The sequence below is a fragment of the Neopelma chrysocephalum genome, unplaced genomic scaffold, assembly GCF_003984885.1.
Source record: "Neopelma chrysocephalum unplaced genomic scaffold, ASM398488v2 Primary Assembly neopelma1_70, whole genome shotgun sequence".
In the NCBI taxonomy this organism is placed as follows: domain Eukaryota; kingdom Metazoa; phylum Chordata; class Aves; order Passeriformes; family Pipridae; genus Neopelma; species Neopelma chrysocephalum.
The window spans coordinates 7,046,144-7,107,091 of NW_020897730.1; the positions used below are offsets into that span (position 1 = coordinate 7,046,144).

Consider the following 60,948-nt stretch of genomic DNA (forward strand, 5'->3'; position numbering starts at 1 on the left):
TATTTGGGCACATTTTGAAGGGGCTGTGCTGGCACCATCTTGCTTATTCTGTGGTGCAGTCTTTTCCACATAGGGGTGACCCACCAGCTACTTGCAGTGAGATACAGGTGCCATAAGCATCACCAGTCTCAGGTCTTCCCCATTTTCCAGTGGATTGCCATTTTAAACTGCAGTTAAAGCACAGCTTGTCCTGCAGATCCCACAGGAAAGGCAAGCAGGAGAACTCTGTCACAAATAGGTTTAAAGCACCCTCAGGCACAAAGTGCATCACAGAGCCAAGGGCACACTTAGCACTGGGGGGTGAATTCTGGGATGGTCATGTCTTCATCTTGCATTAATGATCCTTCCCAGATTGCATTATTTAAGGACTATTATCTCACTTACAGAGAGCTAATTCAATATTAATTCTCAGAATTGATTATACATTGCAGTTCCTGGGCAAAATTTATCTCTGCTTCCTTAACATTCTAGATAAATACTAGATAGCACTCAAAATTGCTGCAAGAACTTTTAAAAGCCAAATAAACATTAGATTGGACAGTAATATCCTTACTGAGCAGCTCTCCTACAATTTAATAGGACATGAATGAAACATGACATTTTTACACTACATCACTTTCATCACTGACTAGTTTTGAGTTTGGTTTAGATTAAAAAGCAAACATAAAATGACAATATTTCTCTTTCTAGGACTTTATAATCATTTCCTAGAAGTGACTGACACAGAATGACCAAGCTTAAACATCACAGAACCTGAGAGCTGCAGTGGAACAGGGAGATATAAGACACTGAACAATGCTGATGAATCAACTCTCTAGGCAGAGTAAGAGTCTGTTTTACCTAAAAGCAGAGCAACAAGTTCCTACCATTTGTTTACATTTTTCTCCTAAATTTTCATGTGTCAACTTGAACTCTGAAGCAGAAAATGTGAGTGAAGATTGAGAAGTGAAGTGTAAGGATCTAAGGGTATATTTTCAAATAACACAATTCAAAATAAATGAGAAAAACTGGAAGTGCCACCCCCAAACTGTTCATAATCTCAGTCTATCTAGTAACCATGTAAGACCAAGAGACTCTTTCAGTGTTTTTGTAAGTGCTTAAGAATCCAGTAAAGACATTAAAATATCTGTATATGTTCCTTATCCCATTTATGTAGTTAGGAAAAAAATAAAACAAATTAGAGTTTGCATATAGGACCAGCTATAGCATTAATATACATGGTGCAACTGGGAGCAGACACTGACTTAGAGGACCGTGAAAGACATAAACAGAAACAAGGAGTGGAAAGAATGTTCTTTCCTGCCTTGTCTTTCAGTGACCCATGACAGCATTTTGTTGAAACCAACAATGGGGCTGAGAACTTGCCAGAGCAGTCTGAAGGTAAGTGATAACCAGCCCAGGAACAAGGTCTGCAGCCAAAACACTTGTCAGCTTGGTTATCTCTCTTTCCCATCAAGGTGATAAAAGCTTTCATGATTTCTAAATCATTCACAAGCCATCCAAGATTCCAAGCACTTTTAACAGAAGTACCTACCATGTTGTAGAGTAAGAAAGATCATTTTATATGTTTGGTAATAACTCCTGAAGGCAAAAGATGAAATTCTTGCAAAATTTTATCTAATTTTTAAACAGGTTGGCTTTTTGAATTCAGGTAAGAGAAGCTTTAAATACACAGTCATATTTATAGATACAGGTATAGCAAAATCCTGTAAACCTCTTATACCTAAAACATCCGGCTATTCTAATTAAAATAAATTGATAGAGTAAAGGAGCTAAACAATTAGATGTTGAGATTCCACATGGAACTGGGAACAGAGTAGTGATTTAAAGTGTTTCCTCTACAAAATAAAATTGCCCTTTTTTATAGCTCTCTGCTTCCCATGCACACACAACTGGCAATGAGGAAACATACCTTTTCGGTGAAAGTTTAGTACCTACAACAAGAGGAAGGAAATACGTGACATCTGTATCCACCCACCAGCTGTGCACATATAAGATATATTGCATAGTTCACAAGAGATAGATGCAAATATCAGCCTACCTAAAAGTAAGATTTAAATAAAAGGTTTAATAAAGATTTAATAAAAGCACATGCAGTAAATAACATTCAGACAAGATCTCATGCTGAAGGCCAGGATGTTCTCAATCCTTTTACAAGTAGTTCAAAAGAGAAAGGGAATAGCAGGAGCTCATCTCACATAATCTCCCAAAGGCCACAGACCTTCTAGGCCAGTCCCAGGTTTTCTAAAGGCACACAAGTGTGTGAGAAGTGGGCTGAAGTCACCCAGCTCACCATGACACACTGAACCTCTGAGGATCTCACTTCTTGCCTTTAATTCTGCTGGTCCAAAGTGAATTCACACCACTCCAAACTATTGCTACAAATATTGTCATTGAAGGAGCCTAATGGAGTAAGAGCAAGTATGTTAGAGAAATAAGCAGCCAGGCAGACTGGGAATCCAGATTTCTAGAATTTGTTTATGCAATCTAAACATAACTTTCTTTCCAGACTCAGTTTATTTCTGGCTGTGGTTTATTTTGGCCTTGGTTTAATTTGTCATGCTTCAGTTCACCAGGCTGTAAAGCAGGTTTTTAAATTGCATCACAGGAAAACTCTGTCAGGGTTTGGTAAGCAGCTGGCTACTTCAAGAAAATTTGCTGTGTTAATTAAAAGTAGTGATCTTATGCACATCTTACTTGGGATATTTAAATGATCCATTCTTTTAGGAGTTTCTAGTGCTGTTAAATGAAGGAGGGAACTGAAAACACTAAAATAACAGTTTCAAGTATTGAAAATCAGAGTTGCAAAATTTGGTGCTGATGTTGAGATCTGGATAAACTCATTCATGTTCCAAATCCAATTTTCAGGAGACAAATTGCATCCACTGCAATTAACATTAATGTGTGGCATTTTGGCACTATCAAAAAGTAAAATGTAAATTCACCTATATTTTCACCTCAAAGAGTTCTCCCCAGATGCAGATAGGCCAATAAATACTTATGGATAGAAGTGAAATAGTGAGAAATCATTGGCAATTAGTAACTCAATACTTATCACCTATGCTGGAAATTTTTCCTCCAGCGTTACCTAAAATATTTATCATGATCTTAAGGCTTGAGTCCTCACTGAATTGTTTCTTCATTCATTTTCTGTAATCAATGTGATAACAGTACAGGGATTTTAGTCATTAGTTTGAATTTCCTTTTTTATACTTTTAGTTTCTCTGTGTCCACACATGAAATTCTACAGAGACTTTGAACATGTTAAAAGTAAATCCAGAGCTGCAGATCAAGTGCAGTTTTTCTCCTTTCTCCATCCTAAACACTGGGGGAAAAAAAAGACAGAAGGAAGAATTCTAACATAAATAAACATTTAGCTTCTGAAAAATTAATAGAATTGTAAATACATAAGAGTAAAAAACGTGTGTACAGTAGTCAAGGAAGGACTATCTTAGGGTCAAAGATAAGGAAACATTTACCAGTTTTTACTCTGTCAAACTGTACCATGAGTTTTTCAAGTAAAATTTCCGATGTCTTTTCAGAGGAAATGTTGCTGCTGAAAACTCTCAGTAAATCACTGGTATGTAATTGTGGGATCCTAACTGGAATCTGTGTAGGCAGAGAGGAGATGTACCTGAAATCCTGAAAGACTGTTAGCCACAATTAATGTAATCATATGGAAACAGTATCTTTGGAAAGTATGAAGGGAAGCAATGATTGATCTTCCAGATTTGTATGAAGAATTAGGATGTGAAGCAAGACTTCATTTAACAGAGATATGCACTGACATCTTCTCAATGGAAAGTGGCCTGGAACTGCTACAGATGCCCCTTCATACCTTCACTGGGCAGTCAATCTGTGTAAAAGTGTGTTAGAATCATCAGTTACAATGAAGTTGTAGGTGTGGGCAGTGTAGGGAAGAGGACTAGATTGAGATAAATCCTGTTTAGTCCAACTTAGTAAAGTTTTCCATTTAAAATTTTTCTTGTAGTAGTGGTAAAGGAAAACACATCTGGGATAATAAGATGTATGTTACTCCCATGAAAGGGTTGAAGAATCTTCAGAATTTGCTAAATAACGGGCCCTGCATTGATAAGAACAAATGGGATTTATTTCTCTTTACAAAGCAGTGTTGTTAGGATAATTCCCCTACCAGTGCTTTTGTGAGTGGTGTTCTGAACAAGCTGGTCTTAATGAGGTCTTGCTTGTTCAGGTGTCCTACTTTGAGCTTCTCTGGCCATAAGACTGAGTGAATCTTTTAATTAAACACTTGTTTTTATAATTCTCTGACAGATTTCTTAGGGACTGCTGGTACTAAGCTCCTTTCTAGTGTATTACTCATACCTAGATCAGAGAGATAATTGATGCACAGCTCCATTGAGACAGACTGTGCAAGCAGAGATGACTTGCAGTTTCAGTGGTGCAGGGTCCTGTCCTTTACACAGAGTGCTGGGTGCTGCTTCAATACCACAAAACAGCCACAAAGCTAGATGTCCTGTTTATGTAGGATACTTTCACCAAACAACATCTATTATCTTCCAGATACCTCATCAGGTGGACTGTCCTGCTGGGAAATTGTGAGGTAGAGGATGTATCTCACCACTGGCACTCAGAAGGAACCAGTCACTTCAAGTACAGCAACAATACAGCTGCTATTGCCAAGTACTGATGTGAGGCCCTACAATACATGAGGCATAACTGCTGCCTAATTCAATCTGAGTAAGTCTTTAGATGCTTTTTTGCTTCCTATATCTGAATCAGAGGAAATAAAGCTGTGTGAACATCTGTTTTTCTAGGATTCTGATATCTGAGTGAATACAAAGAGAAATAACATTTTGAAAAGTATCATTTTGCTGCCATATAAATCCTTGCTTTGCCAGCATCTTAAGTACAGCATGCAGTTATGGTCTCTGCATCCCAAAGACACAAACGCATTAAGAAAAAGTAAACAAAAGTAAAACTAAACAGATCAGAAGGATACGTGGTACTGTTTCCTAGATGTGCATAATTTCCTAGAGCTATATTGTTCATGTACAATTTTTGCACCCAGTGCTGTTGTCTTCTGTTCTGTATCAAAGCAGGGGGGATTGTTTACTACTTTACTTGATAAAAAGAAAGTATTCCCAAAAGCATAACATTGACTTTAACTTGCTAAATTCCTTCCCTTTCTCTGTCCTGTTTGTTTTATGTGTTTTTCCTAATGTAGTTTATCTTCAGTGGTACCTGACAACAGTCTGCCTGTGATTGATTCAAACTAGTGTGGTTGCTTCACGAAAATTACATCTTATTAGCTTAAATCAATTAAAAAGATCAGGGAGTTCTAAAACTCTTCCATTTCCCTGAAAATGTTTTCTCTTCTGGAAGTACATGCCTCAAATGTAGCTTCCTCCATGTTTCTTTGTGGAGAAATCCAAGCAAAATGAATGGAAGTTGTCTACACACAATGCTTCCAAACATTCAAAATGAACAGAAATCTTAGACTGTTTGTTCTAATGCAGATAAGCAACTCTACCTTTATAAGAAGGTAATGAAAACGTTGGAGTAAAGTGATTTATTTCCCCTGAACCACGAGTGTCCCTTTCATTTGTTTTCAAGTAAGTTACAGTATTTAATATTAATTATTCAGGTGAAAAAAAAGCAGAAGAATAGAACTGATTGAGCTGAAAACCACTCCCATAGAAGCGATACTAAGTGTCACTGATTTGATTTTGAGTAGACTTTCTCTTGCTTTCTCTAGAATATGCATTATAAATAAGTCTGCAAATTTGAGGAAATCTGACTCTGCTTTCAAGAAGCTGGATATAAGAAAGGAAGGATTCACCTGCACAGAAGTGGATACTGTATAGGCAAGTGAGACTCAGGTCCAAGACTTTCTCAATGCCTTGTGCTTGCAGCACTACCAGCTTCTCTTTGTGTTCTTCCACACTGCACCCGAGTGAATGGTTTTCCTCAGAGCCATCATGAACCACTCACTGATGAATGTTCTTCATAGAAAGGAATTGTTCTGCTAAATTTATGACCTTTCTTAAAGACTCATCTGTTTTACTTTTGGAAAAAAAATTACAGAAAAGTTTGAGATCTAAGATAGGCCTCATTACTTCTGAAGGTCACATAACTGATTTTCTTGATTTAAAATTGGTGGCTGCAGTAAATTTAAATATCTGTAAGGTTTCAGGATTTGTATCAATGAAGCAAGAAAACAAAATACAGGGTAGTTGTCAAGTGAATTGTCCAGAGATTCTCCAGCCAGGACCAGATTTATGAATACTAGAGGAGATTCTGCTCTCCCTTAGGCAACAGCTCAGGTGCAAGAAGTGAAGTATGAAATCCAATTACCCTCAGCTTACAGGTCTCATAGGATCAGTCATAAAATTATACTGCCTTTTTGACTGTTCATCCTCCTAACAGGATTAATTTTAGTGGCTCAATTTTTAACCCCCCCCCAAGAGTACCCACATTAAAATGCACAACTATGAATTATATGAGTAGGCCAAATTCACCCCTGTGAACTGGGGTTTGCTTCCACAGTCACTAGAAGTCTGCAACAGCTGAGAATGTGGGTCACTAACTATCCTCCATGATTTTAAAGTAATGTTATAAAACAGATAAGACAATATTGAAAAAGTAACAATTTGGGGGGTTGTTTCATTTGTGGGGTTTTTTTTCCTAATGTGTTAGCTTTCTCTACCACTGCTGGTCCTACTCTGGAATGAAAGTGTTTCACAGAACAGGGCATCACACTTGAATTAGGTAAGTCATTTAAATGAGTATCACTGCACTGGGTGCTAAGTGCACACTGGCTGCTCTGGTGTGGCATTGTAACTGTGAGGCCAACTTCAGTATGGGGCAGCTGAACATCACACACTCACCATCTGGGAACACTGGAAATTTGTGAAAGAAGTTGAAAGGATCAGGTTTGCACACACTGTTTGTTTCAAAGTCCAGATCCTGGTAGTTGTTTTTATTAGCCCCATTTATGCCACTGTATTTATTCTGGAAGGAGACTTGCTGATCAGAGCAAGTGAAAAGAGAACTTGTCCCAAAATTAAACATATTTTCTTCTCTGAGAAAGCAGAATCCCTTCCTGCCCAAAGAGTTATCCTACAGACTTTCCAAGTGGAATGATGTGATAAAGGAAGAGATCAGAATAGCCACTGAAGTTACACCAGGCCTAACTGACCAACTGCTGGCTGCATCATGCACCATCATCCCGCATCACGAGGGGATATTTGCAACCACATGTCACCTATGGAGGCAAAAGGAGCAGAGAAAGAGACAGTGTTGTACACATCTAGCCTAAAATGTGTGTTTGTCTGAAGTATTCCTAGCTTATGAACTGCCTTTTGGTTTTCCTTCCTAATGTCTCAAATAATCCTAATTGGTAAAGTGGTCCTTTTCCATGGTCCTTATTTCCTGCCTTGCCATGCACATTTTAACTCTTCCAGTTGAGAAGCACTTGAGAAACTGAGCTCTGATTTAGTTAAACAGGTGAATGACTACATCTGCTTGGATGTGTGTGGCTTAGGCAGCCTGGCAGACAGTATTTCAGCTACCTCAGACTCTGTGCCAGTACACCTCATCCTTAGGATACAGTAATCCTGCTGCTGTCATCCTGCTCACTGCTGTGCTGGGGCAAAGACAAGCCAAACAGTGGGATCATTGGTTGGGACTAGAGTAGGGGAAGCACTTCAACCCCTGGGAATACCAACCAGCCCTAGGCTTCAGAAAAGCATCCCTGCACGCCATTGCTTTGTCATTCTTTCTTTTTCTTGCTATACATTTCATCTCATCCCAGCCACTACTAAATCTTTTTGATATTTGAACCTCTATGTGACATCTGATTATTCTGATATTAGGCTTACATTTTTTGAGCCAAAATCTCCAGAAAAACGTGGATAGCACAGGAATGGAAGCTTTCCAAGCAGCCATCATTTGGAAAAGGACATCTCTGATCCAGATTTCTTTATGACTCACACAACAGGGCTTATATAATTTGTTACTAATATTAGAAATGAACTGTGGGGTTATTTTAAAAAAGTGCTTGTTTCCATCTTTATGTAAAAACTACTCTGTTAGACTAACAGAGGGTGTGTATTTTTTCCAATTTCTTATAGAGATAATTCTGCTTATGAAATACACAAATTCCTTTTCATATATACTCTTACATCAAAGCCCCAAGAAGTCAGCAGAAACAAGCCTATTAACTACATGGGCTACAGGTGGACTTCAGAGAACACAGTTTTCAAGCCCTATGAAAGGGATTTTTTCTGGAGCAAAGATAACAAATAGATGAAATTACTGTTTTTACAGAATATAATGTGCATAATGTCTCAGATCTCAAAATATGCTGTCAAATAACTTGTGACTATCCACATATTTAGCCATCAGCAGAAAAAAGGTAGCAACTTTCCAAAAGCCACACTTGCTAGACCCTCCAGATAAGATCTGCTTAGTGGTGGTAGCAGTAGCAATACTGTAGTAGTAGTAAATGTTTACTCACCCAGTCCATATTTAGCAGCTAGAGAGTACTGCTAGAATGCTTTGGTAGCTGTCTGCTCAATATGTGCCTTACACACCAATCTCAGGTGTTGCAGTGCTTCTGATTGTTTTACCCTAGTGCTGAGGAGCCTTGAAATATATCACCTTGTGGTTCTACATTTCCTTCCCCAGCACTGCTGATAACAACACAATTGGCTGGTTTTCATTAAATGATTTTTAAAGAATTTACACAACACATAATTGCATTACCGCTTCTAAGAGGGCTACAGTTTTCAGCTCTGCCCCGCTGGAAGGCAGCTTGAGACACTCAATAAAGCACATCCCTGTCTGCTTCTAGTCAGATACATCTCTGCTACAACAAAGTAGTTTTAGGCCCTTTTTACCACACGTTAGGCCTGCTTCCAGCTGAAACTGGGTTCAAAGGGAGTTGGGAAGCACAGTTCAAAGCTTGGCAAAGAGTAACTCAAAAGCAAGATGGAAGACAAGTCGGGTGAAGGATGGGAAAAGTACATTAGTATTTAATAACATCTAGAACCAGACAAAGCAATAGTCAGTGTCTCTATGCTGATTGGTATTTAAGCACTCAGGATCAACAACTGCATTCAATTTGTGTTGTTGTGGATTCATTTGCCTTGATGGGAAGCTGCAAGGACTTTGATAACTGCCTGAAGAAGAATGTTTCCAGTACAAGTTCTGCTTTGCCTTATCAGGAGTTGTCAACACAGCAATTTTCTTCAGAGCTGTTGCAGTTCAGACAGGGGCAGAACTTAAAAGGAGAGGAAGACTACAATATGACTTCAAAATTACCTTTGGCCTAAACTAGGACTTCTGAATTCCCATGTTGCAGTTTTTTGAAAAACTGATTTTTTTCCCATAACCTCTATGTGCTTTTCCTAGATAAGCATGCCATCTAGGTTGAGAAGCATGCCATCTAACTTCAGAGTGAAATACAAGCTTTACACAAACATGCAGTCCAACTCTTACAGGAACTCACACAACCACAGGGCAATCAAATCCAAGTGCTCAATCTTAATCTTAACTTTATACTTATCAGACTGAGAACACTTCTTTCTTCACCTCTGTGATTTTTCTAGGCAGATCCTACAACTCTTTCTCTCTCCTCTTCTATTCCCAGCAGTGATATTTTCAGCAAAGCTTTTCCCAATGCAGATGAAAGCAGTGGGCTTGTTTAGCACTGCTACCAAGGATTTTCCTCTCAAGGATATCAGCAGCTCTTAGGGTTAGCAATTCCAAAGTTCAAACAACTGCCTCCATAGCATGATAGTTCTCCATAAATTTCTTTTTGATCTTGAAATCAAACAAGCTAAGCAAAACAAGGCCTGTACCCACTCCTTGCATTGAGGAGCTCTCCGTTTTCTCTGAGTTCTACTTGTTCTCAGTATTTTCAGCTAAAGAAAACACTTTTATATATAATCTCTCATATTGGCGATGGCCACAGCTCCATAATACAAGTTCTCTCTGTCTTAAAATTTGTAAGTTCTCTCACTGCTTTCCATTAAAAAAAAAATTTCTCTCTTAAAAAGCAAACAATGCAAGGATCATTTACCAACAAGAAAATAAGCCACTGAAAAAAAACATGAGAGCAACAACACAACATCTTGGGCTTCAAACTGTCTGACTTTCTGTCCATTCACTATTTGACATTTTCTCTCTGTGTTACAGAGGTAATAACCAGAGCTCACCCAATTTTAGCCAAGCTGCCTCTTCATCATTGCATGTTCTGGCAATTCTGTCACTCAGAAATTATTACAGTCTATAAAGGTTGTGGGTTCTCAGCAAAAGTAGAACCAGCAGAGGAAAACTGCCTTTTAGAAAAGTGATGCAGCACAGACAGTCATAAAAAACGCACTGTGCCATCATGGCAGCAACTGTGTGCAGATAGGACAGGGGAAAGCAGCAAGGGTGGGGGAAAAATCTGGAACAAATCAATGTTTTATCTATGTCCTGCTGAAGAACCTACTAGGTTTGGACCTTCTTTCTCTGAATACAGGATTGAACTGTAAGTCCAGCAGAACAGTGGCTGTTCTCATGTTGCTGTGCACTCTGCCACCAGCTCAAGGAAGGAACAGACTAATGAGTGTGGGGACAGAGGCTCCAACCACTCACCTGTCCCACACTCACTTCCAGCCCAAATGCTCCTCGTGCAGAACAGCTGGTGAGTCACAGCACAGCCACAGTCAGCAGCACAGGAGGAGAACAGGCAAATAGGGAGGGGAAAAGTCTTAGCTCATCCGTCTCATCTATTTGGAAATGTAAGCTGATTCCCTCTGCTCAATAGAGTTTTAAATTTCTTAGGAAAGCAGAACCTTTTAACTGAAACTAAGCCTTATGGATTTTGCTGATAGCAAAAATAGTTTTTCACATTCTTCAAGGTACATTTCATCATAACTAATGGTACAGCACTAATCCTCCTCTCCCTTCGCATTCAAACCCACCAGAGATCTATTGACAGTGTATTTACACTCAGTACTGCACTACAACTTGGGCAATCTCAAACAGCTTTTTATCATTCCTTACTATTTTGTGAGAATTATAGTAAGAATATCTGCCTTTAGACTTAAATTTCCAGATATCAGACCGGCAGTTTTAATAGCACAATTACAGACTACTAAGACTTTGTTCTGCTAGGTTCAGGCATACTGGATGCAAATGCATGTCTGCAAAAAAGTTTATCACAACTCAGCTGAAAAGCTAGTCTTGGACATTTTGATGAAAATTTGGAGACATGCCTTTAATGCTGATCATTAATCAATGTGCAGGTCTGACTGTGCAAATGCCCATAATATGACTCACTAAAAATGCATGTTTTATAGGACTTTATGAAAAGGGCTTCAAGCAATGGAAGGAAAGGTAGAAACATGCTGCCTTTACTCTGAGCCCTCAAGAGTAACTCGCCAAGCCTTCTACTAAAGCATCTGCATAGCTATGGCTTTGGGGTCAGCAGACGTGCTTGAACCACTTTCTTAAAGCTTACTAGTTGGAATGTTTTAAAAAGGAAAATGGGGAAAAAATCCTATGCACTGAGCTGTTCTCTTCCAATATAGTCACACATGGATGTGCTTTTGCAATACACGGGTGTCTTCTTCCACTACAAGCAATGGCTTAACTAAATTAATGTTACAATAAAAACATAAATTCATGAAGTTATCGAACTGTAACAGTAAAGAGCAGCCACTTCATAGTTTCACTGCAGTTTTCTCTGTGGTCTGGATTGCGGCTAAAAAAGAGTTAAAAGGACTGTAGACAGAGCTCCAAGCACTAGAAAGCCAGTTTGTACTGCTAATTCATCTGGGGACTCCGAAGGAACAGTTCCATCTTCTGCTATAATATGTTAAAATAGATGGATGTGTCAGACACTAAACATAATCTGAGCACTTGCTGGAGGCAGTTCCACTTGCAGGGCTATAGCGGAAATGGGACTTTATTCACTGCAAACCTTGTTTCCATCACTGCCTAGGCACAGAAAAGAGAAGCTTTCTTGCTTTGAACTTATCTTAAGAATGGAGGAAGGGACAGACAGGAAGAGAAGAAACATCAGCGCAGAGGCTTTTATTGGCTTAGCACTTACAGAAATGCAGCTTGTCTCTTTGCTCCTGTCAGGAGGCTGGAACAGGAGCTTCTGCCAAGCTCTGTACAATCAGTAAGTTTCCACTCTTCAGCAGCATGAACATGCATTTTTGTCTCCAGGAGGAATGTGAGAGCATCATGTGAATAGGAGTGGTGCAGAGTCCAAAGGGCTCCAGCAGACAAACAGCCACTGATACTGATGAAAGCAGCATACCTAGAGAAGCTGAAAACATCACTGGAAGGAAAAGGAATTTGTTTATCAAGACCAATAGAAGAAAGGGAACTATTGTCAATTCTAACTGCTCCAATTCCAGGTCATGGAAGCACTCAGCACTGAACCACTATTCTGAATCCAGTTGATTTTATCTGAAAGTAAATGCCAAGAAAGGAGGACAGGCAATGTGTCAGGCCTAAATTCTCCAGAAATTCAGAACTGCCTAAAAGCTGTCCTCCTCTTTTATAAGATTTATTAACTTAGCTCTTCAATATGGCAAAACTGAAAGTTCACTGGTTAGACTCCCTGCATCTAATTCTCACTATCATGTTCTCTTTTTTTGTGGGTGTTACAGGTTCTGAAAACACTAGGAAATTGTTGTGGCAGCCACTGCAGTCTGTCTTGAACCAGCTATAGCTTTCTAATATCCTGTATTGTGGTTCCTGTCGAGCAAGAAATTTTCATCAATACCAGACACAAAGTCTTGTCCTGCAGGATTGATCCTGTAGTGGATGGCTCAGCTAAACTGCCCTATGGCAAGTATTTCACATATTTTGCCAGAAGTATATTTCAGATACAAATGCCATATGCATTTTGGGGTGATAATTAATCATTCCAAAGGTTATCGCTCATTTCCTTCTGAAGTTCATCTTAACTATTTGACAGCATTAGAACTATCATACCAACCTGCTAGTCTGAAGCACTTTTATTCATAAGAAACATTTACCTCTAGAGGCATTCCCTGATGTCCACAAGGAACTACTCCCACAGTGTTGTAACAAAGCAATTTTGGCCTTGTTTCTTGAACGCCCTCTCAGTAATAGAAGAGGAGTAACTGGGCATTCTGGTGGTGATTTGAAAACCTCTCATCAGTCTTGAGTACTAATGGTGCTACTGATGACCAATTGTGGTGAGTGTCATCATACTTGACTGATGACACCCCTGCTTTTAAAGACCCTGGGGTTAAGCTGCTGAGCAAGGCTTTTGTGGCACGTGGGTCCTTCTACTCCAATTTGTTTAAATTAAACTACATCCTTAAGCACAATTAAAAACTCCCATGACATTGTGGCAAATCGATTGCAATACATTTAAGCTGAAATGTTGCTCAATATTATGAAGTTTCTTAATCTGCATCTAGTAGCTCTAGTTGCTCTGCCTTTTCCATTCTTCTGGGCAGGGTCCAGGCAGTCGGACTTGCTGTTAGTGCAACAGCAACTCAGCTCAACTACCACAAAGGCCAAATGGGAATGAATATGTCAGCTCTTCCAGCTCCTACTGTCACCACAGGACCACAACAAAAAGGAAGACAAACAGGTAGAAAACAAGGAGATAAGTGCCAAAATATGAGATGTTGAGCCCCCTATTTTTCTGTTACAGGCTGGAGTAAAGGGAGTCATATCTTTCAGATACCTTTCTACCAGCTCTTCCTAAAGTAGGCAGAACTTCCTGTATCTAGAGAACTAGATGTGTCTATTTAATATCAGGCAATTTAAACAGTGCTCAACACATCCTGATTAGAAATCAAGTGAGCTAATCTACCACAGGGATAATGCAGCACTATATCTGGTCTCTTATTCTCAGAAGTACTTAATAAAGCATGTTACAGGATATAGGGAAAAGACCACAATCTCTAGGACACTGTAATAGAAGGAAGGACCCCTACATCTCCCAAATCATGCAACACACCCAGTGTGTAATGTCTCATAGCACAATCTGCACTGTCATATTTGCTCACGGGTGTTGTTTCTAGTCAGGCTGTGGCCAGAAGAAAATGCACAGCTAAACTGGGCCACCATTACCTAACTCATCTGCTGGAATTGTGACTCCTCTTTTCAACAGTGAAACACTAACAGGCCAGATATGCTAATGTTTACAGCCCACCTCAAATTATTTACAACCTCTTAGCTGGCTGTTTTCTTGAAGATGTTTTACAATAAATGCAGAATCCCTCAGCCTATAGGAATCCTACTGTCTGAATTACTTTATTGATACACTCAGATCTGTCCCTTGCAGACTAGTCTTCACCAAGACAATATGGCCAACATTTTAGCAGTGTTAGTTATCTGCAGCTCTTCAATTTCAGCTTGAATTGAAAGTCTGTTTAGTATTTCTAAAGACTTACAGCTCTTCAAGGAAATACACATGGTACCTAAAAGAAAAAGAAAAACAAATTATGCATCATATACATGGGATTTGTTCTAGGATGAATTAAAAGATATATAAAACATCTGTCCTCAAATGTTATATTTAAAAGTCACTTTGAAAGTGACTGAACAGCCTAGGAATGGAATCTTTACAATTATGACTACAGACAACACTTGGCTTTGCTAACTTTACTGTATTCTCCCTCACCTGAAATTCTCTGTGCTTGATTTAATCCCAGCAGTGATTTTTTTTTCTTACTTACAAAAGAAAAAAAAGTAGCATGGTGCCTTAAGCTGACTGTAACAAGGGAGAGGAATTTGTTAGGAAGATCCAGATATCTATCTGCAAATTACCTTTGGTGCATTAACTCAGCCCTCAGCCATTCTTAGCTGTACACTCTGAGAGCTCAGTCCTCCACAGCACTGTTCTAATGTTATGTTCACATCAGAGACTTAATAAGGCTAAAGCATGGGCAATTCTTTTCAGTCCCATTGTCTCTAAAAAGGCGGAAGATTAAAGGACAATAACAATATGAATACTTAAAAAAAATCTTCTCTAACCCACCCCAAAGACAACACTCCTTTGGCACATGTTGGCTCTGAGGTGCCATGTGCTCCAGCTGTCCTGTGTAATATCTGCCTGTTATGGCCCAAGGGTTCTGCTGCCTGGAATCAGAGCACTGCTGAATGAACTTTATTCCCCCTACATGATGCTACAGACAGCAAGCAGGGGCCTGGCTGGTGACTGTTCTCTGCTTTCCTGCAGAGGCTCAGCACGGCAGAAGCTCTGACCTCATTTTCCAGAGTTTTTTAGCATGTAAGAGGGAAAAAAACGAGGCATTGGTCTTCATTAGACTTTCCTAGGTGGTGATAGTGGCAAGGTGCCATTGGTTTTGGGTGGGGAAAAGGAAGAAGGTTGCATAGCCATTTCAGGTTAGGGAAAGAGACCAAATGCACAAGTTATGCAATTTTCCTGAATTCAGAATGGAATAATCTCCAAGTACTTCTTCACTATTTACTGCTTTATAGACTTCAATGGAATAAAAACTCCATTGTAGTCAGAAAGTTAACATAAAAATAATAACCAATCCATACAGTGCAAGTGAATTTATCTACAAATCCAGACATCTCTGTATGAATAACCTTTGATATCATTCTCTCAGCCTTATTCCTGATTGTAATTCTGTACACAAACCTTTCTCTTGGGTGGGAAAACATATGTGGCTCCATCTGTCTCACAGCTGGCAATGCCTTTTGCAAAATAATTGTTCGGTATCCAATGCAATGTAAGAAATCACCATCAGCTACCAGATGATGTTGCCTTTTGGCTCACTTTTCTACTAAGATGCCTGTAAATCTTCTGAGCTACAGCCAAACGACCTCATCTGTTGCTGAGCAGAACACAGCCCCATAAAGGCCTCAAGTATTTCTTTCCTCTGCCTGTCCATTACCAGCCCTTGGAATCAGAGCAACCTAATTCCTAGTTTTGGGACAAACTCACTGCCAAAGCACTTCTCACCAGATGTTCTGATTCAGCATATACTTTACTTGTTAAATAACAGCCTCAGTGATAGCATCTCTAACTACTTGGGGCATCATTGGTTGGGGCCTGTGAAACAAGGATGGGAACAAAAATATCCACACAACAAAAAATATACATACAACAAAACCACATCTGAGGAATATGAAACCACAATATTCATCAAGTCTATTTGGTTTTAAGATAGTGGAGAAAAAAAAGCATATTTACATGAAAGAGCCCAGGTAGTATAGGGCAATGGATAAATATTGTAGTTTCACCCTACCATAGAAATTATCATCACTGACAAAGACACTCAGGAGATGGAATGTTTAGGTTCCATTGGAGCCTGAGGAGCTGGAAGTGACACATTGTTTGAGGTTTGCTCAGTTTTATTCAAACAAGTATTTCCTTCACACATACATCCATCACAAACAACTTTCATTCTGAATGTTGAAGTAATGTTGAAATAATTGGAACAAACACTGGAAAATTAATGAGGTTGAAAAAAATCCCCATTGCTTTCTGTGAAGCAAGTTTGAACACTGATATTTTCACTCAAAATCTACATTCTGCTTTCTATGAAACCAGTTTGAGCACTGAAGTTTTCACTGGTCATGTCTGTATTCTATCGGATATAAACAAAATCAATGATTTGGCAGCTTGCTCTGAAGCTAAATTCATGCTCCCATTCAAGAAAGGAAAACTATTGTGCTGGAAGAAGTCTGCTGTTTATTCTGCCTTTAATTGATGTCTCCATTACCTGACCTCTCAAAAAGGCTACAAAAGCAAACATCACAGTACATGTTTCTGACTGGCCTAATCTCTCCCTGTCCAGGCTGAGTTATTGATTTCAGTTGAAGATTAGCAAACACTGAACTGTAAGTGATTACATTCAGTGTGAATTAAGTTTTCCATGCAGAGTCTGACAAGCTGGAAGTGTAACATTGTTTGAGGATGGCTCAGTTTTATTCAAACTGAAGTATTTCCTTCACACACACACATCCATCACCTCCAACACAGTGCAAGAAGTTAATTGATTTAATGGTCTTGGGCCAAGTAAGTCAAGCCTCTATTGAGACTGTAATCTCAAATTCCAACTATTGAAATTCTCAGAAACTGTAGTCAAAATTGTGGATATGCTTATCTGACCTGGTGGAACATAGCCTGTCTTATGACTACCGAGTAGTTTTGGTTTTGTTTTTTGGGGGTTTTTTACAGACTGCTACCTAATTGCATATTGTCAACATCATGGTATTTGCTCTTTTGCAGCATTACACACCAGCATTGTTTAAAAATATATAAGCAACATCCTGCTTCAGCAATAGTTTTGTTTCTTGTAAAGCAGTGACAAAAAGAGGAAAAGGTTGGATCTACATTTGTAAGCTATTTTTCTATCTATTTCTTTCCAGAACTAGGCTGAAATTGAAAATAAACTTCCACAGCAACCCATTCTGATATCATAAGCAAAAATAACTATGTTTCTGAAATGACATCAGCAGCTGGCAGTGCTGGCAAATTATTTGTCATCTGATTTTAATTGCACAGTTCCTCTGGTTCGAAAATATCATTAATAACTACAAGTAAAAAGTGCAGAAGAGAACAGTTTTCAGCATATGCTCAGACCTCCAGTCCTTTCTGTGACTAAGTGACTGGAAAAAAAAAAGGGATCTTGGACTTGGTCTAGACTGGAATTCTTAAAGGCAACTCACAGAATTAGGAAACAACAATCCCATCTGTTCACAGTAAATATAGGTTAAGTGAAATTTAAAGTCTCATTTCTATCATTTACCATATGTTCAGATCTCAGGATTCCCAACCCTCCCCCCAATAATTTAAATATATCACTGCAATTGGTTTCAGTAACTCTCTTGCATAATATGGAAAGACTATTTCCTGTGAGTGTCACGTACCCTTTTTCTTGTAATGCTCACCAGTGTATTTTGAACTATTTGTCACATCTACATTTCAAAGAGGGTTTGAACATACTCTTTATGAGGGCTACATCAATAGCTCTTTCATAAAGTGTCAGACTGATAATCATAGGAGAGTTGGATTATAATGTAGAGGGTTTGTTTCACTGGTTTTTATAACCAACAGGGAAGCAGAGTTCTAATTGTGATAAATCCTTGTTACTTGTCAAGCTCTGAGAATAATACCTTCTTAAATTAATTTATGTTTACCTTAAGGAATCAGCAGTCTTAGATCCAACTCAACTTATTGTTCTGGAAATAATCGTTGCAGAATGGCAAGTAACTTTTCCTCCAAATGCTATGAATTCAGATTTTTTAAGAAAAAAGCCAACCATCTGAGTACTGTCATTCAGTGCTTATTCCTAAAAAAAAAAAAAAGACCAGAAGCCATTCAAAGAGACCTTTACACACTGCTAAAATAAAAACTAACATTTTATTAACATTTATCTCAGAACAAAGTCAAAATGAGAATCCACTGTTAGTGTCTCTACTGTTAGCTGCATCCCAGACATGCAGCATCTACATATAAATTTGACAATTACTTGAACAAAGTTGTATATGCTTCCCCCTTCATCTCCTTTACATGTTAGAATGGATCATATCCATTTCTGAGGATGATTTCAACATCCAGAATGATGATTTTCATCATTTGAGTATTCTTATTATTGGCACCATAAAAATCGGTAAAAGACTGTGAAGGACAGTGGGATGGAGCAGGAACAGCTGGGCTCTCCCTGTGGGAAGGCTGGAGGGAGCCAAGGATGGCCACAACAGTGGCTGGGCAGTGAGTCCCACAGGACACAGTCCCACAGCACTTGCGGGGAGTGATGGCAACAGGTCCCGTCAATGCTGCAGTGACTGACAGGCAAAAGCAAGGTAACAAGCTGGATCCAAGGGCAAACTGGGAAATACAGTAATTCATGAACAGGACCAGGAACAGGCACAACATCTGTGATGTAGCTCAGGCCAGCACTTAAGGCACAGGTCTAAGCTTAGACAAGTTTTAGAGCCCTGGGTAGGTGGTGGGTATGCCCGACAGCTGGATCCATGGCATCTCTTCAGCACTTACTGCTCAGAACTCAGACTCATATTGGTTTTGCTAAAATTCAGCCTTTTCTCTCTGACATCCTTTCCCATCTCTAAAGAAAACCAAGCTGCAGTACAGAGGCTTCTATCACCCACTCTCTTCATTAAGTCTGTACCTTTATTACAGTGGGGATGTCTCTTCATTTCTTTGCAATGACAGATGGTGTTTAGGAAAGAGAGCTTGGTTTATAGTAAATGGTAGTAAACTAAAAAAAAATTAATTCAAAACATCTTCTTTAACAGAAGACTGACATAAGCCTCAAGTTACACAGCAAACCTCCCCTGAGACTCAACTTCATGTAAAAATGTGGGCAAATATCTCAGAATTTCAACTCGTGCTCTAGTCTGGATAAAACACTGTAATGGACAAGGAATCAAACTTCCACTAATCTATCCTCAGAACTTGTAGGACACAGAAAACAAAGTCAGCAGTGTAGCACACAGCTGGATTTAGGAACTTTTGAATTCTGTTTGGAGATACTTGAAGCACATGTGTCTTACATAATCTCACACAGACTTGGCTTTGTGAACACACAGACTGCTGCTTTGCTCACATGGCACACTAAAACCAAGATAAGATTTAAATATAACTGGAAGAACATTGTGGGAAAGAATAAGGAGTATATTCTTAGCCAGAAATTCTTTTACTTTGAGAGATGGAAATTTCAAAGATTCTTTTTAAAAAGAATCATGGAAAATTTCATAGTATGATTAAAAATAGGGGGGTTGAAATGTAGGTCACCATTCATGCTGGGTTATGCAGAATTTCTATTTCATTTATGGGAAGACATACATCCTCTTAGACATATGTTTTATCATGAAATCAAGATAATACATCAAATTTCCTCACCACTTCATGTCATAGATAAAAGTTAAATGCAGTTCTTCCCACCACAGTGACTAACAACCTAACTCCAAATCCGGTCAAGACTTGAAAGATTAATTTGTCAAAACCACCTCCATCAGATCTCACTGACATCAGAAAGACCACTGCTCTTTCCACAAGGCTGATAAGATCAAATTCATCCAAGATGTAATTTCACCAAGGCTAAGGGACATACAGCATGTTGTGAATGAAACTACTTGAGGTTCCTTGCATCTAAACTCACAAAAAATGTGCAGATTTTCCAGAGTATTTTCAAAGAAGTAGGGGAAATAACTCACTGTATTAGACTAGAGAACAGGTTAAAAAATATGTGAGCTTGTGCTCCATGGGAGTGAAAATAACAGCACTGAGAAAGGAAGAGTTACCAGGGCTTTGTATCTGAGACATGATGTGTCCCCAGGATTTACACGAGCCTACATGTGCTAAATAAATTCCAGAACAAATGGGGATTTCATCTCTTTGACCTGATGCCTTGCCTCAGAGCAAGCATTAATTGTTCATCCTAATCTTGTTAAAATGTTATCAAAGGTCAAGTAAATCAGTATTCCATAAAATCTTGAATCAAATAGATCGACTTGTAAGTTTTCTTTTTTTGTTTCGCTAAACATCTTTTAAACTGGCATTGCTTACACTGTAAGTTCTTTCCATTTCTTAAAGTGCCTTTTTTAGGTCACTTCCACAGGTTGCTCAGGGTCAGAAAACCAATTATGATCTGACTCTTTTAAAAAACCAAACCAAAACAGACTTTTTTCCCCTCACCATTTCTGGAAGTAAATGAGACTGTCAGAAGAATCTGGAACATGTCAAGACATTTCCATAGCCTACAGGAAATAAGGAATTTTATGCAATGAAAATAAAATTTAAAAGAATATTTGCCTCATAAGGATAAAGAACCTGTTAACAATACTCAACATTCTCCATTTGTAGTGGCAGCTGAGGTAAATTTTCCTTCTAGCTGTGGTTCCTAACTTCAAAACTGAGGATCTAACTGAGCTTTGTGTCATACGAACAATATCCAGGAAACAAACTATACTGCACAGCTAGTCACCAACACTTCAAATGCATTATCTCTTGCAAAAAAGCAAAGTCTCTGGCAACATTTCTTTAACTTCATTAGCAATAATGAAGTTTATGCCCCTAATGTACACCTAAGTCAGCAAATTCCTTGTCCAGGCTTAGACAAGCTAGAGAAGTAATATCTCCTCCAGATGCAAATTAATTATTAAACTACATCTATCAAGTGAGAGCAGCAAGGTGACTGACTCCCCAGGCAACCACTGGTGGCCTGAAAACACTTCCATAGCCTTCATGCACATCTAAGACAGTTGGGTTTGCTCAGTTTTCCGAATCAGGTTGCTTACATAAAATGCTAAAGCCCAGAGAGCACTGTGTGCTGCTGGGATCCTTCCTCTGCACTTCGACACAGCCTCTTCCAATAAACACAACAGCGACGTGTGGTTTGTAACCACACTACTACTGAGCTCCCTGGGTTTGCTTACTCCAGCTTTGCAAAACCTATGCAGTCGCACATTCACCTTTTCTAAATGAGTCACATTTCCTTTTGCCTTTTGATTAAAAGAAAAAAAAATGTAGAAGTTCTGCTTCCTTTAGGAGTGAGTAAATTTCTCAAATACTTGAAATTTTTCACATCAGGAAATTTACTTCTGAATCATGGGACATTGTTTACACACCTCTCTCAAAGTAAGCTGTGGACAGGAGCCCTTGCTTTAGTGATGGGCTGAAACTAAATTGCATCATGGATTCACACCTTTCAAAAGCAGGATGCCTTGTCAAGGTACCCTAACCATCTTCTCACAATTTGAGACTCAACTGAGCATAGGCTGCATACAATGCTTGAAATCTTTCATTCTACTCTCCAGGTACTGTAGAAAACCACATCAGAGATTCTCACTTTTTTTTCTCTGTCTGAACTTATTCATGACCTCTGGTGACTCTGCTAATATTGACCTTTAGCTTATGTAGTATTTTACTTCTCTGGTTTCTGTAGTTTATTCTCTTCACATATTTTTTGGTAGCAGTCATATCTTATCTTAGCCTTTATTTATCCAGTCTAAACAAACCAAATCTTTTAAGTGTTCTCTGATATGATAAGCCATCCATGAATGGCTCTGCTATACACCTGATTCAGTTAGAATAAACCTGTCACAAAAACTGACAGCCTAAATTATGCCAAGTGCTCCCCACAGCTCTCATGAGGGCCAAGTACAAAATGATTAACTATTTCCTTTTCTCTGCAGCAAGTATCTGCATATTCCTGATTGTAAAACCCAATTTTCAACACATAGAATTTATACCTTCCCTAACAAGCACCTCAAGATATTGATATGACTTATCCTGTCTCCATTCTTGCAAATCACGCTGCGTCTTGTTCTTTCTCAGTCTTACCTGCCACTCTCCCAGTCCTCATGTTTGTGCTACTGATAACTCCACACCTTTTTCAAAGATCAGCTGCTCTTCTCTTCTTCTTTCCCTCCTTATTATCCTTTTTCCCTGTCCTCTTCTGCTTTGTCTTCTGACTATTTCCAGAGATTCTATAAGCTGCAAACTTCAGGTAAACAAGATGTACCAATGTGTATTTGCAATTGTGTATTACAGAGGTTTATATGTCCTCCAGGAACAAAGGCTGCTCCATTATCAAGAAGAAGAAGGCCTACACAAAGTATAAAGACAGTTGCTTAGCACACCCTCCCTACTGGCTTTCTTGGTCAAAAGGTTATTTCTAAATCCATCACTGATCTGTCCAATAGTTTTGGTTAAACCTCTGTCTTGTCTCATCCTGCTTCCTTATTTAAGAAATGGAGCTAAAAATGTATTATTAAACAGATTGATAGAAATGTATTCATAAATTTACAGGACTTTTTAAATCTTTCAAAATGGTCAACTTTTGCTGGGATGGAGTAGAGGTCCTCCAGCTGTTTTACTTTACACCATTACACAAATTCAATTCTACCATTTCTAAAGAGCAGTACAAACACACTCATTTTGTTCGCTTTCAGAATCAGTACATTTTATGAGCTGAAAAACATTCCTTGTAATATCTTGTTATGATTCCAGATGCACAACTTAAAATATGCCCAACTCCTGGCAACAAAAACCCTAACCTTGTAATTTATGCTGATGGCTTTTATCACTCAATCTGAGTTGCACAAGTCAGAAGGCAAGTTATTTATAGGACAATAATGTAGGATTTGGGGGGTTATATGTCTAAAATTCTTTTCCCTTCATTGAAAAGTTCTGTGAACATATAAGCAGAGACAAAAAGAACATTATGTGAAAGCACAAAAACCATCTCCCCAGTTTTGAAGAGTTTACGGAAGCAAACTAGATAAAATATGAGGAAAATGGTATTTAAAGGAAAAAAAAAAAACAAACCCAAACATTTCTTCATCTCTTATAACATGTACTAAAGAAACCCATCCAGTTTCTTCCCAGAGGTTTACTTTAGATCTAAATTTAACCCCTCTGCCAGGTCTTCATTAGCAATAATGAAGCAGTTTGATTTCTCTGTGTCATTAATAAGTCTCATTTCTAAGCCAGATATATCAGGAAATTAATGCTGGCTGTTTAACAAGCTGTACTTCACCCATTTACACTCTGTTACACTTTGTAACACCACTAATTCTGGCCCTGCAACAGAATAGGTATTAAACCCTGGAATGCCGTGCCTGTTGGGGGCATATTCCTTCTCCACTTCCACCTCACTCCCGATGCAGTGCAGGATACTCAACTTTATTCCTTCTGAAAGGGATACAGGAGAACTTCAAACACCCTCAGGATAGCCCACACCAAGTGCACTTACACAAAACATTACTTTGTGAAATTTAAAGAAAATATGCTTTGATCTAGCAAAAGAAAAGTGCTCTGACAGTTTCTCAAATCATAATGTTGAGTTCCTAGAAATATTTAAAAAGGAGAACATAAAGTTAGTGGTCATAATTTTGGGACTAGTCTAGATTCATTTGTTCTTCTAGAAGCTCTTGAAATATTAGGAAGAACAAAGGAAGTGAATAAAAATTTAACTTTCTAGGCTTGAATTCTGAGTATTCATAGTTTATTTTCTACATCTTACCATTCCTGACCACATGGATTTAAATGGAATATCTTAAGACATCTCCTCTGGCTTCTCATGACATTTGGAGACAAGTGGTGAATGGGACAGTCGTTTGAAGAAGGCATAAAGGAGATCCAGATAAATTTCTGTGAGCTTGGTCAGGAAAAGGAATAATGTGTCAGATAAACAGAGCATCAGAGAATGCTAAATATTTTAAAATAGGTTGCTTAGTACAAATATTATTTCACAGGGGGATTGTTTTCTATTGTTTTATGTGGGTTAACCTTGGCACTGTTAAAAGATGCCGAATGTTTGTTTAAAGAACACTATAGGGTAAATAAAGCCATGACGACACTAAATCTGTTTCAGATGTGAAATTGTAGTCTCATTTCCTGTATATTTTAAACTTGTGAAATGTGGTCATATAAATATTAGAAAAGGAGAGGGTCATTATAACCACAATAATAAGAACATGAATCCAACACGGTAGTTTTGAACAAATGCAATTTTTAGAACCTAATTGAAAAATGGCAGCAGAGATTCTGCTACATGGGAAAAATATTTTATCCCACCTTAGGCTGCTATAAACGAGCAGAAAAAAACCCAAGTGAATCAGGTATTCTAATGTATTCTATAGCTCTTTTTTTACACAGAAAGCTACTTGTGAAATTTAAGAAAGGGTATTTTGTGTTCAAGGACTACCAGATAAAAAGTGCAGCACATGGTATGTGTGTCCTGAGAAAAATTCAGAGACAGAAAACACAGAAACAAAGGGTTTATTTTTTTATTACATTTTTTTCTCCTTGTTGTCACTTTGTTGAGTCCTACTACACATTTGGTTTACACCAAGCAGAACATGAAAAGTAAACCCCAAACCCAACAAAACAAGTTCTTTTTAAAATTATTATTTCTAAGGAATCAAGGGGTGAAAAAGACAGAAGATTGAGTTACTCAGGTTGTGCAATAAAATTATGGAGGAAAAATAGAATCTTACAAAGACTGGGATGAAAAAAATCTTTTGAAAATGGGACCTCATGCAATTTGGATGCTTTTATTTACATTCTGAGCTCTCAAGAGTGATTGCACAAGGCATTTCGTCTCCACGTTTACTTCTCCCCTATGGATGAAAGGAGAAATACACTGTAAGAATCCATATCCATCAAACATTATGGGATATGCTGTCGAATAAGAGAGTCCAGCCTAGCAAGGAGAATAGAAGTAGTAGTCAGCTCTCAAGGAATATTGCAAAATGATTTTGAATCAAAATGTTTCAGACTCCTAATAAAAATTGAAAATATATTAGTTGAGGCCTGTTAAGTATTTCAATGGAAAAACTAAAGTTTCTATAAAAAGATACAATTAAAAAAGATTACATAGTATCTAATTACATAAATAAAATGTTTCAGTAGCACTACTTATTCTAGCTGTTCCATAAGTATTCATGAAAATAATCACATTTACATTTTTTCATTTCTCTCAGTGGAAGCCATAAGCACTAGATGAAGTTAAAAGCTCCCAGATTAGGTGTTCACCTACACAGAGACAAAATGAAATAGAGCCTTTATTTGGTATTTAATCTTCTTTTGAGTTTTCTGGGACATGTGCTCGCTGGATGGTATCACATGGCCTGCAGAAAACCCATCTTCTGTTCCCTCTTAAGCTACTGCTGAGGGAATTGGAAAAAAATTGAACTTGTGACCTCACACTAAGTACTTCTTATATGACCGTCTTTCATGTAGCATTTAATAAAGTCACTGGTGGAGTTTTCCAGTACCCTCAAAATTTTTAATCTGTTTTAATTAACCTGAATATATTTACTCTTTTCCCCATGACAACTTGTGCCAAGCAGCGCATGATCCTTTCGCACTTTTTGAATGTTAAATTTAACATATCTCATGTACATGCACCAGGCTTGTGAAAGTCTTGCCTGTTTTTCTGTTTTGGAACAATTATCAGTCATTTGATCATTAGTTCCAACTGCATTCTGTGAGGAGTAGCAACGCAGAACAGAAACTGCAAAATCGTTGTCCTACTTTTACTTGTCCCAGTTCAGTGTAACAACTTTCTCCTCCAGCACTCCCACATCTCACACTTCTCCCACCCAACCTCCTCCTTAAATCCCACCTGTCTTGCAAAATCTCACTTCACATTTCCAGCTTATTATTCTTCCACATCAGCTCACCTGCTCAGAGAATGCATTCCTGTTTTATTAGTACACAAATAAAAAATTGTTGTGCTATTATGAGACAGTTGCTTATATTTTGGAAGATTTTTGTATTTATTGTGTGGATATTCATGAAGATTTTAGTTAGCCATTTATCTGCTTTTAGGTGCTTAGATTTTCAAAATATTAATCCTGACAACATTTTTATACGTGATGTTAAGTATTTGCCTGTTTAGCCTTATTTATTTTCCCTTATCTGTGTATTTTTGAGGAAAAACAAGCTGAAAGTTGCTCAGTGAGTCAGGATACTCACTTTGGAAACACATGCAAGGGGCCAGTGTTTGGGTGATGTTTGAGGGGATGCATTGCTTTAGGAGCTGAGGGTATGAGCTAGAATTTGAAAACAAGAGGAAACAAAACATAAGGGTACCACACACGTTACTAATACCACTGCTTGGGGTGCTGGAGGCACTGGGGCTGTTTTTCATACCCCTTTCCCACACATTTTCTGCAGGAGCTGGATGTGCCTTTTGCTCAGGGCCAGCCCAGGGGCACGTTGTGAGCCCAGGGAGCTGCAGGTACAGGATGGGCCAGGTCCGAAGGGACCATAGTGGGACATCCGCTCCCACCTCCCTGCTCCAGCAGGGCCATCCCAGAGCACAGGGCACAGGATTGCATCCAGGCGGTTCTGGAATCTCTCCAGTGAGGGACACTCCACAACCTCTCTGGGCGATCTGTCCCAGTAAAGAAGTACAGTAACGAAGCTCTTCCTCGTGTTCAGGTGGAGCTTCCTGGGCATCAGTTTCTGCACCTTGCCCCTTGTTCTGTTGGTTGGCACCACCGAGCAGAGCCTGGCTTTGTCCTCTTGGCACCCCCGCTTTAGATACTTATACACACTTATAACACCCATTAGAAGGAAAAGAAAAAGGCAAGGGGAGGCAGGGACACGACAGCGCCGGTCCCGCTGTATCTGCGCCACGACCGCACGGCGTGAGGAAGAGAGAAACGCGCTCGCTCCCCGCCCGGCTTATGAGGCAGCGCGTGCGGTGACGTCAAATCCCGCGCAGCCAACGGCCACCTCTGTTTACTTCGGGTGGTGTTGCATATTCATGAGGCAGGTCCCGCTCCTGTGGTGACGTCACACCCCGCAGCCAATAGCCGTGTCTGTTTAGCCCAAGGGACTCGTTGCATATTCATGTCATGCATATTCATTTCGGTCACATTCCGTGCCGCAACGGCCGCGGCGGGAGGAGCGGGAGGCGGTTCCCGGCCCGGCCCGGCCCCCCCGCACAGGGAGCGGCGGCCGCGGCCCGTGTGTGTGCGGGGCCCCGCCAGGCGATGGAGGCGGAGCCCGCCGGGCCCGTGTGGGTGCGGAGCTAGTAGCGGGAGGCGGAGCCCGCCTGGCCCGTATTTAAGCGCAGCCCCGCCGGCTGCGGCGCGGTGAGCGCGGGGCGGAAGCGCCCGGCACCTTTTTTTCTCTTTTCCGGGCGCAGGCGACGAGGATGAGCCAGAGAGACACCCTGGTGCATCTCTTCGCCGGCGGGTAAGTGAAACAAGGCACGGGCAGGGATCTTCCGGCTTTCCCGTCCCTATTCCTGGGCCGCAGGTCCGGCCCAGCGCCCGTTGCCGCTCGGCCTGGGAGAGGGGGCGGTGGCCGCGCCTGCGGCGGGACCCGCTGCCTGGAGCCCTGGGGTGTCCCGGGAGGGCCGTGCGGGGCTGCCCCACTCCCTGTGCCCGAGGGTCCGGGGGGGCCGCGTTCCGCTCCCCGCCCGCTGCCCTGAGGCCCTTCCGGGCTCACCGCGCGCCTTCGGGCCCAGCCCTGGGAGCGCTCGGGCCTGGGGGTTGTGTTGTGTCGCGGGTGGAGCGCTGGGGTGGAGGTTTCTCTTAAAACCAGCGCCGTTCCCAGGGTTTGTCCCTTATCCGGTGTTTCCGTGGAGAAGCCCGCTCTGATGGGCTCTGTATCGCGGAGGCTGCCCGGGCACGCCCGGTGCCTCGGCGGGCTGGGAGTGCTCGGCCGGTCCCGCTCGCGTCCAAGGGCCGCTGCGTCCCTGGAATGTGTTCCAGCGCTCCGGGCTGTGCTGCCTGGCACGGCCCTGCAGCGTTCCACCTACGAAGGCAGAAGGAGTGGGAGGGAAGAATGAAGCTAGAAGTAAAGGTGTGTCCCCTGTAGCTTTACTTAGGTTTGAGGTAACTCTTGTACCTTCGCAGGTGTTTGGTCTCGCTGTCTTTTTCATCCGCAAAACGCACGGGATGTATGTGGTTACGCAGCCTGTGGCCCTTCCCGGGACGGGGTGGGAAGGACACCTGGCTTAAAAGGGAAAGCTGGGGATCCTAATTGGCTTGACTGTAAAAGCGTGTTTGGGGAGCGAGTGTGGCTGTGCGGAAGTGGGAGTGACACACCGAGAACGTGCTTTTTATCCCATGGGAGAGCTTGGAGCTGTGATTTCCATTTGTGCTCTTCATTGACAAAAATGAGCTCACTGCCTCTGGACTGGGTGTTTGATGTGGAACAATAATGTATTTACTCTGACTAGGTCTGGGTGAATTGGATTACTCGTAGGCACCTTCTCTGCTTCTGGCACATTTTGTAGGTTTGTGCACATTATGCACCTGGTCTATTGCTTCTGTGGGGGCTTTTTCAACCCCTTAATTTCTGGCATTCTGTTTAAGAGGAGAGTGGTTATGCAGCAGATGGCAGATATAGTAGCATATAATTTTTTTCTTAAGACTTCACATCCTTGTAAGCACTTCAAAAAAGCAATAGAAGGAGTTCAAGAAAGACAAGGATCTGCTGCAGAGGGTCCAGCAGAGGCCACAAAGATGATTAGGGATGTGGAGCATCTCTCTTATGCGGAAAGACTGTGGCAGCTGGGCCTGTTTAGTTTAGAGAAGAGATAAATGAGAGGGGATCTCATTAATGCATAGAAATATGTCATGGGGTGTCAAGAGGACAGTGCCAGACTCTTTCTGTGGTGCCCAGTGACAGGGCAAGGAGCAGTGGCCCTAAACTAAAATATAAGAAGTGTTCCTCATTAACATGAGGAAGAACTTCTTTATGTTGAGGGTGGCAGAGCACTGGAACAGGCTGCTCAGGGAAGCTGTGGAGTCTCCCTCTCTGGAAACGTTCAAAACCCACCTGGATGTTTTCCTGTGTCACCTGTTCCAGGTGACCCTACCTGGGCAGGGAGGTTGGACTGGGTGGTCTCCAGAGGTCCCTTCCAATCCCAGTTATTCTGTGATTCTGTGAGTGATGCTCACTTGATAGCTCTGCACAGGGGGGATTACTGGGCAGAGTTGTGTGTAATGTCACAAACAGATTTACAAACCTGAAACTTAAGACCGGATGAAGATTGCTCAACTCAGCTGGTTCATTCCTATTTTCTGCAGAGGGCTCTGGTCTGTGGTGAGCTGCTGCCCAGATGGGTCAAGGGTTACTCTGTGAGGAAAAGGCTGAGTGCAGTTTCCTCATGTGCATGTGCCAGCCACGTGTTTCCTGTAGCCATAGTCCAGTCAAGCTAACAGTTTATATTTGGTCTCATTTAGCAGTAGAAAAGTTTTCAGGGTCATCTCGTGACTTTGCAAATTTGGTGCGCTACAGATCACCTGAGTGATCTTTAGCCTTCAGTGAAACTTAAAAAGCAAGGAAACTTTGTTTTCCTTTACATTGTACTGGAGTCTCTGTGAAAACAACATGAATATCTCAATCTGCTTGGGTTTTTTTGTAGTGTCCAAGTTCATTCTTTAGTTCCTGCTTTCTAAAATGAAACTAACAGGTGACATTGCTGGTTTAGTAACATAGATGGGGCCATCCTGGGATTTCTCTGTAGCTGCCTAGGCTATAGCTTTTTTTTTTTCATATCTTCTGTTCTTCCATCATCTAGTCACGAAGCAACTGTTGTGACTGTAGACAGCATGTTGGTAGTGTAAACTCAGGTGCTTTTATTCCAAATGAAGAAGAAATCAGTTGAACATTCTCAATCCTTAAATTACAAAGCCTTGTGATTGAAATGTAGGCTGTAGATTAACATTTTGGTTCAAGTATGTAAGTGATAGTTAAGTGCTCTTCTAGTTCACAGAATCACAGAACATATGGCAGGTTGGAAGGGACCCATAAGGATCATCAAGTCCAACTCCTGGCCCTGCACAGAGCTCTCCCCAAGAGTCACACCATGTGCTGGAGAGTATTGACTCCTTAAAAAAAGAGTAGTAGAAACCCTTAATTTTTTGCTTTATAGGGAAAATTAATATGTTTTGGATGTACCTGCTTGCAATGATAATTGGTATATTGAATAAAAATTCAGGTGTTGGCTACAAAAATGATATTCAGGTTTTCATGATTTTTTTCTTAATTTCCAGAAAGCTTATGACAGTAATTCTGTATCATACAAACTTCCCTCAGAGCAGTGAACTTGCCTGAGTGTTTCCTCAGCAAAAGGAGGGACCATTTTGGGTTTGGAGGTGTGTTCAGCTGCTTTTCTGAGTTAACAGTTGGGTAGTGTCAGGTTTGCTTCTTCTCTTCACTCCTGTGTTTCCTGCAGAAAGTTGGCTGTTTTCTAGTTTAGAATGTGAGGGAGTGTAGGGAGGAGTCTCTTTATTTGTCTTGATTATAGAACTGTCTCAAATTGGTCTGTCACTGAAATCACTCTGATGGAGGTGCAGAAAATGTATTTAAGATAAATCTTTGAATTCTCAGAGATCAGGCACTGTTAAAATTATGAAGTAAAGGTGAAAGACTCTTGGGGTTTTCTGATTAAAAAGATAATAATAATCTGTAGTGGGTATTGTGATGATAGGGACTTTTTTATGCCCTTTCAGAAAATAGCCACTTGAGTCATAACAGACTTGTCAAGCACTTAGCTCCTCTCTGCCCTAACATCCATTCCTGGTATGGAAACCTGGATGTCTTTCAGAATGAGTGAGAAGAAGGTTAGTACCTTCCTGTCCAAACTTGGCTATTTTTATATTCAGATATACTTCTGTGTGGAATAAGACAGTTTGATTAAAGCTTGGGCTTTGCTCCATGGAGTTATCAAATTGTGTGAAAATTGTGGTCAGTATTTGAGACACTGTGCCACTGGTATGTTTCTCATATTTCTTTCTAGATGCAGATGCTTGGAGGGGTTTTTACTTAACACAAATGTTATTGTAAATGTTTATTTCCCCTGGCTCCTAGTAGAAGCTACACTGTTCATTCCTGATGTTTGTTTTGGATAACGGAACCAAGTGATGCTTGATCCCCTGGTGCTGTTTTTCCTGTTTTCACTTGTAGGTTTCTATGTAGCAGCACATCAGGGGATTTTATTTTTATGCTGTTAATTAGAAATAGCAAGTTTGATTAGTATTTTTAGTTTAAGGATGTGAGTTTATCTCACTTTTTTTTTCTGTTAGTAAAGAAACATAATTGGTGAATAAGGGGCTTAAGGGTTTCTGGCTGCCAGTGCTCCTGGACACTGTATTAATACTGAAGATGGAAATGCTTATAGTCTGCGAGTTGAACAGTATAATAACAGGAAAACCATGAAAATTCATGTTTAATGAGGTACATTCTTGCTTGTTCTGAAGGCTGTACTTGCTAAAGCCCTTATATGTCATCAAAAGACTGATACTGCAGACTTAATATCCAAACTTGCAATTTAGTTGATGTGAAAGTTACTCTGGTCCTAAGATGGCTCCATGAAATTGCTGACGGATTTGGGACCTGAATTTACAGTGATGAGATAGGAAGGAGTTCTGTTTGCAAGAGGCTTGGATACCTCTTTTTTTTTTTTATTTTTGGCAGAATGTTGAGCTCAGTTTTCTTTTCTTTTGACAGCCAGTATTTGTATGGAACTTCCATTTTCATGCAGGAAAGATAGATAGCTTGTAAAATACATGAATGAATGTAGACCTGAGATAACAGGGTCAGGGGTTATCTTCAAGTCTTTGAGGTTGTGGTTACAAACACTGTGAAAGATGAATCTGAGACTGACACCATGCAGCCTTGTCTTTTATTTTTATAAAATATATAATTGTTTCAAGGAATAAAAACATTCTTGCACTGAAAGTTTAAGTTCTAGGTCCGCTGACACTGACACTGGGATATTTAATCTCCTTTAGAGCATTTACAGACAGTCCATTGCCTGGATTGGAGACCCTCATCCATGCTGGAGCTCTCTGCTCTTACTTGCAGGTGTGAAAGGTAACAGTAAAAGATACTGAACTACTCTGGACAAACACAGTGACTCCTTAGCAGATACCTTCAACTTGGAATAATAAGAGAAGGCTTTCTTATGCAGCCGTCTCTGCAAATAGAACCTGGGATTTGAATGCCAAGTAGGTTTAGGTTTTTGAAGCATGTGCATTTTTCTTTCCTTGCAGCATCACACAAATAATACACATCTGTCTGGGGAAAATGGTTGTCAGAACTGTCTGTGTTCAACTACCAGCAGAGCTTAAAGCCCAGTAGATCCAGGTTTGTTTCTGTTAGTCTGGTGAGGTGATGGACTTCTAAATGCACATTAGGGATCAAATTAAATGTGTTGTGGGTGGGGTGTTTGGGGCTTTTATTTCCATGGGTGCTGTCTGGAATAAGCTATAGTTTAGGTGAGTGTTGTCATCTCCCTAGGTTCTTCTGTCCAAGAGATGTCCAGTATACAACTGTTCTTAGTTTTGCTGTCTTTTAAGTTTGTCATGATCCTGCAGGTTAGATAATAACTACATGTCTCATGATGTACATGAATCTGTTTCACTGAGCACCATGTCTCTTAAACTGCACAAGAAGGCTCAAGTTGAAGACTTAATTCTCTAACTTGACAGTGTTAATAGTGGTGGGATTTTGGTTTTCCTTTTTTTTTTACCAGTGTGTTTATTTTTATGGATTTACCCATTGATCTTTGGGTTTCTACCCTTCAGTTTACTTGGGCCCTACAGGTGGTTTCTCATACCCTTTTATGATCACGTGTTTCTGATTAAAGCTTTGTGGGTGTTTTTATACTCACTTGGCAAAGCTGAAAAAAGCTTGTAGTAAACGTTGCTTAGAGGCATCTAGGATAGATAAGAGGAGCAAGTGGTCTTCTGAACAGCATTTGTTAGAAAGTGCTATAAAAGTTCAGACACAGAAGTGTCTCAGGTGTTTCCATTTTTCACTTGCCATTTACACTCTGTCAGCAGGAATGTATTTGCTCACCTATTTACTCTACCAGGTGAAACCCATCTAATCCTGGAGAAAAATTTACACACTAGCAAGTGTTCTTACAAGTCACAGTTGTTGGGGCCTAGTGCATGACTGGAGATACTGAAGCCCCAGAGTGGTTTTAGGTAGTAAAAATGTCTGAAGTGGTTCACAAAATCCCACCTGTGTTATGAGGAGAAGAAATCTAATAATTTTCTAACTCTTAAAAAAATGTTTTTCGCAACTGTGCTAGCCCATAATTTGTGTTAAACCACAAACTAAAAAAACTCCCCTTAATTTGAGCTGGTGAGGAGGGTAGTAGCAAAGGTGGCAGCAGTCTGCTGGCAATTTATAGAACACTTGGAAGCTGGAGCTGCTGGCTGGCTGCTAATGACCTGCCAGGACTTGGAGCACAAAACATAGCTGTCTCTTTGACAATATTTCCAGTAGTGTGTTAAATAAGGAAGGCCAGAAATATATTTCTAAGTAAAACACACTGTCATTGCTGCTGGTGATGGAGCAGCTGGTATTGCTTCTTAAAAGTTGCTTATTTGTACAGAGTGCATAGTTCTTGAATTGTCTCTCTTCTTTATTTACCCACAAGCTCTGTTTACTGACAGTTCCTCATAAACAGGTTTTTGTCAAGCCTTGCAGTGTTTATCTTAAAGGTCAAGTGAACTAGACAAGTCAGAGTAGTTACTGCATTATGCCTTCATTTAGTGGTTGTTCAAACTCAGTGGATCTTGTGACCATTGAGAAGGTCTGATTCCTCAACATACCAAGGCCTTTTCTTTCACTCCTTCAGTTCCAGATGTTATCTCTATTATATGGGACTTTTTAAGGGCTGGGAAAGTGGACTATTAGACTTTGACAGAAGTAGAAATTGGGGATTTTTCCAATACTTGAGTGATACAGAATCGTGTAGCGCTATGAAACTTATCTGCTTTCTTCAACTCTAAGTAGCAGTTTGAGATCTTGAAGATAGGGGACAGAGAAGAAGTTTAATTCCAACTGTCATTAGTTAGTGGAAAACATTGAAAATGCTCTTGGGTTCAACTGAATCATCTTGAATCATCAACCCAACCAAAGAAACCACCCAACAACACAACAGCAAGAAGCTGCCAAGGATGCTAATTATTTGAAGTTACTTGAATGGCAGAATGTAATGCAGGTAAAGGCCCTTAAAGGGAGGCAGGTGATCTGCTGCTTCCTTATGATTGCAGGTAAACATCCATTGGTTGCCACTGACAAGTGCTTGCTGTAAGCAGACTTAAAAAGAGCAAACATTGAGTAGCTGTGTATCTGCCCTCTTCCCCAGTAATCTCATAATCCATTGTGGAGTGAGTTGTGTCTGACCCATCCACAGTGAATGTCTGGCAGAAGTGCTGCTGCAGTCAGGCATCCCCTGTGATTTGGGTGTGGTGCACGGGAGCATGCAGGACACAAGCTCCAGGGCAGCATTAATCTTCAACTTTGGAAGATTTTTCTGGTGAGGTGTATTCTGGTGTGAGGTAGCTGGGGAGCATTAGGGGCTTCAAATTCCAAGCCCTGTTCAAGAATGTAGGCCGTGGGGTTTTTTGTTCTACTTTCTTCCCCACTTGTGTGGTATTTATCTCTTATCATACTGTGTGCTTTCTCTTGTGATTACTGTTGCTCAAACTCAAGTTCTCATGTAACCTGCCCAAAATCAAATGCAGAAAGATTTTCAGGACAGTAAGCTCAAGGGAGTTGGAAATGGAGAGATTGCAAGAAAGGAAATAAACTCTAAAGCCAGCTTCCTACATTGCCTGCTCAGGCACGTTACCATAGAGTGGTGTCTGCTTTGGACTGCAGAAAATACAGTAACTTGCTGTCGGCTCAGAGCTTTAGAGCTTGAGCATCTTCATGTCAAGTTGTTTTGAGGGCTGGTCTATCTGTGGCTCTCGTGTGGTGTTCACATTGTGAACCTTCACATGTTAAAAGCTCCTGCTGTGTCCAGCACTGGCTAAAATAAATCTTAGCACATCTATCCTGTCTTTCTGCAACTCTGATTTTAAAATATGATTAGAAGCAAGTGAATTGCTCACTCCAAGCATGCTACTCCAAGATATGTGTCAGTCTTTAACTGTGAGTGCAACACACACTGAAAGACTGGGTCATCCTCCTGCCATAATACTTTTTTTCCAGACTGACAAAGAAACTTGATGTCTTTCTTCAATTAAACCTTGGAAGAGTAGACACCAGACTAATGTTGGAGTTAGAGATGGGCAAGATGCCTTTAGGCTTAGTAATAGGACACCTCTAGGTCACTAGGTTTAAATGGAGCATTAAGTGAACATCATGAAATGCTATCCTACTTTGCAGCTGTACTGTCAGTTCAATCCATACAAAAAGATTACTTACTTAGAATGCAGTGCTGTATTTTTGTATTCTCTGCAGTAGAAGAGTTATCAGTCTACCCACCTATAAAAACTTATAGGAAATCTTGAGTCTTAGCTGTTACTCCTAATTTGGACTGAACTCTCCTTTGCATTTTGGAAAACATTACTTTTAAAAGATTGTTGAACAGGCTTACAGCTTTTTAAAGGTTTTGGGGGTGTTTGAGCTTCTTGTGTTAGAAAAGAAATAGCTGATAATTATGTTGTCAGAATCAAACACCTCCAGTTATTACAATGGGGAAGCAAATGCTGGGCCCTTTGAATATTGTACAAATTGTGTTTATGTGTTAATGGATTTCAAACTGAGTTGTTAGCACTAATACTTGAATTGAAATCTAGGTTTACTTGTTGGGATGGATTTTTTGATTGCTTTTTTTAAAGGATATAGTGTCCTGGTCATTATTCTAAGAAGGGTGTTTAGCAATGTTAAGAATGCTGATTGCTGAAAAGGTTCAAGGAAAGTGTCAGGGGCTTTTCTGTAATGGTAATGTAAAGGCATTTGGGGCTGTCTTGGAAATCAGAATTTGTGGATTTGGTATTTTTCCCTCAGAGGGTGTATTTAAACAGATAGGAATGCAGATTTTAATAAGCAAGTAATGAATCAGCACTAGAAGAATCCTCTGAGCGGGGCTGTGCAAAGGCAGTGTGTTCTTGGCTGTGTTCTGCTCCAGCAGCATGGCAGGAACTGCACTGTCAGCACAAGTTGTGCACGTCTTGCCTGGACTTGCTCACAGGAACAGACTGAGGCAAAACCTACAAGTCTTTACCTGCTCAGCCCCTCAGGCTCTTTGGTCTTCCCAAATTCTACTCTGTAGTATCTTAGTCTGCCTTGCTGTACTGGCAGAACTTGGGAAACACTCAGGAAATCACTGCATTCATGGTACAATGCCCAAAATACAAATGGGGTTTGGAAGATGTTATTTGATTGCCATGGCACAGATTTTACCAGGTTTTACATGTAGCCCTGTGTGCATAGTGCATAAATCTGTTCTACCCTTAAGGATTTTTGGCACCTTGTTTGTGGTCAGGAATGCACTAAACATTAAAAAAACCAGTTAAAATTTACCATAAGAAGTTAAACATTTCAGCTACTGAGCTACTTTCCAGGGCTGATTTGAACAGCATGTACTGAAGACTGTGCTCCTTCACCACTTTTTGTCTGTTTAATTTTTCACTCTAACTTGTGGGGTTAACAAACTGACTTAACAGCTTGCTTGCCTTCAAGGGCAAATAGCTGCAGCACTGTCATACATGTTCTGGTTGGTTCACTACCTTTTGCAGTTTGACTATATTATAATGCTAATTCTATGTGAATGTATCCCTCAGTTTCTTTGCAATTACAAATGTAATGAGCCTGTTTATTTTTGCAGATGTGGAGGTACTGTTGGTGCAATTCTGACATGTCCACTGGAAGTTGTGAAGACACGATTGCAGTCCTCCTCTGTGACTCTCTACATCTCTGAAGTTCATCTCAACACTGTGAATGGTGCTGGTGTCAACAGAGTGACCAGAATTACTCCTGGACCTCTCCATTGTTTGAAGTGAGTGTGCATGTCACTAGGTTTTGGGTTCATTTTGGGGAAGAGAGAAGTGTTTTGGACAAATCTGTATGAAAGACTCAGAGTATTGTCTGTCATGATGTTACCATGAGATGACTTTCCGTATTTTGCCTTTTAACTGTAAGTTTCACATTCCAATTTTCTGAATGTCCTTCATGCTTGAGTTTGTATCATGAATCAGCCAGAGCACATATACCTTGTACAACACACAGCTCTAAACTGGATCCCCAAAATTCACTGGGAGCACTGTAACACTTAAAGCCAGACTCTCACTCTCATCCTGAAAGTGTTATCCAAGTCCTGGAAGTTACTGAATATGGAGGCAATGAAAATTAATTCAGTTTCTTAGTTTCTTTCAACTTTCACCACTCCATACACTTTTCAGCTTTTGAATATCTTCTGGTGGATGTGTGACTAGTAACATTTTTTTTAGAACTAATAAGAAATAGGTACACCCAGCTTCTGCAAAGGTCTAGGATGTCTTGTTTGCATGATGCCTCACTGAAAGGTGACTGACTGCCTCTCTTCTCCTTGCCAGCAGTGCTTGTGTATTTCAGGAGCCAGCAGAAAAGTTATAAGGCCATAGTTAAAGTGCTTGTACAGACTACAGGCAGAGTTCACTCGAGGGGACTCAAGCTAGCCGGTTAAGGGCAGGAGAGGTACCTTCAATATCTGGGAATGAGGGGACACTTCCTGGAGGAAGGCTAGAAGCCTGCTATGCTTTAAAAGGATCCCTAAAGCCAAAAATAACTTGAGTATTCCCAGGAAGTGAATTCAGACTGAGGCAGAGGTAGTACATGATGACCTTCATTGGTGGGGCTTGTTTGTTGTGTTAGTTTGTTTTTAACAATTGTCTTCTTACATGTGCTGTTTATCTGTCATACAAGAATGTCTCTTCTGCTGCTTTTGTTCTTTGCTTAGATGTGTTTTCTTTCAGGTCTTTATCAAACAACTGAGATGCAAAGTCTGGATTTCAAGTTCTTTAAATACACTAAATATGAAAAAAAAATGCCAAATAACGTGGCAATGGACTGTGACAATAAAAATACAGAGGTGCAGGACAGAATTACTCCTGTTTAAGGTGCTAGAGCTGTTTAGTGGGGAAATAAAACAGGATTCCTCTGTCACTCCCATACCCTTACTGTCACTTGATTTTTTTGTTTGTTTGTTTGACTTACGGTTGTCAGAGTTTGGTTGTCTTAGTAAATTCAGTGCAGTGCTCCAAGGCTCTCAATGCTCAGTCTAAAAGCAGGGAGAATCAGGCAAATTACATCAGAATTTCAGTGAACTGACTGCTGTAGAATCACTTCTGCATCTTAAGCATCAGCAGAGGTGAGTTCAAAGGCATCTCTGTCAAGAAACAAACTTGGAATAACTGATACAGGTGACTCCATTCTCTGGCAACAAAACCAAATTCCCTTATTCTTAAATATCTGTGTTATATGTCATATTACAGATTCTCATAATTAACCTTGCACAATTTAAACCTGAGGTCTTGATAATGGAAATCTCGCTGGCCTCCCAGTGCAGGCTTCTTCATGTGACATAAATAGGTCGGCTGAGGCCATGTGGAGCACTTGTCCTGCTCTTCCAACCATGGATTTGCCCTTTGCTGCACTTGTTCAATAAACAAGTGCAGGCTCTGGGATCTGCTTATTAATGCAAAAAGTCTGTGTCTTATTTTCAGTGCAGACTCTGGAACTCCTCCAGCTGTGTCTGTGAATGCAGCAAAGCATCAGTAACTACCTCCATGATAATCCTGTCTGTTACAATCTCTCTAAAACTTTGCTACTCTGTCAAATTTTGGGACTTTAGATCCAGAAGAAACAAATAGAGCTGGTACATTTCACTCCTAAGTTTCTCTTCAGACACAGATTCCTTTTGCTTTTAATACATGTGCTGTATGTGGATATGTATGTGTGTACCATGGGATATGGTGGTAGTGATTTTCAGTAGTGTTTTAAGTGGACATAGATCATGTTAATTAGATTCAGCACTGCAATTGTTAACAATGCTTTCAGGATACCAGGCAGGTCTAAGTAGTTTGTATTTCCAAAGTGTCTTTGAGTTTGTGTTCAAAATTCCAATTAATGCTGTGAAGCAATACTACCCACACAGTGAAATGATGTCTGTTATGGACACAAAGCTAAGATGTCGCTGGACACATTATATCCTAAATAATGCTGGTAACTTCAGAACCACTGTTTCATTTTTGCTTATTGAAAGCAAATGTAACTTTCAGTTGGATTTAGCAGCAGAACAGTAGTGAATCAGCTACTGGAAGTCACACTAGGCTTAGAATCTCCTTCAGTGCTATAAATGGCTTTCAGTTGTTTGTTCTGATGGTATATTCCAAATAAAATGGCCATTTATACAAGGGTAGTGTGCTTTATTGAGTAATTGACTTGTCATTAACCTGCATCTCTCTTTGAAGAAGAGATATATAGTAGAAGTATTTGTGTGTATTGGTCAACATTTGTAAATCAATAAGCACAGGCTTCTGTTTTGCACCACTTGGGAAAGTAGTTAATTCTTAACTTTAAATATGATTCTAAAGTAATTGCTAGAGCAATTTGCAGTAATGGGATGCACGTAGTCTATGTTTCTCCTCCCATGTCCTACCAGACTTTGTAAAATACCAATGTGATTAACATCTGGATTGTTGGACAGATTGACTTCCCTAAAACTGAATACTAATGAATATTCTCTTACCATGCCAGTGTACCTTGCTGCATAGTGGTTTTCAATGCTTTCTAAAATCCACAACTCTGTGGGATAAGTATTGCAAACACTAAAGTACTAGTAATGCCTCACTTGAGGTCTCAACTCACTGCTTGAACCCCTGTTTTTCTGTGAATTCTACAAAGATGGAAGGTCACACCCTGTTGCCACCCAAGCAGGCTTTCCCAAGCTGTGTTTATGGTGTTCATGGTACACCAGATGTTAGGACTGTACTGAGACTGTGACTCTTTGCATGGGTTACACTCCTGTCTCAGTTAATATCAGTGAATTACCTTGCATGGAGAGGTAGGGATTGCCTTTTCTGGAAGGAAAGACAGTCAAAAGGCAAAAAACCCCTGACTCCACATCTCAGCAGCAGCGCTTGGGTAGGAGCACACAGGCAGCAGTTCAGAACTGAACAGGGAATCCCTGCCAGCCTCAAGGAATGGCCACTTCTTATGTTGGAGTTCTCAATTTCCTTTTACTGTAGCCAAACTAGTTACCATAGGTCAAAGAATAAACCTAAGGCTCCTAGTTGAATACCTAGTGGATTTAAATAATGTGTGGGTATGAGAAAGGCAGGATATAGAGGAAAGCAGCCTTCCAGATACCAACTTCTGATGTGTAACTTAGTGTACTGTTGGGAATCTTGTAGACTCAAACCTGGGTAGCATGTGCAAAGCCATGTCGAGGTTTGTCTCTTTTTGAAAAGAGGAGATAATAGGGACACTTTGGCAGTGTCCTTGGCTGGACATCGTAAGCAGTAGAGCTTATGAGAGCTTACATCTTCCTGAGGAGCTCTCAGATGGAGTATGACTCAGTGAAACCAAGCCTTCTTAAATCTCTCTCCTCTCCTCCTCTCTTGCCCTTTGCCCCCTGACCCTTCCACTCCAAACAGTCAACAAACATGTGGACCTAAAGGGTGGTGAAAGGAATGTAGCATAAAGTATTTTTGCTTCCTGAACAATCTAAAACCTACAGGAACATGGACATTTCCATTCTTAGCATTTTCTCCCTGATTAGAGGACACTTTCTTTAGCTTCTTGATGACAGACAACTCCATGCATGTATGTGTTCCTGTATTTGAGGTAAATCTGTATTGACATCATAAGTCTTCTGCACTTAGTTTCTGGATTTCTATGGCATGTCAAGCAGTAATGGAATTTTTTATTCTGATTCTAGGAAATAACTAATTTTTTGTGGTCAGTGCTGTATTGTCAGTTATTATGGAATTTTTTCAGAGTAAAGGTTAAAGTGATGGATTTGTTTGTCAGTGCATTCCTTAATTTTGATCTGAATGTTACAATATTGTCTTTTTTGTTTTCTAGGATGATCTTGCAAAATGAAGGCCCTCGTTCTTTGTTCAGAGGGCTGGGTCCTAATTTAGTAGGCGTTGCTCCTTCCAGGTAAATACAAACATGTACATTAAATAAATTAAGGGATTCATTTGAAGTGAATTTTGCATCTGCAGTTGTAAATACTTAATAGCAAATAACTCTTTTGTTCCTGGGGTAATTGTGTTGTCTGAGAAATTGAGCTACTTGTACTTCAGAGCTCCAACTGTCTCAGCACTCACTATCCCTTGTGCTACTGTAATGGCATTTACTGTTGTGGGCTATCCCTTATGCAGAGTGTTGTCCAATTAAAAAGAAAAATGCTTAAGGAGTTGCACATGTAAACTAGAAGTTTGTACCTTGGAAAACACAAAGGTAGATCTAGCTTTCAGTTAATCCATCATCATCAGGAAGCAATTATGTGACTACAGCCTCAAAACACTGGGTCTTTCTTCCTGAGTTCTGTTGAAGTACAGACTGGTGCTCCCCTGCTTTAGGGAGCCTGTTCTGAAACTTCAAAAGGGGCAAGGCTGGGGAGGATGACACACTTAACAGCTGGCCCAGAGCAAGCAGATCCAGCAGTGGGCTGGGCTCCAAAGGGTACTGGGGCAGTGTCAGAGAGTGCAGAAGGGGAGGATGTAAATCTCATCTCGTGGGCAGTGGTATTGCTGTTCTCGGTTGCTCTGCATCAGCACAAATACTCCAGCTTCAGGCTGGTGCTGGCAGTCAGAGCAAGGAGCAGGTGATGCCAGAGTTTGAATTTCTCCTTACATATAAGTGTTAGCCAAAGTTCAGTCCAAAAATAGGAGAATACATAAGGAAGAGTATAGAAACAAAGCTGTGTGAAAGTAATATGACTACTTAATCCTGGATGAGGCTATAGTTGGTTTCTTGCTCATTTTTATTCTCTTCTGTTTAAGAGAAGATTCTTTATGCAGAGGGAATATATTCCACAAAGGCTTTATTATTCCCTTGACTTAGTGCTCTGCTTTTGTTTATTTACTTACTTTGCCTGAAGAGAAAACATTCCTTTCTCCTACACACTCAACTAGAGAGTATCTTAACTTTTCTGGTTTAAGGTGCTTGGATGTTCCTGGAAAACGTTATTAAACTGAACTTCAGCTCTGACAGATGAGGCAATGTTCTGTAGATCCTCTGCATAAGAGAAAAACATAATGCAGGAACTGGAATGTCTTTATTAGATTTTTTTTTTTTTTAAGGATTTAGGAATACCTGAGGTATTTTCTGATCACTAACTTGCTACTGCTCTTTGGAGAAACTGAAGTAAATCCAGTATCTTTTCTGTTCTTTGCACCTGCAGGGTACCAGCACTTCCTAATCTTAAGAGCCTGTACTTTTGCTGGTAGACCAGTGTGTTCTATCAAATGTTCAACATTGATATCACTTCAATAGCAATTTTTATCCAGGAATAGGTTCCATTTTATAAGTTACTATCCTCAATGAAAAATATTCTCAATTGCAAAAAAAAAAATCTTATTTCTTTTCAATAAATTTTATGTTAAATCTTCTAATTCCCTTTTCTTCCCCCAAGTGAAATGCTTAGCTTGTTTCCTTCCCCCCACCATACCAAAAATGTCAACTTGATGTAGTGTGTGAAGTCTTATTTATAAGCACATCCCTATTTCCCTCTGGCTGCCTTGGTCTTCCTCTAGTACTTCATTTCAATTAAGCATTAGCTAAGTGGATTTAACATCAGCTCTTTGTTTAAATAAGCTGTAGAGAAGCATGTTTCATAACACATCCAGTACACTTAACTGGTCAGGTTCCATTTGTGAAATTACACCCATGAAGCAAGCACTTTATCTTTTTTGTAATAAAGAAAAACATGTTTGCACAGCTAATGAGGTTAATGTTCTGTTCATGGAAAGTTGCACGTTCACTTTTTCTCTTGTAGAGGGGTGTTTAAAGAAACTGAGTAGCAACCTGAAATGTTGTTTTAGATGTATTTAAAATCTTTTTAGCTTTAATGAGTGAAAACAAATTTTCATATTTTCAATTATTTCATTATCATTTCAAATTTTCATATTTTTCATAATATATTGAATTGGCATGCTGATTTTGTCTAGCTTTGTTTTGATACCAGGTCACAGGCTTGAGTGTAATACAAGTTTACAAAATTCATGTGGGAGTGTATTCAGAGAAAAAAAGTGTCCATTCTAAATACAGAACTAAAGAAACAAAATGTAGATACCAGCTTCACAACTGTTCTAGCATTTGACATATAAATATTTATAACCATAACTTAGCAATATTTACATTTTAAATGCTATAATATTAAGAGTACTGTTTGGGGTTTTTTAAAAAGCTGCATACTTGTTCATTCTCTTGAAATTGTCATGCTATTGCAATGAGTTTAGTACATTAGTACATTAGTCCATTAGTACACAGTTATTCTCATATTAAAGTGTTGCAGAATACTGAAACTTGAGTTTTCAGTCCAGCAGTGTTTTACTTCCCAGTGTCACAAAAAGCAGTGCCATATTTCTACTTATCTGTCATTCCCCTCAGTAGTTGGTAATTGGAGCTGTTGAGGAAGAAAAAGTTAAAATGTGTGATCTTTGTTTTTATTTTCTGCTCCTAGAGTAGTCCCCACTATGTTGCAGGAGTTAATCCTTGAATAGTTTGTTACTGAGGAAGTAAATTTTACCCCAAGATCATTTAGATTAGTGAAGTTAATGGCACTGCTTATTAAAAATATTGACACATAAAACATAACTTGGATTTTGTTCTGGTTTTAGAGCCATATATTTTGCTGCTTACTCAAACTGCAAGGAAAAGCTGAACAGTATTTTCAATCCAGATTCTACCCAGGTACACATGATTTCAGCTGGTGTGGCAGGTAAGGATCTGTAACTTTTTAGCTTCATTCTACGGTCATATCTGCAAATGAGAAGTGACAAATGTGGAAAAAAAACCCAACAAAACAAACCAGAACATGTTTAGTAATTGAATAATGTTTTCTTTTAGTGGTTACCTGCCTTGGCCTCTCATTAAACAAGCTATCTGGAGAATATATGCATGAAACTGCACTGAGTGATGAATAACAGTGTGTGTGAATAGTCTTTTCTAGAAAATCTGCATGCCCGCTTTTTCAATTGTTAATTTGTGAAATGATAAAAGAAAACTTTGGAAACAGTCACTTGTTGTTCTATAAGATATAAACATTGTTTACACTGACTTCAGGTTTAATTCTTCTTAATCTGCCTTTTTTTTTTTTTACCACCACTTGCTGTTACAGCTTTGTGTATCTGACTTAGTTTTGTCCTTCTGAAATATGCCTGCAGGTATTTGTGTAAGTTATATGTAACACTCCTCCTTTGTTCATATACCACTCTATATGAAGTTTGCTCTACCACTGAAGAGACATAGAAGAGCAGATTTTTCATGGTTTTCATGTGTTTTCATCTCCAAAGATAAATTTCTACTTTATATCTGCAGCGTAACTTTGGTATATTTGAGCAGCTACCAATATTTGTTGCTTGATTTGTATGTTCTGTGCTTTGGGATCATTAAGGGGAGTTAAAGGCAACTGAGCTGAGTTATGGGCATGGACTTGTGCTTCGAAAATCAAAACTTGGGCTGGCAACACTTTACCTGTTGTTGCCCATGTTTTTCCTGCACAGAACCAATTTTTCAAAAGATTTTTTTTTTTTTTAATATGTATAGACCATAGGCACTTCATAGATGAATTCTGACAGTTTTATTGTTGAAGTTTCTAGTTCCTGTCAAACTTACAACCAGTCTATAGAATGTGAGTACTGTCAATCTGGGATGGACTGACGAAGGTCATGTCACAATAATGAATAGGATTGGTTTTGCATTTAATGCTGATGATCCGGTACAAAGAAATTCTATAAAACATATAAAATATATGACATTAGCTTTATATTTAAATGTGACACTGTTCATCTCTGGCACATGAAATGTGAGAGAGGTTTTTAATCTTTAAGATGTGAAGAGATCTGTTCTGTTTTGCCCAAATAAGACAAGGATGATGAAAGGATTTTTTTTTTTATCATCTAGAAGTGTGTGTTTTGTTTGTGAGTGAACAACACAGGGAATGAATTGGAAAGGCATTTAATGTAGAGTTCATCCTAATCAGCTAATTGTGCCAAGAAAAATTGAACTGTCTTCAGCTCCTTGTCAAGAGGATAATACATGTCTTTAGATTTGGGGGGCGGGGGGAAGTGTGGGTGATATAAACAAGTCTGTCTTCAGTTGAAGACTGCTTGTATAACTCATGCAGTGCTACAGACAAAGGAAGGTTCAGAGTGTTCCTCATCTTTGGAAGTTACTGCCCTCACTCTGTAGTGAAAAGAACACTTATGGAGATGTGCTGTAGTGCCTTTTCGTGAGTGTTTGCAGACTTGGGCTGTAGTTTGTCATGGAGTTCTGTATCTGTTAAGTAACTTGCTTCCTTTCCAGAAGGTTGATGTTATGCATTTGTACATAAAGCTGCAAGAAACTTGGGTAAATGTCTTTGAACCTTAATTGCTCTTCACCTTTTTTACTCTTTTATGCAAGTTTTAATATTGAATTTAATTGACTTAAGAGTTCTCACACTTTCCAAGTTCTGCAGTTGTATTTCTAAACTATATAGTCAACAAAACAGATTGCCCAGTGCAGGCTTACACTATAGGTCTTGGCACTGTACACTACAGAAATTCTCTGGAAGACCTTTATAAAAAGGTTCTTTGACACGCAACTTCTCAATACACTGTGTTGGTGTTATTCTGATATATGAAAAGGACTCTGTAGTTGAAATTTAACAGTGCTGTCTTGGGAACGTGCTAACCTTGTTTTTGTAATTCTAATATATTTCAGAAAATGCACTTATACCAGCTATTAACAGTTTTACCTGCAAGGTTTGTATTGCTGTATGATGTAAATCAGCTTAAAGAAATGGCAAAATAACAGGGACAAGATTGAATGTGAGCTCTTAATTGGTTGACAGGTTAACACAGAAGATAATTGCAATATTTGCTTTGAACCTAAGACTTCAAAACTGGCAAGGTGAACAAAGACTTCTAATAATTAGCAAAAAATAATCAGTATTGGTTTTTTTTCTTTTTCAGCTGCCAATGGTTTCAGTAAGAAATTGAGTAAATCAGTCTTAAATGAGGGTTGTTGTTTTGGTTTGGTGGTTTTTGGGGGTTTTTTTTGGATATGATCCTTCTATTTCATAAAGGTTTTTCTCATACCTAATGAGCATGAAGAAGGATTTACACTTACAGAGCTTTTCCTGTAGATTGCAAAATATGGTAATCATGCAGAAATACATTTTAAAAAAACAACTGTTTTGTGAAAGTACTGCAAATAGTGAACTTTAGTCAACGTTAAATTCTGTTTACTTGTATCATATGCTAATAAGTATCTCAGGCTAGACTGATGTCCTTATGTCTTATGCACATGGTGTTTTGGGGACTGAAAGGCTGAGGTGTGGTATTTTAAGCATTTATGTTTGGTTTTAGGCTTGATTCTTCCTTCTCAAGATAAAAATGGTATATTTATGCTTTTAATATTTTTCTACTAAGTTTGTTTGATCTGAAAGAGAATGAATTATCTCCATATTAGTAACTGATGCCTTATGCAATTAGAAATGTTTCCTTGCTATGTGCCAGCTTCCAGCATATAGTTCACATCACTCTCATACCTAAAATATCTGTGTATTGACATGAAATCTCAACAGTCATTTTTGCCAACTCCTCAGCAAATCACGTGGTTCTCTTTTTGCAAACTAGGGCAGTGAATATATCTGAGCTTACTGCAGGAATGAGTGTTTGCTCTTGAGAAGATAGTTCATCTCTGTACACTTCCAAGTTAGGCTAAATTCTCAGATTCACTATAAACTCTGCCTTCTTGTTGTACGTGACCTCTTTTGCCACAGAGAAGAAAAACTGTGGAGAACTGAATGAGATACTTGATTCCTTTATGGCTTTCTTATTTGCTTTTTTAAATGAATCATAGCCGCAATCAGACAACATGGTTGCAAATCTGCTGCAAAACTGCTTTGCCTTGTATTGCTGTTGCTGTTCTTTCTAGAACTTCACTGACAAACCAACCCAAATGCAGATTTTTTTTTTTATTTATTAAAAATAATTGAGACCACTTTATTATTTACAGAGATACAATACTTTTGGAAGTTTTTACTACTATGTATGCAGTTAATTCATACCAAATAAAATGCATATTTAGTTCATTGGTCTTAGAAAGTTTGATTTCATAAGGCATCTATCTTGTTTTTTCAGTCCTAAGACTAGGCTAGATTTTGTGAATAATATTTTCAAGGGAGTGGGGAAGGAGGAGGGTCCACTTGTAAATTTGCTATATAGGTAAGTATTTGGAGATGTAAAATTGAACTGCTGCAAATGAGCAGAAATTTCAGTACTCAGTGCATTTTAAACAACTACTTTAATATCTGTGGCCTGTTTTGATTATTTTTCTTTCTTTTTTTCCTAAACTTTTACCTGCAAACAGTTAGATCTCACAATAACTAATTCACAAATCCTTCCGATGGGATTCGATTTGTACACTTGTGTCTGATGAGGTCACTGCTTGTTGTTATGATACAGAAAAGCCTGTGTCTATTTTAGGCATTTACTGTACATTTCTCCCGTGAAAAGAGTGAGATCGTGTCATCTCATGCTCCCCACCCGCAGGTCACTTCCTGCAGAAATATGGACTAACTAAAACCTCGTGAGTACTGAACTGAGCGTCTCTTGCAGCCTCTAGTGTAAGAACCACACAGTGGGTTTGTAATATCTATTGAATAAACAAAATGGGGAATTCATTTGCATTATCTTGAACTCAGATGATGTGCATTGTGCAAAGACATCACTTTTTCTTAACTCTGTTAAGAGTGATTTTTTTTTTTTTTTTTGTCCCCCCCTCAGCAGATCAGGGAAAGGTAGAAAACACCTTTCACTGGTAGCTGCTACTGTACTTAGCTCTGGCTAATTGGAAGCTCCTAATGGGTTAAACAAGGCATTTTGGTTCTGGGTTGTTTTTTGTTTGTTTTTTTTTTTTCAGTGTCCCAGAGCTGCCTTTTAAATGCTGCAGCTGATATTCTATGTTGTCATATTATTTCAAAGACCTCTTTTCTTTTTCTTTTTTAATATGTATATAATCTCCTTTCTGTCTCTTTCTGTTTACTCTTTTGGTTTGTTTTCATTTGACTTCTTTGAATTTTTAATTTAGCATTCCATGTTCACATGTGTCTTATCAATTACATTGGCTTATAGAGTAAAAAGCAAAACTCCTGTCCTTGGAAATATGATGCATAATAGGAATACCTGGGATCTTACCTGTCAGTAGCTGTAATAGCTGAAAAAGTAGATTGAGAATTTTTTTGTCTGAAAGTGGGATAAAATTTCATAGAAGTACAGTAGTCTGTAGTATTGCCAAATTTATCTCTACTTGTATTGAATCTGGAATCTTTCTTGAGGGTACAACACATTGATAAACATTGTAAAGCATTATAGATTTCATTGAGACTTCTGAAAAGAAAAAGGAAAAAATTGGTGGAGCTTCATGGTAACTGTTGAAAGCCTCCAACCTTTATTTTTTTAACAAATATTTTTGCTAGAGATTTTATTTAAAAAGGAAAGGTTATCAGAGATCCCAAATGGTGTGTTTTTCATGTTTTGGAGGGTTTTCCTTGGTGTCAGCATCACTCAACTCTTAATTCATTTTTCTTCCACTGACTATATTTACTACATTAGCTGTAAGAATTGACCTGTAGTCATTTCATCTTGAAACCTGAATTACTGACAGACCTTTGATTTGAAAGCTTTGGTTTGAACTGTCAATTTAGGCTTTTGACAGCCCTAGGGGAAAAAAATTGGCTATGTTGCTTAGTGTCTGATCCTACTGTTGGGGGTGCTGCACTTAGACAATGCCCAGGGGGTGCAGTTTGGGACAGAGTAGGGGCTGCATCCTGTGCCAACCACCCTTCACTGGAAATTTCCAGTGTACTCTTCCCAGCCTGCTTAGAAGTGTCAGGCTACTGCTGTGGGTGACTACAGTCACTGCTGTCACCCAGACACTGCCACTGATCTCACTATGCATTTCCTGTCCCAGATTTAGGATCTGCAGAGACCCTTTTTTGGGTTGAATAGGAAGGAGAAAAGGCTGAGCAGATAAGGCAGTAACATACAGTCTAGCAGTAGTAAAATTCCAAAGCATGCAACATGAATAGGAATGGAAAAGATTTTTTTTGTTTTGTTTTATTCACTTGAAATCAATAACTAGGAGAGACTTAGGAACTAATTTTGGTTTTTAGAGAAGTCTTTCCTAAAAAGTGTGTTGGTAGGAAAGTTAATAATTTTTTCTCACCTTATTTCAAAGCCTTTATTGCAGTCCTGTGCATTCCTTGTGCCCTTTACTCCACTCTAGAAATGGAAAGATTCTGATTTGAAGTCAAAGAAAATTAAAACTTTATAAGTGATAGTGTAAAGAAATAAAAACAATGTTTTCTTTCAATGTAGCTGAACTGGGGCTCAAGTGCCATTGGAATCAGTGGAGTTTCTATGACATTAAATGACTGATCAGACAGACTCTGGCTAGTTGAGCTACAGAGCTGATTTTGCAGATGTGATGTGTTTTAAAAACACCCTGTGCCTTGTTATGGCAGAGTAGTTCCTCAGTCCTTTGAGTTTTTACATAGTTATTTACCTACTTAAAGTGGAGATATAAAACACTTGTCTTCTTAGGATTTCACTCCATCATATGAAGGGTATATATGTACCGAGACATAGACAAAAAGAGTAGGGTATTTAAAAAAAAAAAAGGCAATTCCAAACCCTTATTATCTACCACAGAAAGTTACTTGATTAAGAAGTTTGAGTCAGTTTAAAAATCTATTTAATCGGAAGATTAAACAGAAGCCTCCAATGTGTTTTTGTGCTCTTGGTGTAGAAAACCAGCTAAATCTTAGTAGGTGCCAAACCTGTCTTTAGACAGCTGTCTTTAGAGCTGTAACTGAAAATCCTAATGAGGTATTTAAGATTTGGGGGTGGCAGCAGAACAAACCTTAGAACAGTTAAGATCCCCTGGCATTTCTGAGTATTGCAGACCTTTGTGTGCAATGTCAAGTAGATTGTGATTGCCCAGGAGTAACATGTATGCAAGCAGTTCTGCTAAATACATTTCTGTAAACTGCTAATGATCTCCGTAAACAAACTTATCAATAGCCTATTCCTTGGATAAGTATGGTGCACCAGATGTGCACTGAGTCAGGTAACTGTTGCTTTCCCACAACCCCAGTGCATCCCCCTGCAGGAGGGCAGCATGTCTCTGTAGTGATATACCAGCCATGTGTGTCACTTAAAAAGCAAGTGTCTAAATTTATCATCTCTTGCTTGGCCATGTTCCAGCTTTTCCCTTTTCCTGTTCTCTCCTGCAGACATGACACCTCATTAGTGGTGCATGTATGGTATTACAACTCGATGGTTTGTTTTATTTTACTTTTTTCAGAGCTACCTTTCACTCTGCTCTCTCTCTCTCTCCACAGTTGTGCAGAAGTAAGAGTGATTCTTACTTCTTTTTTTTTCTTTATTTTGTTTCTGTTTCCCTTTTTCTTCCTTTTTCTTTTTCTTTAGTGGACTGAAAATCAAATCCCTTGGCCCTTATGCAAGCCTAAGTAGTTGCTGTCTGAATAGTTAGAAGTCATAGTGTTAACTTTAACAATTTAAACACTCATATGCTTGTAAAAGTATTCCTAGGCCAGCCAAAAATCTCTGCTTTGAATACTAAATACCACTCAAATTTAACTGCTCTTTATAGTTCAGTATTAGAAGGTCTCTTAATTTACAGTAATATCTGCCTTTTGACTGCACCAAAAGTAGTATTTATTCAGTCTGCATGCTTTCAAACTCGGATTGTATTTCAGGTAACAAAGTAAATTGACACAATGTTTTCTACCATCTCAAATTGCTATAACTGTCTCTGCAATGCATTCTTATTGACATTTTTGCCAAATTGGCTGTGATATTAGTCTAGCTGGCATTGCTGTTCTGTGGTGTCAAAACAGGGTTGGTATTAGATAGGAAGAGAAATGTACTTAATTTGGCTTATTATATATGGGACATTTCTTGCTAAGATTTAAACATACTCAATATTAATGTAAAATTTAAAAATAACCTAAGTGTTTATTGGCTGTATGGATTCATAGAATGTCAGTAAAGGGCTACAATGGGTACTTCTGCAAAGTCAGTATAGTCCGAGTTTTTGCATCCACTGTACCTTACTGTGTGCGTTTTAAACTTTAATGCAGTTGTTGTTCTTGTGGTATTATCACATCTAACTTTGTTCTTTTTACATTTTCTAGGTTTTACTGCGATCACAACAACTAATCCCATTTGGTTGGTAAAGACACGATTACAGCTTGATGCCAGGTATGGTGACAATGGGAAATATCACTGCTGGGATGAGGTTATACTGAAGTGTTGTGATGTTCTGCATCCCAAAATAGAATTCATTTTTAAACATTCAACATTTCAGATTTGGAAAGTTGATGCTGATCTACCTACAAGTTATAGTCTCATATTTACTATTTTAATCTCCATTCTGAGGTATGCTTGAAGCACTATATTAGACTGGCCAGAAAATTTGGAATTAATTACAAGGTTAACAGTCTCATTAAAATAAGTAGATTTTGGTGCTATGTGCAACCTGATGTCATCTTGTGCCTCTGCTTGTTTTTTACTGAATAGTCAGTTAAACTTCTTAAACTATAGGGCTTTAAAGAAATTAGGGGAATTATGGATTTCTTGTGCATGGTATTTCTCTGCATTATATCAAGTGCATTGTTCATGTTGAGACCTGAAGAAGGATCTTCTTTGTATAATACTGCAGTTACCTGGGCTAGTCAAGCATGTACTGCATACTCAGCTCTTCTAATTCAGTTGTTAATAGAGGCATAAAAACACTTAATCTTTTGGATTATCCCGGCCTGATCTTGTTTCTGTTGAAGTTCTCAAAAATGATTCCAGTAAGAGCTGGAGCAGGTTTATATTCTGTTCTCAAAGTGACATTGCTTTGACCTTCAAGACAACATTGTGCATCTTGGGCATCAGAAGAGCAAACACTTGCACCTGTCTGTCAGTGCACCAGTCCAGGTGTACAGGCACATGTGGGGACTGGGAGTGTCCCTGAAGCTGCAGCTCCAGCTGCTCTTCTTGCCAGTTCCTTCCCAGTTTTTTGCAGTGTCCTCCACCTGGCTTACTCAACCTCCAACTTGCAGCTCTGTGTGCTCAGTCTTTCTCTTAAACCTTGTTTCATTGCATTTAACATTGCAGGTTCAAACCATCAAGACTTAAATTCTGCCATCCAGTGGTGCCTCTTACTGCTTATATAATAGTTGCTCCCAGGGTCTGTCTTGTTCTGACGGTGTCCATGAGTTACCATAACTTCTTACAAGGTTATTTGCTGTTTTATTCTGTGACTGTCTCACTCGGACCCCTACTGGCACAATCACTGCCTGCACTCACAGCTGTAGGGAAGCACATCTTGTGCAGTGTGGTAATGGTTTTGTGTATCTGTGTACAGTGTGCGTGGCAGGTTGAACCTGGCTGGATGCCAGACACCCACCAAAGCTGCTCTGTCACTGCACAAGTGGACAGGGGAGAGAAAATATAACCAAAGGCTCATTAGTTGAGATAAGGACTGGGAGAAGATCACTCACTGAATACTGTGACAGGCAAAACAGACTTGACATGGGGGATATTAATTGAATTTATTACGAACAAAATGAGAGCAGTAAGATCGTGAGAAGTAAAATAAATCTTAAAAACACCTTCACCCCACTGCTCCCTCCTTCCTGAGCTCTGTCTTCCCCCTCAGCAGCACAGGGGGATGGGGAATGGGGGTTATGTCAGTTCATCACATGTTGTTCTTGCTGCTGCTCAGGGAGAAGTCTCCTCATGCTCCAGTGTGGGGTCCCTCCCACAGAAGACAGTCCTCCAGGAACTTCTCCAACATGAGTCTGTCCTACTGGCAACAGTTCTCCATGAACTGCTGTAGCAATCTTCACTCTTCTGTAGAGTACAGTCCTTCAGGCACAACCTGCTCCAGCGTGGGTCCCCCACAGAGTCACAAGTCCTACTAGGACCCTGCTGCATCATGGGTTTCCCACCTCCTCCCCATCCTTCTTCACTGACCTTGGTGTCTGAATAGTTGTTCCTCTCGTGTATTCTCACTCTGCTCTTCTCTGGCCACAATTACATCTGCATAATAACTTTTTTCCTTCTTGAATGTGTTATCCCAGAGGCATTACTATAATTCCTGATTTACTGGCCTTGGCCAGTGACAGGTCCATCCTGGAGCCAGCTGGCCTTGGCTCTGCTGGACATCAGGAAGTTTCTGGCAGCTTCCCCGCAGAAGCAACCCCTGTATCTCCCCTGCTGCCAAAACCTGGTGACATAAACCCAGAACATATGCTAAGTATTTCAATATGCACAACTCAATTCAATAAGCAAGCTCAAAATGGGAATAAAATTTTATTTGCCAAATACTGCTTGATACAGTCAGGTCTAATGAGCATTTTCCTTGACATCAGCAGTGGCTTAGTTGAGTCAAATAACAGCTACCAGTGCTGCATTGGTTGATGTGCTAGTTGTTTGCTGAGAGCTGTAATGCTGTGGGGCCTGCTGTTCAAACTCTTACCCACTGTAATTATTACCATGCTATGGAGCGCTTTATTTCAGGCAACACTTAGGGGAAATCCATTATTGAAAAGAAAATGGTGATTTTTCTCATGAGTCACTGACATTGACAGCCCATTTGGGAGTCTGTTTTCAAGCAGTTTAATCCTTTATTGCAGAGTTGGGGGGGACTTAGAGCTGTTCAACCTGTCTATATGATACTTTTTTCTTTAGTCAGCATATGAAGCTTGGCTTGGATTCCATGTAATGCTTTACCTGTGTTTAGTGCTGAAGGTCTTTGAGACTTTCAAGTTCTGTGTGTTCTTAACGGTATCTGACTTGGAGCTCCTCAACATCAGTATTGGATATTTCCTAAGTCTTCTCATCACTCAAAGAAAAACTGTTTAACTATTGTCCAGTCCCAAGTTGCACCAGTTGATATATGACTTGTTTTCTCCTTTTAGGAATCGTGGAGAAAAGCGAATGAGTGCTCTTGAGTGTGTCCGAAAAGTTTATCGATCAGATGGTGTTAAAGGCTTTTACAGAGGAATGTCAGCATCCTATGCAGGCATATCTGAGACTGTTATTCATTTTGTTATTTATGAGAGTATTAAGAAAAAACTGCTGGAGTATAAGACTGCTTCTCCCATGGACAGTGAGGACGAGTCAGCAAAAGAAGCATCGGACTTTGTTGGAATGATGATGGCTGCTGCCACTTCCAAAACCTGTGCAACATCAATAGCATATCCCCATGGTAAGTGGGGCATGGAGAGTTGAGAACCTGAGTCAGATCCACCAGAGGGAGTCTTTTCAGTGATATTTGTAGCCAGCTTTGGTTCACTTACTCAAGAAAAATTTCTTTGTCTAAAGCTTTTCACATCAGATTTGGCAGGTCAATGTTAGTGTGGTATTCAGAAATGGAAATGCTTTGAAGCAGGTGTCTAGCATGGCCTTCTCTTAGGAAATGTTTATTTTGCCAAACGGTGTGGCTCGAAGTACTTAAGGAGATCCTCTTTCAATTGGAATCTTTCTATCTACTCAGCAATTTTCCATAATTTTCCAGCAAGTTCTTGTCTCCCTTCTAGGAAAGCAGACTGTCTAGTTTGTGTTTCAGTTGCACTTGATTTTCCTGCAAAGTAATTGTGTATCCATGAGGTTTGTTAATGGACTGAATATTAAACCAGTGTCAACTTCTGAGCTAAAATGTAAGCCCAAACAACAGTCCTTTTCTGGACTGTAGCTAAGCAAATCAGTTTGCCTTGCTCAGTCAGGTATCTAATGCTGCTGGAAATGTAACTTGTTTTCTTCTCTACACATCCTTGGCTTGCTACTCTTTTTTTTTTTTAAAGAGGGGTTCTGAGATTGAGAACTTGAGGAGGGGGATTTTCATGTAATAAATCACTGATTGGTTTCTGGGAAAAATAATGCAAAGTGGTGAATGTAACCACATGTGGTTTTCTTTGTACAGAGGTTGTACGAACAAGACTAAGAGAAGAGGGAACAAAATACAGATCTTTCTTCCAGACACTGTCTTTGCTCGTGCGAGAGGAAGGGTACGGATCCCTGTACCGAGGCTTAACCACGCACCTGATCAGACAGATCCCAAACACAGCTATCATGATGTCAACCTATGAAGTTGTAGTCTACTTGCTCGATGGATAGCAGTGTGACAAGGCTTCCTGGAAGAAGGTGGAAGATGGAAGGACTGGAGTGGACCACTGAATGTCAATGCCAATGTGGTGGGCAAAAGGAACGCTATATCAGGAACAAGCAGCTGTAGACAAAACAGAAGGTTGATTGTGGGCAACTATGAATAATTTTGCTGCCTTATTGTGTGGTCTCTTGGCAGTGTGACAAATGGGAACTGCCCCTTAGGGAATGCCTTCATACATCTCTTAATTCAAAATTATTACTTCCTTTTCATCTGTTAAGCTGGACAAAGCCATGGAGTCATCTTCAGAGACCTGATGGGTGAGGGAGGGAAGATAAGATATGTTCTTGGGCAGCCTTATTCACTTCTCTTAGTGATTGTTCTGTTTTACTTCACAGTAAGCTGTTGGAAGAATGGACAAGACAGTATTTTAGTAGATTTCTATACCTGAAGGTTCCTAAAGAGACTGAGGTAGTAGTCAGTGTGTAAAGTTTTCCATGTTGCTACCTCAAGACAAAATATGGTGCAGGGACCCAGAACAGAGTTATTTCTTCACTACAAAAGGTGGTACTTTTTGTAGTTTTTTAGTTTGCTTATGGTTGGGTTTTTTTCCCCCTTAAATTTTGAGCAGCGTTGTAGGTTAGCAAGAGAGGATCTGATTATTGAACTCTTCAGGTTATCAGTCTGTTAATACTGGATGTATGTGGATTTCTGGTTCCGCTGCATCATGCTTTTTCTTTTCTGGAACTTTTCTTAAGTTAGAGAGACCTATGAAACATTGTCCTATATCATCAGTTTTCCTTGCCTGTTCAGGTCACTCACACAGCTAAGGAAGAAGTTGGTGAATGCTACTTTATAGCCTTTTTAAGGATTTGTGATGTGATCAGAAATCTCAACTAGTCCAGCCTCCTGTTTGTGAAGACAGGATTGACTCAGTTTCATGCTGCCTAAGCACAAGCTGTATTACCCTTGAATGTCTGGATTACCTGTACTTTTATGGAGGTCCTGAGAGAGAGCACATATCACTATGGCTAAGGTGACCAGAAAGCAGAAACCAGTTGAAGTTGTGATAGATCTTTTCAGTGCAGACAGGCTGTGTGCAGAAGGATGGAGAAAATTGCAGTTGAGATTTTCTTGAAAGCATTCCCCTTGATAATTGCTGTATCACATCTGTCAGCTTGAGCCTGTGTCCTGAACTGCAGCTGACAGTGTAACCTTGTCCTCTACATTGTCTGAATATTCAGGCATTGTTTTTATTCCATAGGCCAATAGCAGAACAATGCCTTGCATTCAGCAGCGAGGCTTAGGTGGTTTTTTGTCATAATTTATGGAGTTTTCCAAAATCATACAACTGGAGTGTTAAAAAGTTGAATGTTACAGGAACTTTTACAGCTGTCTAGATATCTCTGCAGTCTGCATCCATTATCCTTAAGAGGAAGATGATCATTATAAATTGGGGGCAATAGCTTTCTACTCATAAATGCTGCTACACTGGCATGGACAGAACTGTGCTATCAACTCTTTCAGTGTGGTACTTCAGTACACTTGAACTGTGCATTGTGTGCAATGGCTTTATTTTATGAATGACTTCTTATGCACTTTGTGGCCTTCTTAGGGCTTATGAATTTTCTTCCTCTTACTGATTATCTGTAGCCAAACTGTGTTTGAAACATGCAGTTGGGTTTTAAGCAAAGCATGTGGTTTGATTTCTGTGTAAGCTGTGCAGGAGTTTATGCTGTAGATCCATAGCATCTTTGTTGCAGTGGTTCTGTAGGCTCCATGTGAAAGCTCAAAGCTTGCAGAACAGTCAGTCTGGGTTTTTCTCATTTGCTTTCCTTAATTTTGACCCTTGTCATGTTCTCCACACAGTGTCAAAGTCCTTGAATATTTAATGTAATTCTCTATATTAATTGCTCATCCTCTAAAAGCCATCCATAGTGTGTACAGTGACCTTGCAATGCAAAATTGACTTCCCTTCTTGGAAAATGTTATCTTTTTAAAGACATAGCGTGGTCTGAGATGTGACCATGGTGACTTGATTGTCCCAAAGAAGTGAAAGGAGTGCTTAAATGTGTTCTAAAGTGGGCTTTTTCTAGTGGTCTCTCCAGGAAAAGTCTGGAATATTCACAACTCTGACCTAAGCCTTGCTATGGTGCCATTGTTCAGGAATAGTGACTTACTGTAACTTTTGTTGTGTGGAAAGTGGGTCACTCTCCAGGCTATCCAGATAGTTCAGTCACAGCCAAAACTTAGATTCAACTTTGGAATTCCTGAATGTGATAATCACTTGGATTTGCTGAGACTTCATGAGAGTTACTCTCCTGTTTGGATATATTGTCCCCTGGTTCCATGTTTGTCTCCCATGAATTCCCTGGGTACTGTGTGTGTGCCTTCTCTGGGGGAGAGCCCTTTGGGTTGATATGGACATGTTAACAAGGACAACTGAATATGGGAGGCAGCAGCTTAAAGTAGACAATCAGTTTATTATTCCACTTCTTTAATGAATGTTCCAGCTTTGTTTTAAATTTCAGGGGTGATCTTTTTGATTTGCTTTACATAACCAAACATAACCCCAAAATTTCTTGGGATTTTTTGCTATTTTTTAAACTATCAGTACCTGCAAAGTTACCTCTGAAATATTTCCCAAAGATCTGTAAATTATTTATATAGTTTTCTTCATATTTATTGTAAAACCTCAAAGGGAATAAAAAGATGCTACATTCAATAATATCTTTAAGTACAGAGCTGAAAGGAGTGCATTTAAACTGGTCATCTTGATATGTATTTGAGTGTCGTGTATTTGTGTCACACTTGTCTGTGCTAGAGGCAAAGGTCTGGGATGTCTGAAACTCAGTAGTTAATTGGCTTCCCGCTATTTCCCTGGCCTAGGTCAGACCGGAATGTCGAGCCCGCTGGTTGGGTGCGGGAGCTGCAGTTCCCCGGCGCGGCCCGCAGGTGGCAGCGGAGCACGCCCGCTCCGCTGAGCCGCGCTGGGAACACGGCGAGGAAAAGCCGTGGAAAACTGATTCCCGTGAACGCAGACACATTCCTGAGCCCCTCCTGTCCCTTCGGTTCCTGCAGTGCTGGGGGGAAACAGCTGAGCTGTGGTGTCTTGCGGGGGGCTGAGCTCAGCCTTTCACCTGATGGGTAGATTTTTTTTTTTATCTGAATTTCCGATCTGCTCCTCTGTGTTGTTTGAAGTAGGTTTACAGTAGGGGGCTGTGGAGTTCTTGGTTGTTCTACCTGTGACTGAAACATCACCTGTCCGCTTGTATATTAACACTGAACCGATCTAGTTCTCTGTTTACATAATGCACTCCGTATATTCCCTTGCTGATTGAGATGTTAATGACATCTGATTGTTGGTTTGTTAATGACAGTTTGTTATTCTGTTTTTCTTATGACCTCTGTAACATTCCTCAGACTGTAGCATTGTAAAAGAATGCTTCCAGAGACAAAACATTGGAGAGCCTTTTTAAGTGTTGCTTCCTGTTTAAACTGTTCAAATTTGGAAACAAGCAGAATGCTGAAGTGTGCCTAGGTAAATGTACTTTTTTCAACTTTCTGTTTGTTAAGACTGAGTTATGTTTTTTCAGTTCTTCTATTTAAGAGTCTGCCTACCCTGCATATGTGAACATAACTACGCCCTCAGAGTCATAGCTAAACACTCACAGATGACAGTTTGAGAATACTTCAATGCTCATGTGAGGTTTGCTATTATTCTTGCATACATGTAGTTGGCTGTAAACTATGTGCATTTACTCTGTATTTATATAGTTAACTTTTTTGTTTGGATTGCTTTAAACTTCAAAGCAAATTAAAATTATGTGCTTCTCTTCAAATGTTGCCTTCTGTGCTAAACTGTACACTGTTTTTAACCTTTGAATTTTTCTATTATTGATACATACCAGTGCCTGGAGAGTTGTGATTAAAAATGAGCAATTCATTAGGAGATCCTAGTGAGTCATTTTATCTTGTGCCATTTTGTAGTAGCTGGAAAGAGTGTATCTGTATTGTACCTATAATATGGTCTTTTGGGAGGGATTCGTGGATGACTTAAACTAGTAGCATGTGTCTGTGCAGTTGATTTGGATACTGCTACCTCTGCAGAACTAAGTGGTACTGCCTGTCAACTGAGATTCAATAACTAGTGACCAGAAAACTCATGTCCATTTAAAGTTCCAGATAGCACAAACCACTGCTGACAAAAATAAAAATGAAGGGCAGTAATTCCTTAAAATCTTCAGAGTTAACTGCAAGTGCAGTTATAACCAAGGCCTTGAATCATTGTTAGATACTGATTTTTTTACAGTATGTTGTTTGATCTGAAGTCTGTCCACAGAACTTCCTCACAAATCATTCTGCAGATGTATACATGGGTTTTGTTTGGTGATTGTGTGCTCTTTTTCTTCACCCTCAGCGTGTGTTCTGGAACTAAACCTTTGCAGCTTTTAATATGGGACCTGGCTTGATGTCTGATTTGATTCTTTTAGCTATTCAGAACTACTTCAAAACTTGCATTAAATCAGCACATCTGTGATAAATTTTTTTTCATTAAGTATTAATGTGAATTGACCTGCCTTGCTCTACTTTGCAGCTTCCAGGTCAGCCAGGCTTAGGGGTGATCAGTCCTCTGGAACCAGTACAGGCAACCAATGTGTGTATCCCTGGCACATCTGAAATCATGCCTCTAACTGGCATAACTGGAATTGTCTGTTATTGATCTTTCACTTCTACCCTCCTAGAGACACATTGGCAGGGCTGAGCTCAGGTGGAGTCTTTGAGGATGTATTTTGTCCATCTGCTTTACTACACCTTCTGCTGGAGGGGTCCTGTTAAGCTTGCCCTGGTCAAAAAGCATGTATATAAAATGAAGATGTATTTAAAGTGCTAATTGATTATGGCTTGGCATTAATGCAGCAGTGTAGTCTGACATAGGTGCAACCTAAAAGCATGTGAGGCTTAACAATGACCTTTTTCACAAAAGACAACCCTTGAATTTGATAATGCACTTACACTAAAATAAAATGTACTTCCGAAGACAAACCCTCCTCTCATCTTGTGTGTGCTGTTGCCAGCCACTGTGCTTTGTGCTGACTCAGAACATCCTAATCTTCCTGCACAGCTTCTGTAAAAGGCAGGAAATGCCAGGACAGGAATCTAGTTCTCATGAGCAAATTGACGCAAACAAAATGGTGCCTTGAACTGTGGGAGATGTATTGGAGCAGAGGAGCTTCTGTTTTTGTAGATGGAATGTTTCAGGGGATGCTCTTAAGACTGGGCTCACTAATGCAGAGATGCTTGTCACT

The 60,948-nt window shown here is 39.6% G+C and overlaps 2 protein-coding genes across 2 annotated transcripts in view; one reads left to right on the plus strand and one right to left on the minus strand.

The window, feature by feature from the left end:
* Positions 1–12,129, minus strand: part of PXYLP1 (2-phosphoxylose phosphatase 1) — an 84,993-nt gene extending 72,864 nt beyond the window's left edge. The window contains exon 1 of the mRNA XM_027686179.1: positions 12,089–12,129. The gene's annotated coding sequence lies outside the window, so the exon portion shown is untranslated. The remainder of the gene's footprint in view (positions 1–12,088) is intronic.
* Positions 12,130–27,471: 15,342 nt separating this feature from the next.
* On the plus strand, positions 27,472–59,591 carry SLC25A36 (solute carrier family 25 member 36). Its single transcript, XM_027686197.1, has 7 exons — positions 27,472–27,688; positions 37,083–37,253; positions 41,321–41,398; positions 44,086–44,186; positions 51,675–51,741; positions 54,453–54,742; positions 55,457–59,591. The coding sequence occupies exons 1-7, from the start codon at positions 27,648–27,650 to the stop codon at positions 55,648–55,650; spliced, it is 942 nt and encodes a 313-aa protein (XP_027541998.1). The 5' UTR covers positions 27,472–27,647; the 3' UTR covers positions 55,651–59,591.
* The last annotated feature ends 1,357 nt before the right edge of the window (positions 59,592–60,948 follow it).

Excerpts from the sequence above, each read along its gene's own strand:
- SLC25A36 (XM_027686197.1), top strand. The coding sequence starts at position 27,648 with ATGAGCCAGAGAGACACCCTGGTGCATCTCTTCGCCGGCGG. Across the intron at positions 27,689-37,082 it reads GTGCATCTCTTCGCCGGCGG|ATGTGGAGGTACTGTTGGTG; the intron begins GTAAGTGAAACA and ends TTATTTTTGCAG. Across the intron at positions 44,187-51,674 it reads GATTTCAGCTGGTGTGGCAG|GTTTTACTGCGATCACAACA; the intron begins GTAAGGATCTGT and ends TACATTTTCTAG.